This window comes from Trichechus manatus, unplaced genomic scaffold, assembly GCF_000243295.1.
Source record: "Trichechus manatus latirostris isolate Lorelei unplaced genomic scaffold, TriManLat1.0 scaffold00022, whole genome shotgun sequence".
NCBI lineage: Eukaryota > Metazoa > Chordata > Mammalia > Sirenia > Trichechidae > Trichechus > Trichechus manatus.
In genome coordinates, this window is record NW_004443958.1 from 9,253,320 (window position 1) to 9,325,408 (window position 72,089).

The 72,089-nt window shown below is 39.2% G+C and overlaps 1 long non-coding RNA gene across 1 annotated transcript; it reads left to right on the forward strand.

The window, feature by feature from the left end:
* Positions 1–28,531: 28,531 nt before the first annotated feature.
* On the forward strand, positions 28,532–33,585 carry LOC111819947 (uncharacterized). Its single transcript, XR_002823512.1, has 3 exons — positions 28,532–28,562; positions 31,961–32,064; positions 33,237–33,585. It is a non-coding gene; the product is annotated as an uncharacterized LOC111819947 (long non-coding RNA).
* Positions 33,586–72,089: the final 38,504 nt, after the last annotated feature.

Genomic DNA, 72,089 nt, shown 5'->3' on the forward strand with positions numbered 1-72,089 from the left:
TTGTCTATGTAGAAAATCCTATGGAATCTACAAAAAAACTACAAAAACTAGTTAGTGAGCTTAGCAAGGTTGCAGGGCAAAAGATCAATATACAAAGATGTAAATTTAAACCGCAATGAGAAACCACTACTCACCTATCAGAATGACTAAAATTAAAGACAAAAAAACTGACCATACCAAATATTGGTGAGTATGTGGAGGAACTAGAGCTCTCATACACTGCTTTTGAGAGTGTAAAATGGTACAACTACTTTGGAAAACAGTTTGGCACTGTCTTAAGAAGGTAAACATACTTCTACAATATGATCCAACCATTCCACTTTAGGTATTTACCAAAGAGAAACAAAAGCATATATTCACACCAAGACTTGTATATGAACGTTCTTAGCAGCTTTATTTAACAAGCAATTGAATGCCTACCCTAGCAGGCACTGTAATGGGCATTTGGGAGATGAAGATGAGTAAAACATAGTCCCTGCCCTCAACAAGCACTGAATCTGGTGGCAGGAAAATTATGATACTATCCTATGATCGAGGCATGTGCTGTGATAGAGATAAGCAGTGGTGCTTTGTAGTCCATCTGTATCAGCCTAGAGGGCAATAAAGGTAATGAGAGAAATATTCCAGAAATAGGCAACTCCCACAATAAATATAAAAAGATGAGTAGAAATTCTGTACTTGCAAAGGGTAGGTAACACCATTCACATCCAAGAAGTTATACTTACTAAGAACTCAGTATCTTAGCCTTCTGAAGAGATTCCTTTTCTAAATAAGGCTTCATTGTTAGGCTCTTACTTTTTATTTATGGTTTACAGGAAAATAATTATATAAAGAATGCTTCTGCGTCTAATTCAGGCTTTCCCTTTACATATTTTATGTCATTTAAATAAAGATCTGATGATAAATTCCTTTCCAGAAATTTTTTTTTGTCTCTCTTGGTGAATGGCATCTTCTTTTAATCAGACTGTAAGTACCTTTTGTTTGGGTACCAAGAAGTTCAGAGCTAGTTTAATGTCGGTCATGATAGCAATAGCCTATGTTTCAAACCATTTATTTTCTCTTACGGTCTATGGTGTTTTCCATTTCTACTGTTATTTAAATAATCTGATTATGTACTTGTATTTCATGGTAAGCCAACACAAAACCTTTTTGAAGAAGGTTGGAGATAAACTGTATATACATATATACCACCATTTGTCTCTCTCTTCGTTGTACAGTGGTGGATTACATGTTGCTCTGATGCTAGAAGCTATGCCACCAGTATTTCAGATATCATCAGGGTCACCCATGGTGGACAGGTTTCAGCAGAGCTTCCAGACTAGGAAGAAGGACATGGAGATCTACTTCTAAAAAAATTGGCCAGTGAAAACTTTATGAATAGCAGCAGAACATTGTTTGATATAAAGTGCTGGAAGATGAGCCTCTCAGGTTGGAAGGCACTCAAAATACAACTGGGGAAGAGATGCCTCCTCAAAGTAGAGATGATTTTAATGACATGGATGGAGTAATGCTGTCTGGACCTTCATTTGCTGAGGTGGCATGACTCAAAATGAGAAGAAACAGCTACAAACATCCATTAATAATCAGAATGTGGAATGTCCAAATTATGAATCTAGGAAAATTGAAAGTTGTCAAAAATGAAATGGAATGCATAAAGATTGATATCCTAGCCATTGGTAAGCTGAAATGAACTGGTGTTAGCCATTTTGAATCAGATAGTAATATGGTTTACTATTCTGGGAATGACAAATTGAAGAGGAATGGCATTGCATTCGTCATCACAAAGAACATTTCAAGATCTATCTTGAATTACAGTGCTGTCAGTGATAGGATAATATCTATACACCTCCAAGGAAGACCAGTTAATACGACTATTATTCAAATTTACGCACCAACCATTAAGGCCAAAGATGAAGAAATGAATATTTTGACCAACATCTGCAATCTGAAATCGATCAAACATATAATCAAGATACATTGATAATTACTGGTGATTGGAATGTAAAATATGGAAAAAAAGAAGAAGGATCAGCAGTTGGAAAATATGTTCTTGGTAATAGAAACGACGCTGGAGATTGCATGACAGAATTTTGCAAGACCAATGACTTCATTGCAAATACCTTTTTGCAACAACATAAATGGCAACTATACACGCTGACCTCACCAAATGAAGTACATAGGAATCAAATCGACTACATCTGTGGAAAGAGACTATGGAAAACCTCAATACCGTCAGTCAGAACAAGGCCAGAGGCTGACTTTGGAGTAGACCATCAATTGCTCCTATGAAAGTTCAAGTAGAAATTGAAGAAAATTAAAATAAGTGCACGAGAGACAAAGTACGACCTTGAGTATATCCCACCTGAATTTAGAGACCATCTCAGGAATAGATTTGACGCATTGAACACTGATGACTGAAGACCAGATGAGTCATGGGGTGAAATCAAGGACATTATACATAAAAAAGGCAAAAAGTCGTTAAAAAGACAGGAAAGAAAGAAAAGACCAAAATGGATGCCAGAAGAGACTCTGAAACTTGCTCTTGAACTTAGAGGAGCTAAAGCAAATGAAAGAAATGATGAAGTAAGAGAGATGAACAGATTTCAAAGGGCAACTCCAGAAAAAACGGAAGAGCACGCACATCATTTCTCAAGCTGAAAGAACTGAGGAAAAAAATTCAAGCCTCGAGTTGCAATTTTGAAGGATTCTACAAGCAAAAAATTGAATACGTGGAAAGTATCAAAAGAAGATGGAAGGAATACACGGAGTCACTGTATCAAAAAGAGTTGGTCAATATTCAACCATTTCAGGAGGTAGTATATGATTAAGAACTGAGGTACTGAAGGATAAACTCCAAGCTTCACTGAAGGCATTGGCAAAAAACAAGTCCCCAGGAGTTGGCAGAATACCAGTCGAGACATTTCAACAAACAGATGCAATGTTGAAAGCATTCACTCATCTATGCCAAGAAATTTGGAAGACAGCTACCTAGCCAACCAATTGGAAGAGACCCAATTTGTGCCCATTCCAAAGAAAGGTGATCCAACAGAATGTGGAAATTATTAAACATTGTCATTAATACTACACACAAGTAAAATTTTACTGAAAATAATTAAAAAACATTTGCAGCAGTAAATGGAAAGGAAACAGCCAGAAATTCAACCTGGATTCAGGAGAGTAAGTGGAATGAGGGATATTATTGCTGATCTCAGATGGATCTTGGCTAAAAGCAGAGAATACCAGAAAGATGTTTACCTGTGTTTTATTTACTATGCAAAGGCATTGGACTGTGTGGATCATAACAAATTATGGATAACATTGCAAAGAATGGGAATTCCAGAACTCTTAATTGTGCTCCTGCAGAACCTGTACATAGAGCAAGAGGCAGTGGTTCGAACAGAATAAGGGGATACTCTGTGGTTTAAAATCAGGAAAGGTGTGTATCAGGGTTGTATCCTTTTACCATACTTATTCAGTCTGTATGCTTAGCAGATGATCTGAGAAGCTGGACTATATGAAGAAGAACATGGCATCAGGATTAGAGAAAGATTCATTAACAACCTCCGTTATGCAGGTAACACAACCTTGTTTGCTGAAAGTGAAGAGGACTTGAAATACTGATGAAGATCCAAAACTACAGCCTTCAGTATGGATTACACCTCAGTATAAAAAAAAAAAAAAGTCTTCACAACTTGACCAGTAAGCAACATCTTGATAAACAGAGAAAAGATTGAAGTTGTCAAGGATTTTGTTTTACTTGGATCCACAATCAATGCCTATGGAAGCAGCACTCAAGAAATCAAACAATGTATTACATTGGGTAATCTGCTGCAAAAGACCTCTTTAAAGTGTTGAAAAGCAAAGATGTCACTTTGAGGACTAAGGTGTGCCTGATCCAAGGCACGATATTTTCAATTGCCTCATATGCATGTGAAGGCTGGACAATGAATAAGGAAGACCGAAGAAAAATTGATGTCTTTTAATTATTTGGGTTGGCAAAGAATATTGAATAGTACCATGGACTGTCAGAAGAACAAACAAATCTATCTTGGAAGAAGTACAGCCAGAATGCTCCTTAGAAGCGGAGATGGTGAGACTTTGTCTCACATACTTTGGACACTCCCTGGAGAAGAACATCATCCTTGGTAAAGTGGAGGATCAGCGAAAAAGAGGAAGAGCCTCAGTGAGATGGAATGACAGTGGCTGCAACAGTGGACTCAAACAGCGATGTTGTGAGGATGGCACAGGACCAGGCAGTGTTTCGTACATAGGGTCACTATGTGTTGGAGCCAACTGGACAGCACCTAACAACAACAACCATAAATATATGCTACATAGTCCAAATGGAAAGCAGACATGCTTTTGGTGTTGCAAAAATCATGTACATGTTAGATTGTAACTCATTCTAAGGTTCTCACTTATCAGCTCATTGAATCATGCAAAAGCTTGCTTGGCATTGTTCTTCCAGTTCATGCAGCGGTGTCATTTTGTTCATATTTAACCTCCTTTCCCCTTTCATTTAATCACTAGATATATGTCTTGATCAAAGTACTTGGTATTTTGTTTGTCTTGCCACCACCTTCCCTGTTTCTAAGGAATTCCTCTCATAACTTTCCTTTCCCACTCTCCCTCATACTCTTCCATTTATATGGTTTTTCTGGGAGCTATCCTGTTAGTACAACCTGACTTCCTGGCTACAAATTTTGGGTGCATAGGTAGTTACTTTTATCAAATCAATTTGGAAATTAGCGATTCCAGCTTAGTTTAATTGCTCTTTTGTTGTTGTTCTTAGTTGCTGTCGAGTCCAGTGTGACTCATGGTGACTTGACTTGTGCAGAGTAGCACTGCTCCATAGGGTTTTCAAGGCTGTGATGTTTTGGAAGCAGATCACCAGGCCTGACTTCTGAGGTGCCTCTGAGTGGATTTGAACCACCAACTGTTGGGTTAATAGTTGTGCGTTTAACCGTGTGTACCACCCAGGGATTCCAGTAGAGGAAATAAAAATTCAGAAATTGTTGGCAGCCGTGTTCTGCTATGTGTCAGAAAAAGCTGGTCAGCAAGAAGAGTGAGACAGCTGCAAAGTAGGGGATAGTGATGAAGGTGGTAGTTCTAATGTAGGAGATTGCCAAAGCAGCCCTTATGGCCTCAAAAGTGGGGGTAGTATGACTAGGAAATTTAGGAATCACACAAGGGACATGGAGCTAGATGATCAGTTACTCATTCCATGTTGTTGTATACCTTCTTATTCCCTGCACAGTCCTCAGAGCTAGGATTTATGCAATCAGAATCTGTATTCCCTGCGTAGAGGAGAGGGGTACTGACTTAGGTCAAGGAAACGCACTCTGGTTATAATATTGTGCAAAATAAACACTCAATTCTTGATAAACTAAAATTACTAGACATTTGAGGAGCACCAAGATATCAAAGTGAAGCAGTAAACTTAAACAGAAGCACTGTCTCCTCATGAAACAGATTGAGCGTAGAAAATGGAAGGAAGCATAAAATAAATATAAATAATAATTTTATAAATATTTGAGAGTAATCCAGTCCTATAAATGAATAACAGTGACTCTTCCAAAAGGAATAATAAGCCTCTGTAATTAAAAACATAAGTGTTGAAATACAAATTTAATGGATTTATTGAGGGGCATAAAAAACAAAAGAGAAGAGAAAGTTAGTGAACCCAGCGTATTGTATTAGGTAAACAAATCCATCAAATTAAATTATATTCTATTTACAAGACATGTATCCAAAACAAAAAAAAGGAAAAAATAAAGCGATGGATACTTTGTGAAGACTCTAACAAGGAATGGCAAATATATGGGACAAATAGAATTCAAGATGAAAAATATTATGCAGGAAAAGGTAATAATGTATATAGATAAAATTATAATCCACCGCAAGCATTTATACTTCTTAGAAGAAATGCATATGTAGTGTAGTTAATAAGCGCTATTACAAATAGAAGTAATAGAAGAAGAAAAAATATATAGTGTATATGGTAAAAAGCTATTAGAAAAAGAATAGAAAGATCCACACGCATATTTTAGTGGAAGTCTTTACCACACCTATCTCAGAAACCAGTGGATTAAATAGAAAAAAATATAAAACAAGTAAGGATGTAGCCAACAGAAGCCAACCCACTGCCATCAAGTCAATTCCGACTCATAAGGACCCTATGTAGAGAAGATAAATCATACTAGAAATTTGATTGCATTTTATTTTACTCAGGAGGGGATATACTTAGTTCTCAAACACTAATAAAATCGTTTTAAAGTTACTCATTATGAGGACACAAAGAAAATTGAAGGATATTTAAAAAAAGATTACATAATCCATATTCCATTATCAAAATTTAATAAAATTATTTATCAGCAAAAAAAGATAACTAAATAATTAAAACACTTCTGTCCAGTTGATTCCAACTTATAGACTAGAACTTCCCCATAGGGTTTCCAAGGCTGTAATCTTTATGGAAACGAACTGCCACATCTTTCTCCTGCAGAGCAGCTGGTGGATTCGAACTGTTGATCTTTGGTTAGCAACCGAGTTCTTAACTACTGTGCTACCAGGGTTCCTTACTTAGAAATTAACAACAACGAAAGTACCAAACTCTTCTAAATGACTTTTGAGTTTAAAAGGAAATGGAAAAAAAAAAAAAGACTGTTTAGAAATGAATAACAATGCAAACTAATAGAATGGTGTCAAAGTGATATTCAAAGGAGAATTAATATCTTTAATTGAGTTCATGTCTCAAAATAAGTGAATTAACCTTTCATTTTTAGAAACAAATAAAAGAACTAACAAAAATTAAAATAGAAGAAAAGAATTGTTAAATATAAAAGGACAAATTAATAATTTTAAAACAAAAACAGAATTATTCTTTGGAAAAAAGTAAAACATGAAATTTGGCCAGTTTGGGAGAGAAGGAAAGTGACAGAGAAGATGGACAGACTGAAAACAGAAGAGGGGGCACAAGTACATCTATGAGGAAGACTTTTTAAAGAGGGAGACTATTTGGAACTTAAGACCCCAGTAGAAACTCACAGCCTTCCGGGTAGTCCAGTGAATTGCTCTGAGCATATTCCCAAATGTCATGTATTTTACCTCACAAATTCAAAGCCCATCTACTAAGTACTATACTTTTTTCTTTTTTTAATGGTATATTTTATTTTGTTCGTTGTTGAAAATACGCACACCAAAGCATATACCAATTAATCCATTTTCTGCATGTAAAATTCAGGGACATTGTTTACATTCTTTAAGTTGTGCAGCCATTTTCATCTTCCTTTTCTAAACTGTTTCTCCTCCACTAATATACATTCCCAAAATCAATATATACCCAATATCCAGTCTTATTTTCTGCACCCCATCCATTCTAACAACCTCAAGACTCACTCCTGCACTCCATTCTCCCAATTTCTACCAGTATATGTGACCCAGTATATTAGTTTTCTCTTGTTGATGTAGCAAATAACCACAATTTTAGTGGCTTAAAACAACACAGATGTATTATCTTACAGATCTATAGATCACAACTCTGGTATGGGCCTCACTGGACTAAAATCAAGTTGTTGGCAAGGCTGTGTTCCTTTTTAGGTGCTCTGGGGAGAATTATCTATTTCTTGATCACGCGGGTTGTTACCTTGTAGTTTAGGACTGAAGTCTCCAACTTCCCAAGGTTGCCACATTCCTGGGCTTGTGGCTTCCTTCCTCCCTCTTCAAAGCCAGCCAGGGAAAATCAAGTCTTTCTTATGTGACATCTCTCTGGCCCACTCTTGTGCTTTCCTTTCACACTTTTTAGAGCTCATAGGATTATATTGGGCCAACCAAATAATCTAGTATAATTTCCCCATTTTAGAGTCTAGAAAAGGCAGCTCCTGGTCTGCATTGAATAAAAATTTGCCTCGAGGTTAACTCCTCTTCATGTCTGGGTTGCTTATGTTGACATTCAGAGGTTGCCTTGGCATCCTACTCTGGGGTATCAAAAGAAAAGTTCTGGGGTTGGAGGCCTTTGGCTATGTGCTATAAGATTATGCAACACGAAGTTGGTAGGAACCCAGCAAAACTGGTTGCTGTAGTTGTGTTGGAATATGGGACATAAGAGACCAAGAGAATGTGAAATAGTGATTAAGATGTCACCACTATACTCTCTGATAGAGCTGTCATAAGGATTACATGAGTTAATGTGTATAAATCAGAACAGTACCTGACAGGTTGTATATGTAGTCAATAAATCATCTTTTCATGTTATGTATCATGGTGGATGTTGTTTGATCTCTTTCCTAGTCACTGATGTCAAGGAATGTTCTATATCTTCATTTCAGCCAAGAAAATACTTAAAGATCAAAATGAGGGAGAGATAATGGAAGCCTTCCTTCTTGACGGTTTCCTCTATGCGGTCTGAGCTTGTGTAAAGCTGCTGAATTCAACACAACTCTTTCTAAACTAGCTATTCTTTTTAAAGACCTGTAGATCTTTGACTTAATTTGCTTCTAGAAATAATCTCATTGCCAGTTATGGTTCTTATTATTGTGGACAAACTCATGCCAGCCTTGACGGACACTTTCCAGATTTTTACTTCAAGGAAGCTCAATTCCTTATTGCGTGAAGTTACCCAAAAAATAAAGAAGTGAAAGATCTGACACTATGAACACATCACTCTATGGGAAATGCAGTGAATTTTAACAGGGTAGGGAATCAATTTTAAGGAAGAAGAGAACTGTGTCATTTTAATCGCCGCAAAAATTATGAAACACTATGCTTTAGGCTCTGTGCTGGCCACATGACACACAATATGTCATTTAGTCATCACACAATTTAGGAACGAGTCTGGCTTGTACGGCCTCACCCATTTTTCATAGCCAGCATACTTTCTGATTGATCAGTGCCTATGCTCTACTGATCAGTACATATCTTGGACAACAGCCTTGGAAATATCTGCTTATTATAATTTGCTTTTTATAGAGAAGAAAACTGACTTCATAGAGTAAGTCACTTGATAGATTTGACCGCTCAGCTTTTAAGTGGCAGGATAAGGCGTCACGCTCCTATTGCTTATCTTGCAAAGTTTCTTCCATGACCTGTTGCTTCTGATCTAAATACACCAAGCTACTGTGCAGGTAGTTGGAGCATAAAAAATACCGCACTGTGGGTTGGCCATGCAGATGGGTGAGAATTAGGCTAATAAAAATTCATTGAAAGTGCTTTGCCCTGAAGAAAGCAAGGTGCCTGCAATTTCTTGGAGTTTATGTGTTGACAGTATAAAGAACTGGTACAAAGAAGGTTGCCTTGCTTCTGACTTTATAGTCTCCATATGGTCAGGAAAGGAGTAAATTGACCACATCTGCTGCAAATCTGTGGCTGTGCTATTGGGCTGTGCAGCTTTATCACTAGCTCTCACAGTCTTTCTCCCCAGATCCAGGATACTATATCCTGTACAAGAGCGTGCCAATTTTCACGCCTTTTGTAGTCTTCTCTAACATTCTTCAAACTCAGATGATCTGGGATCTCCTTCAGGGCAAGAGTTGGAAAACTTTTTCTTTAAAGGGCCAGATATGTTAGGCTTTGTGGGCCAACAGGAGAAATTGAAGATTATTATATTATACTATATTACATTATAAGAGAGAAGATAAATTTTCACAAACTTTTTATTGATAAAATTCAAAATATAATAATAATTGAGTATATATGTTTTTGAAGTGTAAGTCTTCTAATGACAAGAATAGAATTATTTTGGGAGGTATAATTTTTCACTTAATTAGGCTTCGAAGTTAGTGTTCCTTTTCATCAAGTTAATTGCAAATACTCATTTGTAAAAACCATTCTTAGCTCATGGGCTGTACTAAAACAAGTGTTAGACCAGATTTGGCCCCTGGGCTGTAATTTGCTACCTTTTGCTTTAGGGAAAGCTTGCATCGTGATTGGGTGACAGGCAAAAACATGCATATTTGGTAAACTGATGCAGGAGGCCATCATGAGTAGATTTCTGCAAAGATTTTTACTGGAGTTTTGTGTGTGCAAAGGCAAAGTGGGACAGACTCATATTTTGAGGACTCAGTGATAATTGGATCAGGGTTTGGTTTCCAGGTCCAGTCTTATGGAATCAGATCTATGTATATGGGAGGTAGGGCATCAGACAGAGGTTATAGAGAAATACAGTTGGCCCTCCATGTCCACGGGTTCCTGTATCTGTGGGTTCCCATCTCCTCTGGTTCTGCATCCATGGATTCAACCAACCACAGATTGAAAATATTCAAAGAAAAAAAGAAAAAGAAAAGAAAGTTCCAAAAAGCAAAACTTGAATTTGCTGCATGCCAAGCACTACACTGAATGCACTCAAATGAAGTGATGTGTAGGCATAGCCTGCTATAGCCTCCCACCGTTTCATAGATCCTCAGTCTCTCTCCAGCACTCGTTGTTTGAGCATTGTTCATTTACCTTGTCTCTTGTCATTATTCCCTAAACAATACAGTACTGTATAACAGCTATTTACGTAGCATTTGCATTGTATTAGGTATTATAAGTAATCTAGGGATGATTTAAAGTATATGGGAGGATGTGCCTAGGTTATATGCAAATACTATGCCATTTCGTATAAGGGACTTGAGCTTCAGTGGATTTTGGTATTGAGGGGGTGGGGTGGTCCTGGAACCAGTACCCCACGGATACTGAGGGACAACTGTATTTTTGAAGGGCTCTGTTCTACACAGTACAAGTCTTTTTCCTTCACTGCTCAGCTTAGTGTCAAAGTGTAGCCTATAGTGGAGAAGGAAGAATATTTTCCCCATTTTTTCATAAACCCTGGGCAACTATGAAGAATAAGGATGCAGAAAATACCGGCTTGGGGACAGTGAGAGGCAGCAGTCTTGACACAAATAATCTGTGTGTTTATAGAATCACCCGCAGTAGCTGCAAAGTGTGGCTTGCTCCTCAACTAGCCATAACGATAATGAACATTAATAAAGTACATAAAGAGACTGTTAAATTCTACAAAGGCAACTGGGAATTTTTATTTTTTTGTGCAAGGTTACTACACAAGCACTCCAGACTAATCACTGAGGTTTCTTTAAGATATCTCTGCAAGGTTAGAAAGTAGCACATCAGTGCGTTCACCTTCCAGATAATAGCGTGAGGAGCTCTATGGACGCACTCCTCAGAGAAACAAGAAAAGCTGGAGAAAGCTATAAAACAACAACTATTTAACGTCTCTGGAAATTGTCCTAAGGCCATATAACAAATGAATAAACATTTATTCTGGAAAATCTACTAAAAGTCAGTAAGAACAGCCACAGTCTGTGGCATTTTAGCTATGACTTGCTCCCCTTTCCACAAATATGCCCTACCCTAAATCAGCTAGAGGGTGAGGCAAAGAAGAAGGGGCCCCTTCTTCTCTCAGCACCCAATCTAGACTTACTGTATCTCACCAGAAAGGGAAGGCTGCCAGCCTTTCTCATCCTCTCCGAGTCCAAGTCGAAGAAAGTAAATGCCTGCTGAGTGCAGCAGAGAAGTCACGGGCTTCTTTCCTCCATCCAGCCATTACTCATAGAGTGGAGGCTCTAACTCAGGCACAAAAGGCCAAGAATACTGTAGCCATAACCACTCTTACCCCAGCTTGCTTGTAAGTAGAGATTTCAGGACAAGGGACACAAGCAGAGAAGACCAGAGACTACTGCCCTACCTAGTGATCAGAGAATTTGCTAAGGGGGCAAGGCAGTCTATAAGAAGAGAGCTCCAAAACTTTACCCACAAGAACTGATATTATTTGAATAGAGTACGGAGAAGTTCAAGCCTAAGGGCATTCTGTAAAAATGACAAAACCCGTTACCGTCAAGTCAGTTCCAACTCATGGAGACCTCATGTGTGTCAGAGTAGAACTGGGCTCCATTGGGCTTTCTTTCTTTTTCTTTTTTTTCTTTTATTGTTGTATTTAAGTGAAAGTTTACAATTCAAGTTAGTCTCTCATACAAAAATTTATACATATGTTGTTATGTGACCCTAAATGCTCTCCCTATACTGTGACAACATACTTCTCTTTTCCACCCCTGATTTCCCGTGTCCATTCAGCCAGCTCCTGACCTTCTCATCTCATCTCCGGACAGGAGCTGCCCATTTAGTCTCATGTATCTACTTGAGCTAAGAAGCACACTCTTCATGAGTATCATTTTATTTCCCATAGTCCAGTCTAATCTTTGTCTGAAGAGTTGGCCTTGGGAATGGTTTTAGTTCTGGGTTGAGAGAGAAGCCAGGGGCCATACCTTCCAGGGTTCCTCCAGTCTCAGTCAGACCATTAAGTCTGCTCTTTTTACTAGAATTTGAGTTCTGCACCCCACTTTTCTCCTGCTCCATCAGGGACTCTGTTGTGTTCCTTGTCAGGGTGGTCATTGGTGGTAGCTGGGCACCATCTAGTTCTTCTGGTCTCAGGCTCATGCAGTCTCTGTTTATGTGGCCCCTTCTGTCTCTTGGGCTAATGCTTTCCTTGTGTCTTTGGTGTTCTTCATTCTCCTTTGCTCCAGGTGGGTTGGGACCAATTGATGCATCTTAGATGGCCTCCACTGGGTTTTCAGTGGCTGATTTTTCTGAAGTAGATTGCCATGTTTTCTTCTGAGGTACTGCTGGGTGGGCTCAAACCTCCAAACTTCTGGTTAGCAGCTGATTGCTAACATAAAAAAATAGAGAAGATATTAAACAGAATACAGTGGTTACCTATGTAGGGGAGAGAAATGGTAGAGAGAAAAGGGGGTAAAAGGACATAAATGAATGTGAGACTTGCTGGAACTAAAGGTGATAATGTATTATGAACTGGGAAATATGATTAACTCAACTCTCTGCACCTGAGGCACATTTAAAAAAAAAGCCCTACAGAAAGACCTTGAAACATATGACAACAGTAGACTGTCCATAAATAGGATAGGAAGTTTGGAATGTGCCAATTGGCTGACTAACAGGAAGTGTTTGGGGACCAGTCTCTCATTTCCAAGGAGAGGTATCCAAAGAACAACTGGCAGTAGTTCCCCAACAGAAGAACCTGCATCCCTTTGGGGCCTCTTTGCATCTGGATACGGATGACCTTTACAAGATGTGGATTTCATGTATTTAGAAACTCGTTGATTTCTCTGCACTCTGAGGCATTGGGTGCCCTTTTGGAGGTAACATCCTGCCTTCCCTTCTGAAAATATTTCAAATAGTCCTTCATTAATACTTTGGAGAGTAAGAAGAAGCAAGTTGGATATGGGAGCCTGGAAATCACTTTCAGCATTATTTCTTTTGAACGAACAGTGTTCCACATATGACCTTTCTGAGCCAGGGAATGAAGAAAGGAAGAAGATAGATCCAGAGTGTATAGTACTCTTTTGTACTTCTCAACAGCTGCTTGTACAGTGGAACCCAGAGGGAAAGAGCTATGAGTATTCTGAGCCAGAATAATTATGGCTCCTCAGAGGCAGGGATCTGTTGTCCTGAGCATATAGTGGTGAAGCAGAATGAAGTGTGAGGATCTAACACAAGCGAGGCTGAATCCCTGCAGCTCTGCATTTATGGGGAGATTTTCCTGAGCTGGGACATGGTGAACATGTGGGAACAGTGCAGGCCAAATTCGCATGCTGGAAATATTGAAGCTTCCAAAAGAACAAGCTAGAAAATAATTCCGTGAACAGGAAATAGGGGAATGAGATTTCTGCAAGTTATTTCATTTGCCACTTTTGTTCTGATAGGTAATCCCAGTGTCTGGATCTGAAGAGTGTCAAATTTTCATCACAGTTATTATCTTGGTCTTGCTACAAGATAATTGACTCATCATTTTATATTTTATCCAAATTTTGTTAGTTTTTCATTCATTTAGAGTTGACTGTCCAGTAGGGTAGCCACTAACCACAGGTAGCTATTGAATGCTGAAACGGGGTTAGTGCCATGGCAGAATAGAATTTTTAATTTTGTTTCATTGTATTTAATTTTCATTTAAATTAAAAATGGAAGCAGTATCAAGTAGTTTTCCATTAAACACAACTTCATTGTTTTAATAAAACAACCTTGCTTGCTGAAAGTGAAGAGGACTTGAAGCACTTATTGATGAAGATCAGACTACAGCCTTCACTATGGATTACACCTCAACATAAAGAAAACAAAAAACTTCACAAGTGGACCAGTAAGCAACATCATGATAAATGGAGAAAAGATTGAAATTGTCAAGGATTTCATTTTACTTGGATCCAAAATCAACACTCATGGAAGCAGCAGTCAAGAAATCAAATGAAACATTGCATTGGGCAAATCTGCTGCAAAAGACCTCTTTAAAGTGTTAAAAAGCACAGATGTCACTTTAAAGACTAAGGTGCACCTGACCCAAGCCATGGTGTTTCCAATCCCCTTATATACGTGCAAAAGCTGGACAATGAATAAGGAAGACCAAAGAATTGATGCCTTTGAATTGTGTTGTTGGAGAAGAATATCGAATATACCATGGACTGCCAGAAGAACAAACAAATCTGTCTTGGAAGAAGTACAGCCAGAATGTCCCTTAGAAGCAAGGATGGCGAAATTTTGTCTCACAAACTTTGGACGTGTTATCAGGAGGGATCAGTTCCTGAATTAGGACATCATGCTTGGTAAAGTAGAGGGTCAGCGAAAAAGAGGAAGACCCTCAATGAAATAGACTGATACAGTGGCTGCAACAGTGGGCTCAAGCATAACAACTATCCTGAGGATGGCACAGGACTGGGCAGTGTTTCATTCTGTTGTATATAGGGTTGTTATGAGTCAGAACTGACTCGACAGCATGTAACAACAGAAATTTAACATCCAAATTGAGAAGCGCTGGAAGTATAAAATACACACCAGATTTTGAAAACTTAGTATAATAAAATATCTCCTTAATAACATTTTATATTGATTAATTGTTAAAGTGACAATATTTTAGATAACTTGGGTTAAATAAAATAAAATATTAATTTCAATTTTTCTTTTTACTTTTTTGACATAGCTACTACAAAATTTAAAATTACATATGTGGCTTGCATTGTATTTCCATCAGACAGTGCTAATCTAAAGTACAGATTTCTTTAGACTTGAGTTGTCTAATATGAAAGCCACTAGCCCTATGCCTGTTGCCATTGAGTCGATTCCAACTCATAGTGACCCTGTAGGACAGAGTAGAGCTTCCCCATAGGGTTTCCAAGGAGCAGTTGGTAGATTCGAACTGCAGACCTTTCGGTTAGCAGCTGAGCTCTTAACCACTGTACCACTAGCCCTATGTGGCTATTGAAATTTAAATTAATTATAAGTGAAATAAAATAAAAAATTTAGTTCCTAAGCACTAGCCACATTTCAAATGCTCAGTAGCTGCATGTAGCTAGTGATTACCCTGTTGGATAGCACAATCTAGGGCCTTGAGGTAGATTGGATTATTGACTATAATTTTCCGCCTCTCTCTGAAGCCTGCCCTTTGCAGGTAACTTTTCATTTCCTTCCACATAAGGTATATTGTAGAATAGTGCCATCGTTACAGAAAATTCTATCGGAGAGTGCTGCTCAAATCAATGAAACATCTCACTGGGAATATTCATGTCAGAATTATGCCAATATACAAACAAGGACCAGATGCCAGCTCCAGGGTGAACTCTAACTCTTAAACAACTGTCCGTTGTCCACAGAGTGACATCTAGATCCCTTGGTATGTCCTTCACAGTATAGCCCTAACTGCATTTTTATCCTCAAAGACTATGTCTCTCTGTGCCCCATGTGGCCACTCTGGCATATTCTCTTGTGGAAGCCTCCTTACCTGCACAAAAATGATAACTTCCCTTCCTGTGCACAAAAAGGGGTAACACGATAAGTTAAAGGTAGACTCACAGGAAGTTGGAAGAAAAGAGATCTGAGGGCAGGTCTGGCCCCAATGATATCTTTCAACTTGTTAGTAGTTGCCCTTGAGTTGATTGTGACGCATGTTGACTCCATGTGTGCAGAGTAGAATGGCTCCGTAGGGTTTTCAAGGCTGTGACTTTTCAGAAGCTGATCACCAGGCCTGTCTCCCAAGGCAACTCTGGTTAGGTTAGAACTTCCGGCTATTAGTTGAGTGCTTAATCATCTTAGATTTTCTTTCATCTTAGGTTTTCCTAAAAAGGTATCCAATAAACTCCACTTATTAGTCTGCAACCTCTACTTCTCTATAATAATTAACATGGGAAAAAAAACCTTGAAATAATCATAAAAAAGCTTTAAAAATTGTTAACAGGTTTATGGCTTTATTTGGAGACAACAGGGCAGAGAAGTTGAGAAAGCTGTAATCTATTGATATATAAATTAATATGTGAATGACATTCAAAAACTTGTCCTCTTGCCAATCAAAAATTTTGTCAATATTTATTGAGCATCTACATTCTGTAAGTGCTGTTAGTAATTCACAAAGGTAGAAGACTAGTCTTAGCCAACAAGTATTTTATAATCTGTTGCAGATTGAAGACGTAAATACATGAAACCTTTAATAACCAGATGGAATTTAAAACTGCAATAGGATTGGGTTTCACCACTCTCTACTCTTCCTTCCCAACCAGTTTCCAGAACTGAACTTTACATTGCACATCCCCTCCACATCATCTCCTGGGAGTTAAGGTTTCTAAACCTTCTTTTAATTTAGCTTACAACTGTCTTGGGCCAGTTCCATAGCATCATATAACTCCAAGGGATAACATTCACATTGGCCTTGACCATTGACAGACAGCCATTGTCAGTTCTAATGGGATTCAGCAAATCCCCAGGGGGCCTAGTGGATTTCATTCTTCTGCATGACTTATTGGCAACTAAAGACAGTAGCTGATGGGTAGTCTACACCCTACTGCAATAGAGCCACTGATGCTGGCTGGCGATCCAAGATTCTGGCCCTGCTGACATCTCATATTGTCCACCTGTAGTCTTCCTGAGTACAGATATGGAGGTTGGGGAATGGATTATCTGGTTCTTTTTTCATTCCATCTCCAGTTTTATTTTTATAGCCTATATTTTAAGTGGTGTTTTCTTTAGTCCCTATATTCTCAAAAGCCAATTTTAAAGGATAAAAATACAAAGAAACATTAAGTCACTCTGACATTTTTCACTCTTGCTCTAAAATCCTACTTTTATTTAGAGTAAGGTTGTTGCCTCTGAATGACCAGAGGAAAATACTGGGAAGAAAATGAGGGAAGGAAGCTCAAAGATTATATTACAGGAATTTTATATTGCTACAGTAGAGTATAGAAAAGTGCCACAGAAAACATCTCTATGGGCTTGAAGGGGCAGAGAAGACGTCTCAGATGAGGAAGGGCTTGAGGTAGCTCTTTTCTGGTGGTTAGATAGGAGAAAGTTTTGGGGAGGGGAGTAAGAAGCATCTTAGCCAGGAGAAACTGTATAAGAAAAAGTCCAGGGGCAAGCTGAATTTGGGAATAGGGAATATATCGGCCCAATTCTAATACCACAAAAGAACCAGGAGAGTTTTTTTTTTTTTTTTTTTTTCCCTAAATAGGCTTCTTATCTGAAGTTCAAAGACATGGGTACAAGTCTCATGTCTGCCTCTTGCTATCCACGAGATCTTGGGCAACTCATTTAAGCTTTTGCTCAACGCTAGGGTCCTCAGAAATGAGTGATACTATTTTCTCTTCCAGCTGTCCTATACGATCAAATAAGCTTCTGGCTGAGAAAGGGCTCTGTGACTTTTTAAGCACACCGAGAAACACAAGACATCAGTTTGCTGTGGAGTTACCATGTCGTTAAAGGTATCGAAGCTATGTAATTCTTAAGATGCCTCCATCCAGGAAATGGAACAAAGAAATGAATGTTCTTTCTCAATGGCAACAAACTGAAACTTGTAGAGAAGTTAATTTCATGTATAGTTTGCTCATATGTCATTTTTCATTTGGTAGTAGAAATTCTATGTCATGGCATCCAGGGTCCATTTAAGGCTGTTGGCTGATGTTGCCTTGCGTGCAGCTCCAGCCATATCTGCCATCACTCTTGCCTGCATGTCTTGCAGTATAGCCATGGAAAACTAGTTTTCATTCCTAGGAAATAATACACCAATGTGTCTTTGTATCTGTTGTTCCCTCTGCTTCAAATGCAGTTCCATTCCTTGTCCACTGAGTGGAAAAAAACAAAACAAAACATTGCTGTTGAGTCGATTCCGACTCATGTCCACTTGGATAGTCACTCTTAAAGAGTTTAAGCATTACCTTCCACTGTGAGTGAGCCAGATAGTTAAGCTCCGTCTCATCTAAGTAACATCGTATGCTTAATTCATAACAGTAATGGCAGTAAGACCAGCCCTTTATGTCTATTCTGTACTAGGCACTGGGAAGGTAGCTTATAAATGCTATCTCAGTTATCCTCACAACAACCTCATGAGACATTTCTACAGATACTGATTTTATAGTTACCTTCATATTTTTCCACATTTTCGTATTTCAGAAATTGATGTTTTACAGTCATGTGTGTACTCAATGTAGTGTTTTTTCCCCTTATATAACCTTTTATTAATAGGACATTTTAAAATTGATGATGCTTTTAAATCAAAGTATGTACTATGATCTTATCCTTATTTTCCAGACTTGGAAGCTGAGACACACAGAGGTTAGGTAACTTGTGTAAGTTACATATTTAAAAAAGTGACAAATATTGAATTTGGACCCAGTAATATTACACTCCTGAGCTTACGTTTTTTCCACCAATATTTACACTGTGTTCCTATTAGGTAATTAATCTCATTGTTTTGTAAATATTTGTCTATTACCCCAACAAAATTATGAGATGGTCAAGTAGAGGAATTCAGCCTTGGTCATCTCTGTGTTCTCCAGGTTAGCCCATGATAGCCATTTGTTGAATGAAAGAAGCGATTGCCCTCTGCCATTGCCCGGGTCACGTTGTTATGGTAACATTCCAAATATAAAAGAATACCTTCCTTATCACTCATTCCCCTCTGGAGGGACGAGTAGCCAAAAAATTGGTTGCTGAGTGTTTAAACTTCTTAAGCAGAGGAAGAAGACAGAGGAAATATTTTTCTTAAGAATGAAGCTACTTATCATCTTGAGTGTTCCAGGAACAGAAAAGGCAGGAAATGGTGGAAGAGAGAACTTTCTCATACTCTGCCCACCTTCTCATGGGGCTAGTGGACTGCAGATCCTTTCTGGAAACACCACCATATGAAAAACAGCTGCAGTTTAAATGTGGAAAAGATACGCTCAGTCTCTGTTGGGAAGTAGTTTTGATTAACTGCAGAAAGAAAGACCCAACTTAACTACTATTATTAAAACCTGCAGCAGGGAACGGAGTGACCCAAAAACTGTTACTCAAAGGGAGGGAAATATAGTTACATTTAAGCTGTAGTTCTCAGCCTATTACTGACTTTTAGTTATTGAACTTTACAATAAAACCTAACCTTTCAAACCTGGAACTGAACCCACTCTCAGAGATCATCTTTCAGGCGAACAATAGACAGGCCTATAAAGTGAACAGTAACACCCGTAAGGAACATGCTCCTCAGAATAATCAACTATACCAGACCAAAAACAAAGTTCAAAAGGCAAGAGGGGCAGGAAAGATAGGCTAATGGAAGCGGGGAACTCAAGAAGGAAGTGGGTAGAGTGCCGACACGCTGAAGGGATTGCAGCTAATGTCATGAAACAGAATGTGTATAAATTGTTGAATAGGAAACTCTCACTCTAACAACAATAAAATGTTCAGAAAAAAAACCCTAATGAATCAGAGAAGCATGGAGCAGGAAACAAAAACTAAAAATCCATATGTTCCAGTTAACTGAGGTGGAATTATCAGCTACTTTTATTAAAGAATAGTAAGACATCTAGTCTATTAGGCAGGTTAGCAGTTGCTTTGAATTATGCAGCAATTGGAATAAACCCATATCAGAATAATGAGATGTTATTCTGTTACACAAGGCTTGTGAACCTATTTGTAGCTCCTTTCCCAGCATAGCTTTTTTTCCCTGTGATTCCTTAAAGACAATTCAAACACCAAGTCTGTCAGCAAATTCAAGGACTTCCTATTTTGTCTTTAAAGTAAAATGCTGTTGCTTTAAATAACATCATTAATGTCTTCAATTTATTGCACCCTCCTTGTTCACATACTGTATCCCAAACTGTAAGGGCTGGAGGACACATGCCAACTAAAATTGCTTCCTGGAAAAATGAGGAATTATTGGCAAATGTGACATGGAATAGTCTACAAATAATTTTACATCTGTCATACATTTTTTTCTTTTCTAAAATTACAAAGAAAGATGTGGCGTGTGACATCCGTGTCAATAACACAGGGCCTACAAATTCGGAAACAGGTAGATATCTTGCCCTGCTAATCATAGACCAGGACTGAGGCAGCTAAGTACTTTGTGTCTCATGATTCTTGCTGCAGTGTATTTACACAGAATTGTTTTGCTAGTTGAGAGTTTCCCATAGAACGCCAGTCATAGGTGTACCAGAAGTATTGATGTCCTTAGTTCTTGGGGAGAAAAGCAGGGCCTAGCGTAGCCTAGTCAGTTGCCTTGAGCAGCAAGCATTCTCCTCTAGTTTTTATCTGAGACAAGGATTTATGTGTAACTGATTTAGTAAAGAAATACTCCCAAGAGAAACCTGCTAGAGAGTTGGGGAGACAGGACAGGAGAAGAAGCTGGAAGTTGAGCAGGTTGAAATTTCTGGCAAAGTCTTGACCTCAGCTTGATTCTGCAGGGAGCTCTCTGAGCATAAAGTCCACCTCAGATGTTGTCCCACCTTGAAGTTAGGAAGCTGAACTTTCCTACTTCTATAATAGTCAGTTGTTGGCTCTAGAATGCCCCAGAGGCCATGAACTCCTAACCACTACTAGTTCTCAGTATGTGAGGGCAGTGTAGATGAAGCAGCTCCAGTATACCAAGGGAAATACTCCGAATAAAGCTACAGGGTGAGAGCCTTAAGAAGCAAAGCCCATAGGGTAATGGGAGCAGAGAATCAGTAAAAGGGATTGAAGCGTTTTTAGTTAGACGCCTACACTGTCTGCTATGTTCTCAGATTGTAGTCTTGAGGAGTGGGGTCTGGCAGTACTCCCCCCCTGACGTCAGTGGCAGCAAAAGAGATGAAGAGCAATGGCTGATCCTTGGTATCGGCATTACCAGGGAGCTTGCTTGAAATGCAGAATCTCAAACCCCATGCCAGATTTACTTAATTAGGATTTGCATTTCTACAAGATGCCTGGGTGACTTGTATGCGCATTAAAGTTTGAGAAACACTAGTATACAGCATGTCCATGTAAGTGCTTTACCACCTGGACATATACAAGTAGCCGTTTGCAGAATGGCTGCTGCCTGCCCTGAATGGCAGGTCCACGGAAATGCTAAAGAATTTCATGTCGCAGGGGCCCAAGGAATATGGTGCACAGACCATAGTGTGGCTGGGTGAAGCAGGATATGGAGAAGTCAGGCAAGATTTCCTGATGGGCGAGCTTCCGGGAGGCAGCCATGAATTCTTATCTTTCTGTCTGTTAGCATCAGGTGTGCCCATTTAATAGCATCCATTCTCACTTGAACAATCCAGGCCAATTTTCCAAGTTAAAGATTTATCATTGTTTTAAAAATGAGGGGGAATAATTGAAGCCTAAGTTCATTTGCAGTATCACAAAAAAATTCAATCTTACATTTGTCCAATAGAAGAAAGTTAATAGCTGTTAGAATCTTTAAATACAATTTCAACTGCTAATAAATTTTTTGAATAGTTGTAAAATGGTTTTAAATTTTTATTACCTACTTGGGTGAACAAAGTTTTATTTTGTTTTTGTCAGTGGTGACTCTCAAGAATGTAAGAAGATTCTGATTAGTGAATCTTTGATCATAAATGATCTACAGCCATTGTGGTAGGCAACCTCTATTATGGTAGGATGGCCCCCAGTGATCCTTTCCTCCTGGTATTCAGTCCCTTATCTAATCCTGTCCCCTGGAGTGTGGACTGGACTTACTGACTCATTACTAAGGAAAAGAATACAGCAGACATGATGAGATACCACTTCTGAAAGACTGGTTTTCATCTCGGGAGTCCTCTCTTGCTCTCCTGTTCACTTGCTCTGAGGGAAGTCAGCTACTTTATTGTGAGCTGCCCTATGGAAAGGCCCACCTGGCAAAGAACTGAGGGAGGCTCTCAACAACAGCCAGTGAAGAACTCAAGTCCTCAGTCCAAAAACCTGTGAGGAAATGAATCCTGTCAACAAAGACATATGTGAGCTTCTAAGTGGACCTTCCCCCAGTCAAAACTTCAGATGAGACTGCAACCCTGGTTGACACCTTATCTGCAACCTCATGAGAGATCTTGAGCTAGAGATACCCAGCTTTGTCAATCGTAGATTTTAGACTCACAGAAATTGTGAGATAATAAATGTTCGTTGTTTTAAGCAGCCAAGTTTTGGGGTAATTTGTTATACAACAACAGATGAATACAAAGTGCCATATCAAGCATAAAACGTATTACAAAATGTTAACGAAGTACCATATTTTTATGCAAATAACAAATGCCTTCTATGTGTGTTTGCCAACTGCTCCCACCTTACAAAAATACTTCGATGGGGGAGGGAGCGGTTAGCAAACAAATGTAGAAGGCTTGCATTATTTGTGTAAAAATATGGTAAACAAATTTCTCATTTACTTTCCTTAATACTTTATATATAACTTTTTTATTATAATAATAAAATATGAAGACTATATAATGAAAAAAGAAGACTATATAATGAAAAAAGAAGACTATATAATGAAAAAATTTTTTTTCACCAAACTCACTGTTTCTAAATCTCCAAGTTAACCATTTATGAACTGCACAGGGCATTATAAGACATAAACTTAATAACAATGTATGCTAATTTAGAAAGGAGACTACAGAATAGTAAAAACTTTAAAAGAGGATGACTTTTCATTTGGGAGAGGAGTATGATTTTAAGAGCATGGGTTTAAGGTCAGATAGACTCTGGTTCTATTCCCGACTCCGCATCTTACTGCCCTTAAGTTACTTTGGGAATTAACATAAATAATCCAGCCTCCGTGGGAGAAAGATGTGGTAGTTTGCTCCCATAAAGATTACAGCCTTGGAAACCCTATGGAGCAGTTCTACTCTGTCCTGTAGGGTTGCTATGAGTCAGAATCGACTGGATAGCAATGGGTAATTGAGCTTCAGATGCTTATCTGTAAAATGGCAATAATAGTAATACCCATCTCATAGGCTTGTTGCAAGTCTTACATGAGGTGCAGTAAAGAGAGTAGTATACATCTGTTAGCATGTAGTAAGTGCTCACTAAACATCAGTGGTTGTTGTTACTGCAATTTAAAAGAATATTCTTCCCCAATACTTTAGCCTTCACTTGTAAATTATTTTGATATTTTAATTATTAATTATTCCTATGTAGTCATTAAAGCATGTCTTTAAGTAATCGCTATTTGCTAAAATTTTGCTGTCGTATGTCAAGATACTACAGGCAATTGAAAGAAAAAACTATTTTGTGAGTACACAATAATTAGAATGTCACCATTTCATTTCACTTTTATCCCATTAATCTGAACAATAGTTTATTGAATTTTTACTGACTCTTTCTTAAATTTTCACATCTTAACCCAACCCATCTCTTGCAGGTGAATGGAAAAAACGTAGACCTATTTAGAATAATGTTCAACCTGAAAAAATTAATGCTGATGTTCTTTAAAATGCTATTATTCTTATAATCCATCATCCATCTGTTGGTGAGTTGTACTGTGGTGGCAACATTTCATTTAATTATGTATAAGGTCACCATGAATCAGAGCCAACTCAGTGGTAACTAACAACATTTTAATAATTCCAGAATTTCTAATTTCTGATCATTATTATTCTTTTCTTCCTCATTCCTTTTCTCTCTTACTCTTTTCTGCTTTTCTTTTTTTTCCTCCCTCCCTCCCTCCCCTCCTTCCCCCACCTCCCTCTCTCCCCTTCTTTCTTTCCTTCCTTCCTTCCAACCTCCCTCCCTCCTTCCTTCGTGTTGTGTGCCATCGAGTTGATTTCAACTCATAGCAACCCTAGAGGACAGAGTAGATCTGCTCTCATATGATTTCCTAGGCTGTAATCTTTATGGAAGCAGATTGCCACATCTTTCTCCATATCCATACTTATATAAAAATAATTTGGTTATTCTAATATTAAAAAATAATAATAGGGTAAAAATAGACATCAAAATAAAAAAGAAACGTGGGGTCAGTTATAAGATTCACAATGTCTACAAGTTAAACATATATACATATATATATATAAATTTCTCAGAAAATATATAGATTTACACAGCATTAAGAACTAAGAGAAATTTCTCTGAAGAGTCATAGTAAAGGAAAATGTTAAAAATATCCACCAAGGAAATAATTGCCAGCTTCCTGTGGCTGCTTGTTATAGCACCCCTTAGTTATAAACTCAGGGCATAACATCAAAAACGAAAGTTATAGAGTGGATTATGTAAGGTAATTCAAAATTAGATGTCTTTAATTGTCATCCACTTATTTATGTATCATTAAAAGAAATCTTTATGACAACCTGGTATATTCCAAAGAGTATGACAGGCATAGTACATCCAGAGGGGTCATGATGATTTATTCCTCAACACCCAAATCCTCCCCCAAATGATTGGTCTAAACCAATAGAGCAGTCCCATTCTCCTTGGCAAGGATTGGATTGCAAACTGACAAGTGACCCAGTCATGGCCAATGAGACTTGACAGAAGGTCAGGGGCCTCACAGAAGATTTTTCTCATTCCTAAAGAGATATAGGAAGAAATCATGATTTTTTTGTACTTCATTTACACATTTTCAGGACACAGTTAACGTATTGAAGATGGTAGAGCAGAGAGATGGAAAGGAACTGGGTCCTTGATGATACTGTGGAGCTATTAAATCAATCCACATTGGAGCCTACCTTACTACTAGACTCCTCATAGTGGGAAAATGAATTTCATCATTATTTCAGCTAGATTGAGTCGGGTTTCTGTTACTTACAGCCAAAGCATTCTAACAGACAGATAGTTTAAGACACAGTTCCTTCTAGTATCATTAGAGCTCTTTACAAACTTTACATTTCTCCTTCTGCATGTGATAGGACTGCATTTTTCTGACTACCCCGTCCCCCACTCCTTGTAGTTTAGCATGGCCACATGACTTGCCTTGACCAATGAAATATGAGCAAATGAGATATGAGTCACATTCAGGAGGAAGATTTTAGAACTAGAGTGTGATTCACCATTTTCTCCTTCCTTCTGCTAATTACAGAGATAAGCAACATACATGGTGGTGGCTGCTCTGTTGGCCTGAGTCCCAAAGAGAGTGATGAAGAGCAGCTCTCCTGCCAACCTGCTAAGGACTCATAGTACAAGTGACAAATAAATCTTTGTCCCTGTAACCACTAAGATTTTGGGGTTGTTTGTTATTGCAATGTAATCTATATAGCGCATCCTCAAAGAGGCTACGGTGCAGTGGTTAAGAGCTCGACTGCTAACCAAAAGGTCAGCAGTTCGAATCAACTTGCTGCTCCTTGGAAATCCTATGGGGCAGTTCTACTCTGTCCTATAGGGTCGCAATGAGTCAGAATCAACTAGATGGCAATGGTTTTTATTTTTGGTATAAGAGGCTAATATGTTATCGTTTATTTGTTTGCTTATTTGTTTTATCATCAGTCTCCAACATTGGATTTTAAGCACTGTTAGGGGAAGAATTACATGCGTTTTATTTCACATGCAATGACTAGTGCCTAGCATCAAAAAAAAAAAAAAAAAAACCCAAACCGTTGTCATTGAGTCAATTTTTACTCATAGCGACTCTATAGGACAGAGTAGAACTGCCCCATAGAGTTTCCAAGGAGCAGCTGGTGGATTTGAACTGCTGACCTTTTGGTTAGCAGCCAAGCTCTTAACTACTGAACCACCAGGGCTCCAGTGCCTACCACGATGCCTGATATATAGTCAATTTTCAATAAATGTTTGTTGACTAGATGAATCTACTAGGAGACACAAAGGGATAATAATAATTAGTATGTAATCTGATTTGAGCACATTATTCCTGATTTTGCTATTTTTTTAAATGTAGTATCCCAACTTTCCTGAAAAGTATTACATAAAGTACAGTGGTATAGAGTCTTAGAAATCTCTCCAAGTACATGCATATATTTGCATTAGAAGAAAAGCCTTCATTACAAGAAAGGGTGGGGCCTGCCATGGCTGCACTTTGAATACGTTAACAAAGAAAGTGGACTGGATTGTATTTTAAAAATACTAATGTAAAAAAGCCTTTGAGATTTATGAATGAGAAGATGAAAGGAAATAAAGTGAAAGCTGAAGAGAATATTTTGACATGGATGATTGACAAAAAGAAATCTATTGAAAACAGAAGGCCTTATACTGTGCAAAGAAAAAAAAATGGAATTCATTTAAAAAGAAAGAAAGAAAAGAAAAACAAAAACCCTAAAGGGCCCAGTGCAACAGGTGTGGGTGGCATTTGGATGCTGTGGGATGTGAGGCTGCGTGGGGGCTCTGATGGGAGTTCTGGGGAGCTCCTGAGCTCCAGCAGGGTTTGAAGTTTCTATGTGTCCTAGGAGAAGGGCAGAACTGGAATGAAGTTGGCCAGGCTAAACTACTGGGTGCTGGATAAGGTGTTCTTTCTGTCAGGTGGCCTGTTCTCATCATTGTTATAAAAATTAACAGCAACAGCAATTGTATGTGGAGGCAATTTGTAAACTAGAACCCTTTGCTGTTGAGGTGATTCTGACTCATAGCGACCCTATGTATTGTAAACTATAAGTGCTCTATTAATGGATTGTATTATAATTAAGTCCTATTGGAGTTGAACTTTCAAGTGATGATTTTCATTAAGCCCTGTATTAGTTATCTATTATTATGTAACAAATTACCACAAACTCGGTGCTTAAAACAACACATATTTATTATTTCACAGTTTCTATGGGTCAGGAATCTGGGCCTGGCTCAGTTGGTTCTCTGCTTTATAATCTCTCGAGAATTTGCAGTTAAGGTTTTAGTCAGAACTGGGGTCTCTTCTGAAGGCTTAACTGAGGCAGGATCCATTTTGAAGCTTACCTACCTGGATGTTGGCAGGATTCAGTTTCTTTTGGGTTGGTGGACTGAGGGTCTCAGCTGAGGCTGTTAACTGGAGACCATGCTCAGCTGCTTGTTATGTGGACTTCTCCACTATGGCAACGTGCTTCATCAGAGCCAGCAAGGAAGAGAGCGTAAGCAGAGATACTGCATTCTTCAGCCTTCCAAATCTCATGCAAATTCTCTAGTGGCAAATCCTAACTTGGAAACATACAGAAAAGGGAATTCTGTATGTTTAGCTTAGCTAAATTGACACAGTACAAAACCCCTGCAATAGACTTAGAACAAAGGAGGAAACCTCAAATGCCTGCAAAGGTCAGGATATTAATATTAATAAATGAAACAGGCTGGGTTTAAGAAAGAGAGCACATGACCCATATAAAGGAGGCAGGGCATTTTTGGGGAGGGGGTGATCAATATTTTTCTTGTTGCTTTGTGGAAACACTATGCGTTTGGGGGGGAATTAAACTCTTGCAATGCATAAAACCCAAGAAACCCACTGCCATCCAGTCGATTTTGACTCATAGTGACCCTATAGGACAGAGTAGAACTGCCCCACAGGATTTCCAAGGCTGTGATCTTTACGGAAGCAGACTGCCACATCTTTCTCCCACGGAGCATCTGGTGGGTTCAAACTGCGGACCTTTTGGTTAGTAGCTGAGCACTTATCCACTGCACCGCCAGGGATTCTTGCAAAATGCATACACATTCTTTATCTCTCAGCGTTTTGATGTTTGTTTTCTGAATTTTTTTGGTTGTTGTTAATTTTTCTGTATAGGAGTTTTTGTTTTTTTAGTCAACTTTATTAATCTTTTCTTGTATGGGTTCTGTTTTTGTGTCATACTTACAATAAACTTCTCTACTCCAAAATTTAAAAAAAAAATTCTAAATTGTTTTCTGCAAAAGGGAAGTGCAGGTGGTAATGTGCTTCAGCTTATGTTAGACTTACTCAGTTTACTGGAGCTTATTGAACCCAGTGTTGTCAGAATTTTTTTAAGAAACACTGGGAATACAGATTTATATGTGAAATATCCCAATTGTTAAATATTGGCAGCTAATTCAAATCTTTTTTTAAAAAAAAATTTATGTGCTTTAGGTGAAAGTTTACCATGCAAATTAGTTTCTCATTCAAAAATTTATACACAAATTGTTTTATACATTTGTTGCGATCCTCGAAATGTGTCAGCACTCTCCGTCTTTCCACCCTGGGTTCCCTGTGTCCATTTGTCCAGTTTTCCTATCCCTTCCTGCCTTCTTGTCTTTGCTTTTGGCCAGGTGTTGCCCACTGGGTCTCATAAACTTGATTGGACTAAGAAACATGTTCCTCATGTGTGTTATTGTTTGTTTTACAGGCCTGTCTGATCTTTGGCTGAAGAGTGTACTTTGGGAGTGACTTCAGTTCTGACCTAGCAGGGTGTCTGGGGGCCACAGTCTCAGGAGTTCCTCCAGTCTCTGTCAGAGCAGTAAGTCTGGTCTTTTTTTGTGAATTTGAATTTTGTTCTACATTTTTCTCCCACTCTGTTGGAAACCCTCTATTATGATCCCTGTCAGAGCGATTGGTGGTGGTAGCTGGGCCCCATCTAGTTCTTCTGGGCTCAGGCTGGTGGAGGCTGTGGTTCATGTGGTCCTTTGGACTGATATTTCCCTTGTGTCTTTGGCTTTCTTCATTCTCCTTTGGTCTGGATGGGATGAGACCAATAGATGTGTCCTAGATGGCTGCTTGCAAGCTTTTAAGACCCCAGATGCTACTCACCAAACTAGGATGTAGAACATTTTCTTTACAAGCTATGTTATGCCAATTAACCTAGATGCCCCCCAAGACTATGGCCCCCAGACTTCATCCCCAGTAACCTGGTCCCACAAGTGTTTGAATATGTCTAGAAAGCTTCTATGATAAATAAATTAAAAAAGCTTCTATTTTGCCTTGGTCAAGTTGTGCTGACTTCCCCTATACAGTGTGTTGTCTTACCCTTCACCAAAATTAACACTTGTCTACTATTTATTTTTGAAACTATGTAGGGCAAAAAACTGTTGGGCTTACTTCCAGTGTACATCCCCTAATCATTCTCCAAACTTTTGTTAAGTGTGCCTGACACTAAGCTAGCAACCGCCTGGCAGAGATGAAAAAGCCATGAATCCTATCCTTTAGGACCTCACAAATGAATGGGCAGATTTTTAGACAAATAATTATAGGGTGACAAATCTTCACAGCACCACAGGAGCACCGAAGAGTAGGCTCCAGAGGGGGTCAGGGAAGGCTTCATGTGTGTGTTGATATTTGAGATATGTCTTTGGAGGAGGCAGGAGGGAAAAGAGTAAGGTAATTTCAAGCACTGAGAACAACCCAGACATTTTGAAATGGTTCGTTTGTTTGGGGCTTCCTTTATACTTTTATTTTGTAAGCTTGATGCTTATCAGAAACTCTCCATGAGGTAGCAAAGAGTAAAATAGGTTGGACGGGGTAGACAACATAAATAAGATGTGATTTCAGATCCATTAATCAGAGATTCGTGATCCAACTAATCACATCACTACTTCTTTAGCTGATGACTAGTTTTATTGCAGCAGTCACCCTCTCCATTAAAATGACAATCTCTCTGAGAAGGAGAGCACCGTGAAACTTATATAAGTTGTTTTACCCCTAGGGAATGCGTTTATCAAATCTTTACTGAGAATAGGTAAGATGGAAGTAGGGGAAAGAATAAGGGTCGCTGGTGGTGCAGTGGTTAAGCACTTGGCTGCTAAACGAAAGGTTGATGGTTCGAACTCACCAACCACTCCACAGAAGGTTGTGGTAGTCTGCTCCCATAAAGATTACAGCCTTGGAAACCCTATGGGGCGGTTACACTCTGTCCTGTAGTGTTGCTATGAGTCAGAATGGGTTAGGGTAATGTACATCATAGAGCCTGGGGAGAAGTATAAAAAGTAACAATAGATTCTTGTTATAATCTCCAAGTGGCCATAATGGCGAAACTTCCTTCTCAAAGATAGGCCATTGGTTAGCATAGGCTTTGCCTACAATTCTCTTTGCCATTTGTCCTTGTTCACTTCAACGTGGTTGTTTGCAGTCTATGGTCAACATAGGTTCATTGCATTCCACTCTGTTTCTAGGTCAGAGACTTTCCATACCCTCCATATCTTCAGATGAGGAGCCAAACCAACTGGTAGAATAAATATATGGACTCAATGCTTAAGAGTGCTTTCCTTCCCATTAAGCGCACAGATGTTGCCAGATGAGACCTTCTCCTTCCAGCACACTTTAACCAGAAAGAATCTTACCTAGTCTTGTTTTGTCCTCAGAGCAGTACAGGAATTGGAAAATTTGATCAAAAACATTTGTTCACCCTGGTTTTGTTAAAAGAGCTATCACATGTGTTTTAGGAGGCTGACATAAGGCATATAGTCTATGGAGCAAGAAACTGGATTTTTCGTTTTGACACTTTTTTTTGCTAGGGTCAGATTTTTAAAGAGATATGATTATAAGACAGTCAAGGTCGTGTCCATGATTACCTTTGTCCAAATGCTTATTTTGGTTCTTGACAGTAAAATTGTAGGAATATCTTGCTATTCTTAATACCTCTTCTAATCGTTCACTGACTAGCTGGACACCTAGTCCAGGTGTTCTTGGGTTGAGTCTTAGCTCTGCCTAACCACCTGTATGTGACCTGGGCACTCTTACACAGTCTCGGTTTCTTCACCTGTAAAACAGGAATATTAATAGTTTCTCCCTGATAGCATAGTGTGGGAAAAAGCAGTTAAGGATATAAAACATTTGGTAGAATTTCTGATGCATAATACACCTCCTGTGTGTTATCTAAGGAGCCCTGTTGGCACAGTGGTTAAGCGCTTGGCTGCTAACCAAAAGATTGGTGGTTCGAACACACCAGCCAGTCGGCAGGAGAAAGATGTGCCAATCTGCTTCCTCAAAGATTACAGCCTTGGAAACTCTATGGGGCAGTTCTACTCTGTCCTACAGGGTTGCTATGAGCTGGAATAGACTTGACAACAATGAGGTTATATTATCTATTGCTGTGGTACAGAGGGCTCTTCCATACACAGCCTTGTTTGTCACATAAGTCCAGGTAGACAGAGTAGCTGTTATTGCCATTATCATTTCGTAACTGGAGAAAATGAAATACAGAGCATTTAAGGGGTTTGTCAATTATAGTTTCCCCAAATTAGTGGCACATGTGGGACTTAAATTTGGCTCTTTGGACCCAGAGCATCTCGCTACACCCCTGCTTCAACTGATTGTGAACATCAAGGCTTCAGTCCAGAGGTGAATTTCAAGATATTTATTAACAGGGAAGAGCCTCAGAACAGGGCTGTTGACAGATATGAAAGTATTTCACAATTTTAACTATTGGTGTGGTTGTATAAGTGTGGCCACCTAAATATCAGTCCTGCTTATACCATTTCATATGATGAAGAACTTAAGGGATTTTAAATTCAGAGCATTGAGTCAAACTCTCTGAATCTCTTGTTCTGGCTAGCAAAGAGTCTCAGGACCATAACCTTCAATTGCAGTGTGTTATTGGAAAGTAAAAAATAAGACAAAACAAGAAGATGCATTTTTTTTCATCAATGTTTCCCCTAGTACAATATTCACATACAACACTCTTATTTTGTGGATCTCTGAGACACCAGCCTGCAAATGAGATTGCTTGAGTTCTCTACATCTTAGTGTAAAATATATTTTTGGAGGTTTGTTAACAACCTTTAAACTTCTCTGACTAGTACATGTTTGGGCATTTGCTGCTTTCACTATTTTCAGTTTTATAGCATATTTTAAAATATTTAGCCCTTAGCACACGTGAGATGGCTAATGAACACTTTTTTTTTTTTTTTTTTATGGCTGCAGTAGGGCTCTGCTACCAGTGAGGGTACTGGGCAGGGATTTTTGAAGACAGCAGGAAGAGAGAAGAAGAGAAAGGTCTGCATGTTGGACTTAAAAATGGTTCAAATGTAAGCATATGTTCTTACATCTTATCACTAAGACAAGGTATATAATTCCTTTTGTTTCCTTTACATATGTACTGCAAGCAAACTTTCTTTGGCTTGGTCACCTGGCAGTGTCTCCTTTCATACATTGTTGACTTGGTTTTCTTTTTCTTTTTTTTTTTAAATATTTTATTGTACTTCAGGTGAAGGCTTACAGAACAGATAGTTTCTCATGTAACAGTAACACACATGCTGTTTTATGACATTGGTTAACAACCCCACAACATTTTAACCCTCTAAATTCCCAACTTTTTTTTTTTTGGTGAAAATACACATAGCCAAAGATACGCCATTTCAAAAATTTTTTTACATACACATTTAAGTGACATTGACTACGCTCTTCTAATTGTGCTGTTATTCTCACTTAAGATGAAGGCTTACAGGACAAACTAGTCTCCATTTAACAGTTACTACAAATGTTGCCCTATGGCAATGGTTAACAATCTCACAACACATCAATTGGTTTTCTTTTTAAGGTTACAAGTAGAGGAGTATAAATTTGAGAGCAAAGAAAAAGTAGACGTATAGAGTTCAGCCATGGCAGCACTCAGTAATTATTTGTTGAATAAATATATGGATGAATTTAAAGAAACTCCACTGAAACCCTGATATTAATTATAAACACTTTGTCTATCTAGATATTTCAATGACTATTAAGAATATCTTAAATTCAAATGAGAATGATTTTGAATGTGTCTGTTTGGTACATGTGGTAGGTTGTATTATTGTTCCATGTATTTGTCGCACCTCCCTGGGAAAAGATTATATATTCCCACCAATTTCTACTTCACTGTTGTTGGTCTTGGCCATGTGACTTGTTTTGGTCAAACTATTTCTCCTTGGAGCCCTGGAGGCACAATGGTTAAGTACTCGACTTCTAACCGAAAGGTTGGCGTTCTAACCGACCAGCAGCTCCATGGGAGAAAAGACCTGTTAATCTGCTTCGGTAAAGATTACGGCCTAGGAAACCCTATGGGGAAGTTCTTCTCTGTCCTATAGGGTCACTGTGAGTCGGAATCGACTTGACGGTGCACGACAACAACAACCTCCACTTGTCTGGGTAAAAGCGACAGGAAACTTCCTTGTAGAAGATTAAAGAGCCATTACATAGTTCTGCCCTTGATCTTTTCCATTAGGCAAGAGACCAGAATGTCCTATGGGGGCTAATTCCTTCATTCTGGGCCATATAATGAAGAGGACATGGAACACAACTGCAAGCTAATCAACAACATATAAGGTAACCAAAATAGATACATATATATATTTGTAAACACTGTAATTTTGGAGTAATTTGTTATTTCAGTACAACCTAGTGAAAGCTGGCTAATACATTATGGGAACATACATTGAAATAGAAATTAGGAGTAATCTCAATTTTTTTTGGAACAACTTTTTAAAAAGAGCTGGACTTTTCATATCCCTTATCTATCCTCATGCATAGATGACATGACCAGTGTAGATTTACAGCCCTTTGAGACTGGGCAGCTGCTGAGCTAATCTCACGAGCATGTGACTGACCACTTTTCTAATTTCCCCATTCATTTTGGATCCACAACATGGTGTGGTATAATAAATTCCGTACCAGTCAGGATTTGGATGTGATCTCAACTTTGATGGGATTTTGAATGTGACAATGGGCAAATCCCATAACTTCACTTAGCCTCAATTTCATCTTCTGGAAGAGGGCAATAATCATACATTTCCTGCCTTAGGCTTTTGCAGAGGGTGTCTCTGTTGGTTGGGATGTCTTTCCTTCTGCTTTCACTAGCTGGCTTCTCAACCTTCTGGTCTTCATCTTCAAGATCCCATCCTCAGAAAGGCCTTCAATGATTCTGACTACCTCATTTAAACTAGCTCCCAACTCCCCTTCATGCTGTACTAGAACCTGATTTGGCTCCTTTACAGCACACATCTCAATTTGTAACTCCCTATTTGTTTGTTTACCTGCTTATTATCTGTTTTTTCCAAGGCTATGCTTTTTTAGACTAGATATGTCTTGTGTGTCACTGTAATTCAGCTCACATCACAGATCACATGGCTTCCAGCATCAGAGCAACACACAAGCCACCACAGTACAACAAACTGACAGATGGGTAGTGGTAATTGATGTCAGAAGTGGCATATTAGAGTGTATATAAACTATGAATGCAGAGAGATTGGGACACAAGCCTGGAGAGGAGAGTACGGGGGGTCTTCCCAGAGAAGGCTTCCACAGCAGCTACATAGTGACTGAGGCTTGAAGGAGGAATAGTAACTATCTAGGTGGATTGGGGAGAAAAGTGCGTCTATCTTAGTCTGGGTTCTCTAGAAGAGTAAAACCAGTGAAAAGTATATGTAAACATATATAGAGAGATTTACTTCAAGGAAATGATTCCCAAAATTGTGAGGAAATGTCTCACACAATTGTGGGGGCTGGTAAGTCCCAAATCCATGGATCGGATGGCAGGCTGGAGACTTCTGCTGGCTCATGGGATTGCGAGGTCTGGTGAATCCAAAATCTGCAGGTCAAGCGGCAGGCCGGAGACTTCTGCGGGCGTACGTCCCATGACCCAAGGGTCAGGCCCTGAGAAGAGTGCAGGTTCGAGAGAGAGAGAGAGAGAGAGAGAGAGAGAGAGAGAGAGAGGGAGAGAGAGGGAGAGAGAGGGAGAGAGAGGGAGAGAGAGCTTTGCCAGTGCATCCATTTATATACTGGAGGCAGGCCAAGGAAACTCCTCTTTCAACTGATTGACTGCTCACATCAGATCAAAAAATGCAAGATGATTACATAGTATATGCTAAACCACTGAGAGTCATAACCTAACCAAGTTGACACGCAGCATTAACCACCACAGCATCCGAGGAAGAAAAGCAGAGTTAGGTAGGTAGGTGTATATTGATAGCTTATAAATAGTTCAGTAAGTTTGGAAGTAAGGAAGGGTGGGTGTCAGGAGCTAAAGAAGGGGCAAGTTATGAAAGCCTCTCCATTTGGTTTTTTTTTTAAACTATTTTTTATTGTTGTGCTTTAAGTGAAAGTTTACAACTCAAGTTAGTCTCTCATACAAAAATTTATACATACATTGTTTTGTGACCCTAGGTGCTCTCCTTCTACTGTGACAGCACACTCCTCCTTTCCACCCTGGATTTCCCGTGTCCATTCAACCGGCTCCTGACCTTCTCTGCCTTCTCATCTCACCTCTGAACAGGTGCTCCCCATGTAGTCTCGTGTATTTACTTGAGCTAAGAAGCACACTCTTCATGAGTATCATTTTATGTCCCATAGTCCAGTCTAATCTTTGTCTGAAGAATAGGCCTTGGGAATGGTTTTAGTTTTGGGCTAACAGAGAGTCTGGGGGCCATGTCTTCCAGGGTCCCTCCAGTCTCAATCAGACCATTAAGTCTGGTCTTTTTACTAGAATTTGAGTTCTGCACCCTACTTTCCTCCTGCTCCGTCAGGGACTCTCTGTTGTGTTTCCTGTCAGGGCAGTCATTGTGGTGGCTGGGCACTGTCTAGTTCTTCTGGTCTCAGACTGATGAAGTCTCTGGTTTATGTGGCCCTTTCTGTCTCTTGGACTAATACTTTCCTTGTGTCCATGGTGTTCTTCACTCTCCTTTACTCCATGTGGGTTGGGACCAATTGATGCATGTTAGATGGCTACTTAGTAAGTTTTAAGACCCCAGGCACCACTCACCAAAGTGGGATGCAGAACATTTTCTTAAAGAACTTCATTATGCCAATTGATCTAGATGTCCCCTGAAACCTTGGTCCCCAGGCCCCTGCCCCTGCTACTCTGTCCTTCGAAGTGTTTCGTTGTATTCAGGAAACTTCTTAGCTTTTGGTTTAGTCCAGTTGTGCTGACTTCCCCTGTAGTGTGTTCTGTCCTTCCCTTCATCTAAGATAATTCTTGTCTACTTTCTAGTTAGTGAATACCTCTCTCCCTCCCTCCCCACCCTCGTAACCATCAAAGAATGTTGTCATCTGTGTTTACACCTTTTCTTGAGTTCTTATAATAGTGGTCTTATACAATATTTGTCCTTATGTGACTGACTAAAGTTCGCTCAGCATAATACCTTCCAGATTCCTCCAGGTTATAAGATGTCTCATGGATTCATCGTTGTTCTTTATCATTGCATAGTATACCATAGTGTGAATATACCATAATTTGTTTATCCATTCGTCCGTTGATGGCACCTAGGTTGTTTCCATCTTTTTGCTATCGTGAACAGTGCTGCAATGAACATGGGTATGCATATATCTGTTCGTGTGATGGCTCTTATTTCTCTAGGATATATTCCAAGGAGTGGAATTGCTGGATTGTATGGTACTTCTATTTCTAGCTTTTTAAAGAAGTGCCAAATCTATTTCCAAAGTGGTTGTACCGTTTCACATTCCCACCAACAGTGTATAAGTGTTCCAGTCTCTCCACAACCTCTCCAACATTTATTATTTTGTGTCTTTTGGATTAATGCTAGCCTTGCTGGGTTGAGATGGTACCTCATTTTAGTTTTGATTTTCATTTCTCTAATGGCTGATGATCATGAGCATTTCCTCATGTGTCTGTTAGCCTCCTGAATGTCTTCTTTGGTGAAGTGCCCGTTCATATCCTTTGCTCATTTTTTAATTGGGTTGTTTGTCTTTTTGTTGTTGAGATTTTGCAGTATCTTGTAGATTTTAGAGATGAGACGCTGATCAGATTTTGTTGTAGCCAAAAATTTTTTCCCAGTCTGCAGGTTTGGTGAAGTCTTCTGATGAGTGTAAGTGTTTGATTTTTAGGCGCTCCCAGTTATCTAGTTTCTCTTCTGGTGTTTGTGCGTTGTTACTTATGGTTTGTATTCTGTTTATGTCATGTATTAAGGCTCCTAGTGTTGTCCGTGTTTTTTCTTTCATGATCTTTATTGTTTTCAATTTTATATTTAGGTCTTTCATCCATTTTAAGTTAGTTTTTGTGCATGGTGTGAGGTATGGGTCTTGTTTCAGTTTTTTGCAGGTGGATATGCAGTTATGCCAGCACCATTTGTTAAAGAGACTGTCTTTTCCCTAGTTAACGGACTTTGGACCTTTGTCAAATATCAGCTGCTAATAGGTGGATGAATTTATGTCTGAATTCTCAATTCTGTTCCATTGGTCTATGTATCTGTTGTTGTATAAGTACCAGGCTGTTTTGACTACCATGGCAGTATAATAGGTTCTAAAATCAGGTAGTGTGAGGCCTCCCACTTTGTTCTTCTTGAGTAATGCTTTACTTATTTGGGGCCTCTTCCCTTTCCATATGAAGTTGGTGATGTTTTCCTCCATCTCATTAAAAAGTGCCATTGTAATTTGGATCAGGATTGCATTGCATCTGTAGATCGCTTTGGGTACAATTGACATTTTCACAATATTGAGTCTTCCTTTCCATGAGCAAGGTATGTTTTTCCACTTATGTAGGTGTCTTTTGGTTTCTTGCAGTAGTGCCTTGTAGTTTTCACTGTATAGGTCTTTTACATCTCTGATTAGATTTATTCCTAAGTATTATATCTTCTTGGGGGCCACTGTAAATTGTATTGATTTGGTGATTTCCTCTTGGAAGTTCTCTTTGTTAGTGTAGAGGAATCCAACTGATTTTTGCATGTTTATCTTGTATCCTGATACTTTGCTGAAATCTTCTATTAGTTCCAGTAGGTGTCTTGTGGATTCTTTGGGGTTTTCTGTGTACAAGGTCATATCATCTGCAAATGGAGATACTTTTACTTCTTCCTTACCAATTTGGGTGCCCTTTTTTTCTTTTCTAGCCTAATTGCTCTGGCTAGGACCTCCAGCACAGTGTTGAATAAGAGTGGTCATAAAGGGCATCCTTGTGTGGTTCTCATTCTCAAGGGGAAAGCTTTCAGACTTTCTCCACTTAGGATGTTGTTGGCTGTTGGCTTTGTATAAATGCCCTTCATTATGTTGAGGAATTTCCCTTCTATTCCTAGTTTGCTGAGAGTTTTTATCATGAATGGGTGTTGGACTTTGTCAAATGCCTTTTCTGCATCAATTGATAAGATCATGTGGTTCTTGTCTTTTGTTTTATTTACGTGATGGATTACATTGATTGTTTTTCTAATGTTGGACCATCCCTGCATACCTGGTATAAATCCGACTTGATCATGGTGGATTTTTTTTTTTTAATATTGTATTCTATTGGCTAGAATTTTGTTGAGGATTTTTGCATCACTGTTCATGAGGGATACTGGTCTGTAATTTTCTTTTTTTATGGTGTCTTTAGCTGGTTTTGGTATCAAGGTTATGCTGACCTCGTAGAATGAGTTTGGGAGTATCCCATTCTTTTCGATGCTCTGAAATATTTTTAGTAGTAGTGGTATTAACTCTTCTCTGAAAGTTTGGTAGAATTTTCCAGTGTAACCGTCTGGGCCAGGGCTTTTCTTTGTTGGGAGTTTTTTAATTACCTTTTCAATCTCTTCTTTTGTTATAGGTTTATTTAGTTGTTCTACCTGCCTGTGTGTTAGTTTAGGTAGGTAGTGAGTTTGTAGAAATCTGTCCATTTCCTCTAGGTTTTCAAATTTGTTAGAGTACAAGCAAGGCCAGCAGACCCCGCCCCACCCCCTCACGGGGAAACAGAGGGGCACCGGGGGCCTCCCACTTATTCTACACCTCTCATGCCTCTTCATGGTACCATACTAGAGTCAAGCTCAACAGGGCCTTCTTTCCCTACTGATTCCGCCGAGCTCGTTCCCGTGGCTGTGTTTTCTCTGGATAGTAGGTAGGGACAGTGGAAATCTCATTCATCCATTCATGCCCATCACTAATTAGATGACGAAGCATTTGGCTACCTTTAGAGAGTCATAGTTACTCCCGCCGTTTACCCGTGCTTCATTGAATTTCTTAGCTTTGACATTCAGAGCACTGGGCAGAAATCACATCGCGTCAACACCTGCCATGGGCCTTCAAGCCTTGATTCCATTTGTCATTAGGAAGAGCTACATTGAAATGGCATGTGGATGGGGAGTAAGACAATCAGATTTTTATTTTAGAAAGATCACTCCGGTTGCCGTGTGGTAGATGGATTAGATGGAGGAAAAGAGAAAGAAGGGATGCTCGTGAAATTTTCGGATGACCTAGGCTGAGTGGAGTAGTTACAATAATAGATGTCAGAAGCAAAATTTATAATAATTTAGCCAGGTTTAGATATTTAATCCAACCAATAGGATGAAATTCCACTGGGAAAAAATTTTAAAGTTCATCATTTGTGTCTTTAAAAAATCAGTTGAGAAAGTACAAGATGGATGTAAATAGTTTTGACACAAGTTTGTAAAAAAAAAAATCCCAAAACCTTGTGGGATGGTGCATGTGGTCATGATTTAGTTGACCACAAGTTAAATCTGTGGCAACAGTATGTTAAAGAGCTGAGTCTTTGGCTTTATCAGTAGAAGCAAAATGTCTGGCTCATGGGAGGTAACTCTTCTCGTCTGCCAACCTTTTCTCTCCTAGGCCTTCTCCTTCCCTCTATTGTACCGCTTTATCAAAAGGTAAAATCTCTTAGTCTCTGAAGATCTAAGAACCAGGACTTGTTTACCTTTGGACTGGATGTCAGGAAGAGTGGAGATTTTCGCTGTAGAGACCTTTTATGCACTGAACCTCTGTATAAGCTTTTCAAAATGCGTTCTGATGATATGCTTGCTGCTGTCTTTCACCACTGGGCAGAGAACAGGGAACCTTCTGCAGAAATACTTTCTATTCCTTCTCCAGTCCCTAGCACGGTGCCTGACACAGGCCAGGCATTTAATATCAGTGAATGAAGGAATGACTTAGGAGAATTAAAAGCCGCACCGCTGTGAAAGAGCTGAAGGGACGCAGGTTGATATGCATTCCACACAAGCCTATGAGAGAGCAGCTGTAACATGTTTAAAAAAAGAAAATACACAACCTTGTTATTTTCTTCTCTGAGACATTAATGGTCCATTAGCAACACTTTAGTCCTTTCTACAACCTCCAAATCATAGGTGCACACCGAGCAAAAATTTCCGTATTGAGCTCCCTTGCAGCCTCTGCTGCCTTTCCCTGGAGCCTCCCTCCCCGTGATCTGTGAGGGATTTGTCTCCCTCCCTGGGGATGATTCTTGGGAGCAGTCACTGGAACCTTGCCTGTGGAGTCCATTCTTCTGGCGTAATCACAGCTGGACATTGAATGTCAGAGCCCCAGGATGGATAAGGACATTAGGTTAGAAAGCTGTGTGGGCCTTGTCTGGCAGCCACAGGAAGGGACTGTAAACCAGGAACACCAGATGAAAACCCTGGTGAAGGGGCCGGCCCTGGGCTCCGTTCTGAGAGCCACTTGCCATTGGGCCATGAAAGCCTCTCTCTGCAAAGCTTTGTCTGGGGGAACAAAGAGGCCTGGAATTGCTGTCTTCTCTCCAGCATCAGGGCAGCCATTTCTAGATCCCATCACCCAGCCAGGCTAATTGACACAAAATGAAACATGGAAGCGAAATGCATTTTATGTGACTTTTTAAAAGCCAGGCAAGCAAAAGCATAGCCAAGCAACAGGTTACATGTTACCAGGGGACACGCAGTGAATTTCTGTTGGTGCCAAGGACTTGTGTGAAATCCTTTAACCCTTAATCCTCCTACCCTTTGCTTTATTCTGTGTTTTGGCAATGGAGTGTTCCTTGCCTTTCTAGCATAGCAAGAGCACTTGGGTGGGGATATGAGTGAGGCAGTACACTACAAGTACACCAGCAAGATGGGATTATTATCCCCATTGAGAGAAGATAGAAAAGTCTAAGACTACATTTCTTAGAAGATGAATGTGAATAGTCACAAAATGTGTGCTCTGCCCTTTGTAACTGGAGAAGTCCACTAGTGAATTTGTTTTTATTATTCTTTTTCCACCTGGCCTCAGTTTCATGATTCTCTATAACCTTTTGTTTTGTTTATCAGAATGGTAATTATCACTGGTCTCACTATTGTTGTTATTATTATTATTACTAATAATTGCCTTTATTGGATTTTTTGTAGGATAGTCTAAATATAGATTAATCAAATAGAAAGGATCTTCCAGAAATATTTAATTATTTATGTAGGAAAATACTGACAAATATTAAAGTTTATTGAGAGATAGAATCCAGAAAATCACCTTGAAACCATTGAAAGTTGTCACTGTAGAGGACTAGGTGAAAAAAAAGAAATAACTGTTGCCATTGAGTGGACTCTGACTCATGGCCACCCCATGTGTGTCAGAGTAAACTGTACTTACTCCATAAGGTCATCAATAGCTGAAAACCATTGAAAGGCCTCTCTTCTGAGGTGCCTCTGGGTGGATGTGTACCTCTAACATTTTGGTCAGCAACCTAGCACATTAGCGTTTGCACCACTCAGGGCCTCTTTTAATGTTTTGGGTCATCTCCCTGAGAATGGTAAGTAACCTTGGAATCACTGAAAATGGCATCATTAGAAAGATCGATTTGGGCATACCTAGGATCACTAGTATGTGTTGGGATTATATTTCTCCCTTATCTCTCGGAGGAGGGTTAAGTGAAAGTGAGGGTAGCGAGAATAGTGTGTTAGTTGGGGTCTGGATAAGCTACTCTAACAAAACAAGTTGCTATCGAGTCAACTCCCACTGATGGCGACCCCCCAAAATATGATTGCCTGGAGGGTAGCAGGTTTTTGGGTCAGGTAAGCATCTCTCCTCCATGAGATTATCCAGGAGCCCAAATCCCTTCATTCATGCAGCTTTACAATACCCTATAATGTTGCCTTCATCTGCATGGTGGAAACTGAATCACCATCATGTTTATGCTCCAGCTCAAATGAAACAGGAAGGAGACGAAGTAGAAGGAGCAAGCCATTTCCCTTCAAAGAAGTGATGCACAAGTTGCCCGTATCACTTCTGCTTATGTTTCATTGGTGAGAACTTTATCACATGGTCACACAAAACTACAAGGGAAGCTGGGAAATGAACTCTCTGGCTGAGAGCCATGTACCTTTCAAAATCTCAGTCTCTGCCACGTTAGAGAAGGTGGCCAGAGCTCTGGGTTCTTAAAGTGAGAGACCTCTCTTGACATCATGCTACAGGGTTAATACTGCATAAGAGAGTCAGGGCCTGCAGATGAAAGAGAGGACATCTAGGAACAGACGTTCTGCTAGTGTTTGGAACAGCTTGAGGAATAAAGTAACAAGCCAGCACCATGTTCCAGCATCCACTGTTCTCAAGATGGCTGCTTTCTACAATTTCAACCTTGTTCTTTCTGTGCTTTAGAGTCACTGCTTACTGACCTTCCGGTTGTTGCTTTTTGTAACTTGACACACCTCAGCGACACAAAAGTAACCTTTGGACATCCAAAGTGGGTAAGGAGATTGAAAGAGTACATATAGAATGAGGATGAACTAGGGTAAGCTAACATACTTGAGGTAAAGACAGGGAATTATGACTTCCTTTTACATAGGGATACCTTGGAAGAAAGGCCTGGCGACCTACTTCTGAAAGATCACAGCTATTGAAAACCCAGTGGAATGCAGTTCTTCTCTGATATACATGGTGTTGTCATGAGTCAAAATTGACTTGATGGCAATGGTTTTGTTTTTTTTGGTTTACATACGGAATATTAGTATCTGAAAGAGTAGTAATCAAAAGTAATTGGAAATAGAAGGGTTATATAGTATATTGATTAAGTAAGAAATTACAAATTATAATTTGTAAAAAAAAAAATACTTATCAAATATTATTTTACACTTTATTTATTGTTCCTCAACTTTCAACTTTTCTCATTTGAGTAATAAAACTATAAATAATAATTTTATTGATTATATTTATATTAATTATATTTACATGTATTTAAGGAGCCCTGGTGGTGTAGTGGTTAAGCATGCTTGGCTGCTAACCAAAAGGTTGATGGTGCAAACCCAGCAGCCACTCCATGGGAGAAAGATGTGGCAATTTGCTTCTATAAAGATTTATAGTCTTGGAAACTCTACGGGGAAGTTCTACTCTGTCCTAAATGGTTGCTATGAGTTGGAATCAACTGGATGGCAATGGGTTTTTGTTTATTTATATGTATTTAGTTGCATCAATTTGTTGTTGTTAGATGCCATTGAGTCAGTTCAAATTCATAGCGACCCTATGTACAACAGAATGAAACACTGCCCCCTTCTGTGCCATCCTTGCAATCGTTGTTATGTTCAAGCCCGTTGTTGCAGCCACTGTGTCAGTCCATCTCCTTGAGGGTCTTCCTCTTTTTCCCTGACCTTTTTCTACTTTACCAAGTGTGATGTCCTTCTCCAGGGACTGATCCCTTCTGATAACATGTCCAAAGTATGTGAGACGTAGTCTTGCCATCCTCACTTCTAAGGAGTATTCTGGCTGTACTTCTTCCAAGACAGATTTGTTCATTCTTCTGGCAGTCCATGGTGTATTCAGTATTCTTCACCAACACTGTAATTCAAAGGCATTAATTCTTCTTCAGTCTTCTTATTCATTGTCCAGCTTTCACATGTATATGAGGTGATTGAAAATACTATGGTTTGGATCAGGTGTATCTTAGTCCTCAAAGTGACATCTTTGCTGTTTAACACTTTAAAGAGGTCTTTTGCGGCAGATTTGCCCGATGCAATATGTCGTTTGATTTCTTGACTACTGCTTCTATGGGCATTGATTGTGAATCCAAGTAAGATGGATTGACAGCTTCAATTTTTTCTCCGTTTATCATGATGTTGCTTATTGGTCCAGTGGTGAGGCTTTTTGTTTTCTTTATGTTGAGGTATAATCCATACTGAAGGCTGTGGTCTTTGATCTTCATCAGTAAGTGCTTCAAGTCCTCTTAGCTTTCAGCAAACAAGTTTGTGTCATCTGCATGTCACAGTTTATTAACGAGTCTTCCTTTAATATATGCAAGATACAATGTATAACGTACAATATATCAATTACTTATATATATACATATATATATATATATTTTTCAGTCTCAGATGTACTAAATGTAGATCTCTAGGGCTTGGTTCTGCCCATATTCATTTAGGAAAAAAAAATACTTCACATGTAATTCTCTGTTTCTGTGAAATATGACCACAGGCTATAACCTCAAGAAAGCTCCAGAGTTAAAGAGTTAAGTACAAAGTAAAATAAAATCACGGGATAACTAGAAGAAAATAGATTTGAATAGTTATTTGATCCCTGGGAGGGAAACATTTTAAGCTACGAAGCAAAAAAAAAAAAAAAAAGAAAAAAGGCAACTGATTCAGGCTTAAAATTTTAAACTTTCAAAGAATGAAAAAGACTAAAATAATACCATATAAATGTACATAAAATGACAATTTTTGGTTCTGTATTACAGAGAGCATTCGTACAATTTGATTAGAATAAAAAAATAGGACCTCAATGGTTAAATACAAAAGCATTCATCAACAAAACAAACAAGACCGACAATCAGAAGGAGATTGAGTAAGACTTAGATGGTAAATGTTTTGGGAGAGGCAGAAGAAGGATTCACAAGTGACTGAAGATTAGAACATGAAGGACTGGAGAACAGGGGTGCCATTAACCAGAAAAAAGACATGTTGTAAGGGAAAGCCTGGTTTAGTAGTACTGTCAGTCTGTGATAACTGATATGGAGACGGTGAAATTCGAAACGTTCAGATGTCAACCGTAGTTTGATGGCACTTTTTTACTTTTCACCATGAAACTTGGCATCTAGAGATTCAGTTGCCGCACAAGTTGATCATTATCCACAGCACCAAACTAAATGTCTCTGCTTTGAAATTTTGACTGGAAATCATGATACAGCTGCCAGCAATTACAATGGGTGTTACTGAAGCAGGCAAGCCCACGGGCCCTCAATAAGGTAGTTTTCAAACAATAATGTTGGAAAGAGGCGCTTTTCTAAAACACTCAAGTGATCTAAAATCTCCTAGACGATTTTCATAATTGACTTTTCTTTTGGTTAGATATGTTATTTCATTCTTTGGCCACTGACCAAAAGGCAGGACACTGTCAGGGAGTTTATAGTTTTTCACTTTTACATGAAGCCATTTCACTTTGTTGTTGTGATCTTTGACACTGAGCTGCAAAATGTCAACTTTAGTTACCCAGAAAGACAACCAGCTTTGGGGGTGGAGTGGGATTGTGCAATCTCTGAGTGCCTTGATAGTCTGCTGAAACATCAGAGGTGGCCAGAGCACCCTCCCACAGGACTGTGGCAAATATTCCCCTCATTTGTATGATAGCCAGAACGCCCTTATTCATAACCAAATGTTCTATTTTACTCAGAAGAAATTTTTGAAAATAGGAAATCTTGAAAGTCTGAAGGTAATTGCTCTAAGTAGTGTGTCAGGTCTTGATTTCCAAAGTTTATCTGGTAATACTACTTCAAAATTAGGAACTGCCTTTGTAGTTCGTAAAGTGGATATTATATAACGTTTGTCTCAGCCAGGGATGCTATCAGTACTATGCTATTGGGACGTCACAGACAGATTCATCATTTAGTTCTTACAAACTTCTTTCCCCCGGCTGAGTCTGCTCCAGCTGGCACATCATAAAATGTGTAACCCAAGCCTGCTTAGCATCATCATTTGGCCTGCCCAAAAAAAGCATTATGGAGAAAATAATACATTAAGTGGGAGATCCCTAAATCTGAGTCTAGCAACAAAACTTGTGTTTTTCTGTTAGATTAGAGGAAGTTTGGTATTATGGAAATAGCAAAGATTTTGGAAACAGAACTCTCTACATGTCAATTTCTGGTGAAATTTATGAAATAATATCTACCTCATAATATTGCTTTAATAGTTAGATGAAATGAAATGAAAAGCCTTGCTTATTTTAGCGTTTCAGTAAAAGTTTGTAAGCCCTGTGACTTTGGGTAAGTAACTTACCCTCACTGGGCTTCAGTTTCCTCATGTGTTAAATGATTTATGGTACCTACCTCAGAGAGTTGAATGAACCTTAAATGACTTAATAAATGACAGGCTCTTTTGGTGCAAACAGTTAAGAGCTCGACTACTACACAAATGGCTGATGGTTCAAACTCTCCCAGAGGTGCCTCAGAAGAAAGGCCTGGTGATCTTCTTCTGAAAAGTCACAATCTTGAAAACTATTGAGCGCAGTTCTACTCTGCAACACATGGCATTGCCATGAGTCAGAATTGACCAATGGCAACTGGCTTGGTTTGGTTTTTCAGAACACTGCCGGCTAGTACAGTGACACCTGTGACAGCTGGAACTCAATGGGACTGACTTGTTTTTCTGGATCTTGCAAATTTTCCACCTTTGACAGTGTGCAGTCTTACGACTTTTCTGTCTCTCTCTGTTAGTGGAAGATATTCGAGCTTTCCTTCTCTGACAGGCTTCCGTCTTACACAGGTTCTGGCTTTCTCTGGTTTTACTGTAGTAGGTACTCAATAAATGTAATTGTTGCTGCTCTCATTATTATTCAAGAACAATGAGTGGAAGGGCCTGGTGCCTCTGTCAGTGTGCTAGTAAGTTATTCCACATGAAGAGAACAACATGAGTTCAGAAGGATTTAAGGTATTATGTTTATTCAGAAGGTGGTGGGCAAATGCTTCCTCTTTCTCTGATTATAAGTAGACTAAAAAAAACAACAAAACCCTGGAGATGGGGCTCTCTCTATATTAGCAGTGTCTGTGTCCCAGAAATCTGTTTAATATGTCTTATATAAATATAAGAGAACCCAGGTGGCACAGTAGTTAAGCACTCGGCTGCTAACCAAAAGGTCGGTGGTTCAAACCCACCAGCTGCTCTGTGGGAGAAAGCTGTGGCAGTGTGCTTCCATAAAGATTATAGCCTTGGAAACCCTATGGGGCAGTTCTACTCTGTCCTGTAGGGTTGCTATGAGTCAGAATTGATTCGATAGCAATGGGTTTGGTTTGGGTGTATAAGTATAAATATAAAGAATTTTACTATTTTTCTGTCTTCCTGTCTGTCCGTTCTGTCTGTCCATCCGTCTACCCACCCACCCATCTGTCCGTTGTAGTAAAATGTCTCATATTCAACTGAGAAAGTGAACACTTCAATAGGTACCCAGTCCCCATCCCACAAATCTGGGTGCTTGATTGTCTGCTCAAGACATGCTAAGAGATTGCAAAACAAGTTCTGCTCAATATCATCCCACTATCCAGGTCTAGGCCGCATATGAGGAGATGTCTAGAAGAAAGCAGAGGGGACTGTCTTGAAGTGTTGCCTCTGTTCTTTGTTTCTTGTTGTTCCATGTTTTCCAAGGGGGAAGTATTTTTCCATATTACCTTAAGAGGAGGAGAATTTTAGGGGGACCCCTTAGAGTGATTGACACAGCTTTCTGGAGTTTTGTGAACATAAGACGTATTATGACTCAGGTGTGGAAAGTCTAAATAAAGGTCTTAAACTATGACTGGATTACGATAAGGTCAGCACTAGGAGCAAGCTGCGTTTTCATGGTAGAAAAGAACTAGCCTGGGGTCAAATGCCTAATATGGCTGGCTAGAGGGGCCATAAGCAGCTCTGGTGGTGCCATGGTTAAGCGCTCCGCTGCTAACCAAAAGATCAGTGGTATAAACCCACTAGTGGCTCCATGGGAGAAATGTGGCAGTCGGCTTCCGTAGATTACAGACTTGGAAACCCAGTGGGGCGGTTCTACCCTGTCCTATAGGGTTGTGATGAGTCGGAATTGACTCAACAACAAGGTTTTTTTTTTAAAGCATCTAGAGTTGAAATTGACTCAATGGTTAGAAGGTGCTTATGACCCCAACAGAGGGAAGCTCTGTTAACTGAGGGGAACTGCAGGTGGAGGCTCCCAGTGGAGGAGCTCCAAAGAAGCCACGCAAGCACCCAATAAAACAAAGAGCCAACAATTGTGCAGCTGGCATTAAAGGGCACCAATGACGGAAGACAATGCTTCAAGTCCATAAGATGGTGCCCCTCCTCCAGGAGTCTGGCTAGGTGGGACACTGCAACTTTTGAGTGGAGGAGGAGGTAGTAAATAAAGAAGAATGTTGAATTTGACGCTCACCTCCCTACGCACTCCAGATTTCCAGGCCTATGGCCGGCCTAATTGAGAGGATAGGAGAAGTTAAATTAAATATCCGTCAGAATTTTGAAAATACGCTCATGGGGGTGTTTTTTAATTACTTAAATTACTAAGACACCTGAAAAATATATGGGCCCTGCCAAGGTCAGAGAATAATTTGCACAGCATCATTTGACAAGGGGGTGTGGTAGGCAGACTAACTGGCCTCCTAAAGGTATCCATGTCCTAATCCTAGGAACCTATGAATATGTTAATTTATAGGCACAGGGGAATAAAGGAAGCAGATGGAATGAAGGTTGCTACTCAGCTGGCCTGAAAATAGGGAGATTTTACTGGATAACCGGGTGGACTCAAAGTAGTCACAAGGGTCCTTAAATGCAGAAGAGGGAGAGAAGGGTCAGTGTCAGAGTGATACTATGTGAGAAAGACTCTACTGACCATTGTTGGCTTTGGAAATGGAAGGGAGCCACAAGAAAATGAATTCAGGAAGCTTCTAGAAGCTGGAAAAGGCAAGAAAACAGATTGTCCTGTGGCACCTCCTGAAAAGAACACAGCCCTGCTGACATCTTGCCTTTAGCCCAGTGAGACCCATTTCAGACTTCTGATGTCCAGAACTGTAAGATGATAAATATGTGTAATTATAAACCTTAGGTTTGTGGCAATTTGTTTCAGCAGCTGTAGAAAATTAATTTAAACCTAGAACTGAGATTACCTTTTAGTGAAATAGCAAAGTGGCACACAAAATAAAGGATATTACCCAAAAGATTGGTTGTTGTTGTTGTGTGCTGTCGAGCTGATTCTGACTCACAGAGACCTTACAGGACAGGGTAGAGCTGCCCCATAAGGTTTTTGGGGAGTAGCTGGTGGATTCGAACTGCCGACCTTTTGGTTAGCAGCCTGAGCTAAAGAAAGATCGGTGGCCTACGTAAAAACCATCAGTATGAGATCAAAAGGACAATGATTACTCAAAAAAAAAAAAAAAAGATGGGAGAAAATAAGGGTGCAGGGAAACTAGAATATTGGAATGGGAACAAACAGAACACAATTAAAGAGAATGTTGACACATTGTGATAAATGTAACTAATGTCACAGAACAATTTGTATGGAAATCATCAAATGGGAACCTAACTTGCTGTGTAAACTTTCACCAAAAACTCCGTAATATATTATTTAAAAAAAAATAGTGAAGAGAAATAATGAAATTAGTTATTGCTAATCCCTACTATATCTAAGTTACATGTGTATTAAGGGACCATCTAACCTGTGCCAGTTAGGTAACGGAGAATGTTCACCTAGCAAGGGATATTGTGTATTATATTTTAACATCAATGAACTTGCTTTATCTTCCAAGAAAGTCTCTCCACAATTCTTGCAAAATGGATTGGGCTGTTTCCTTTAAAATTAAAACTGCTACCAGGGAAAGGGCCTCTTCTGACATATTCGACCTCATTCTGTCAAAGGTTCCAAAACAATTTTCTAAGCCAAAGGCATGACTAAGGACAAATGAGAATGCCTACTCTTAAATTGTTTTTGGATTGCCGTCATCCCTCTTTGCAAGGTTGGCTGATTTAGTTTTATTTCTAAAGCAGAATGTTGAAATAATCTGAGGTCCTGTAAAGTAATGACAAGCAAACCTCTGGCCCCAGCTTTAGTGGAGCAACATTTTGTTAATTTACAAATTGTCTGTGGTTTTCTTTTGGAGAGAAAGAGCATAAAGGCTATTGTTAACACCTGTTGTGTTGTTGTTAGGTGCCATCCAGCTCATTCCTACTCATAGAGACCCTACGTACAACTGAACGAAACACTGCCCCCTTCTGCGCCATCCTCACAATTGTTACTATGTTTGAGCCCACTGTTGCAGCCACTGTGTCAATCCATCTTCCTGAAGGTCTTCTTCTCTTTCTTTGACCCTCTCCTTTACCATGCATGATGTTCTTCTCCAGAGACTGGTCCCTCCTCATAACCTATCCAAAGTATGTGAGAGGAAATCTTGCCATCCTCACGTCTAAGGAGCATTCTGGCTGTACTTATTTCAAGACAGATTTGTTCATTCTTCTGGCAGTCATTGGTGTATTCAGTATTCTTCGCCAATACCATAATTCACAGGCATCAATTTTTCTTCCGTCTTCCTTATTCATTTTCCAGCTTCTGCGTGCATATGAGGTGATTGAAAGTACCTCATATTTGAGGCGGCTTGAGTTTGGCACAACTTAGTCTTCAAGGTGACATCTTTGCTTTTTAACACTTTAAAGAGTTTTTTTGCAGCAGATTTCCCAATGTAATATGTTGTTTGATTTCTTGACTGCTGCTTCCAGAGGTGTTGATTGTGGATCCAAGTAAAATGAAATCCTTGACAACTTCAATATTTTCTCCATTTATTACTATGTTGCTTATTGGTCCAGTTGTGAGGATTTTTGTTTCCTTTATTTTGAGGTGTAATCTGTACTGAAAGCTGTAGCCTTTGATCTTCATCAGTAAGTGCTTCAAGTCCCCTTTATTTTCAGCAAGCAAGATTGGGTCATCTGCATATCATGGGATGTTAATGAGTCTTCTTCGAATCCTGATGCTGCATTCTTTTTCACATAGTCCAACTTCTGGAATTATTTGCTCAGCACACAGACTGAATAAGTATGGTGAAAGGATACAACTCTGACACACATCTTTCCAGATTTTAAACCATACAGTATTCCCTTGTTCTGTTGGAACAACTGCCTCTTCATCTATGTACAGATTCCTCATGAACACAATTAAGTGTGCTGGAATTCCCATTCTTCTCAATGTTATCCATAATTTGTTATGATCCACACAGTCTAATGCCTTTTCATAGTCAATAAAACACAGGTAAACCTCTTTCTGGTATTCTCTGTTTTCAGTCAAGATCCATCTGACAACAGCAATGATATCCCTCATTCCACATCCTCTTCTGAATCTGGCTTGAATTTCTGGCAGTTCCCTGTCAATGTATTGCTGCAACTGTTTTTGAATTATCTTCAGCATAGTTTTACTTGCATGTAATATTAATGATATTGTTCAATACTTGCCGCATTTTGTTGGATCACCTGTCTTTGGAATAGGAACGTGTATAGATCTCTTTCAGTTGGCTGGCCAGGTAGCTGTCTTCCAGATTTCTTGGCATAGGGGAGTGAACGCCTCCAGTGTTGCATTGCATCTGTTTGTTGAAAAATCTCAAGTGATATTCCATCAATTCCTGGAGCTTTGTTTTTCGACAATGCCTTCAGTGCAGCTTGGATTTCTTCCTTCATTACCATTGGTTATTGATCATATGCTACCTCCTGAAATGGTTGAACATTCGACCAGTTTTTTTTGGTACAGTGACTCTGTATTCCTTCCATCTGCTTATGATGGTTCCTGCATTGTTTAATATTTTCCCCATAGAACCCTTCAGTACTGCAGCTCAAGGCTTGAATTTTTTCTTCAGTTCTTTCAGCTTGAGAAATGCTGAGCTATCCTTCCCTTTTGGTTTTCTAACTCCGGGTCTTTGCACATTTCATTATAATATTTTAATTTGTCTTCCTGAGCCACCCTTTGAAATCTTCTGTTCAGCTCTCTTACTTATTTCTTTTGTTTGCTTTAGCTACTCTATGCTCAAGAGCAAGTTTCAGAGTGTCTTCTGACATCCATTTTGGTCTTTTTTTCTTTTCTGTCTTTTTAATGACCTCTTGCTTTCTTCATGTATGATGTCGTTGACGTCATTCCGCAACTGATCTGGTCTTCAGTCATTAGTGTTCAATGTGTCAGATTTATTTTTGAGTTGTTTTCTAAATTCAGGTGGGCTACACCATATTTTTACACAAATAACGCACACGTTCTATGTTTGTTTGCCAACTGTGCCCTCCCTCAGTGAGTTATTTTCGTAAGCCCAGTACGCTAATTGTTTTTTTTTTTTTTTTTACAACAACATGTTAAAAAAAAATTGGCATAGTGGTGCTTACAAAAATACCTTGTGAGGGTAGGGCGTGGCTGGCAAACAAAAGTAGAAGATGCACATTATTTGCATAAAAATCTAGTACTCAGGGTCATACTTTGGCTCTAGTTTACTTGTTTTTGATTTTCCTAAGCTTCAACTTGAACTTGCATAGAAGCAATTGATGATTTGTTCAGCAGTCAGCGCCTGGTCTTGTTCTGACTAATGATATTGAACTTTTCTGTTGCCTCTTTCCAAAGATGTAATCAATTTGATTCCTGTATATTCTTTCCGGCAACGTCCATGTGTATACCTCTAAATGGTGTATAGTCGCTGTTTGTGTTGTTGAAAAAAGGTATTTCCAATAAATAAGTTGCTGGTGTTGCAAAATTCTATCATGTGATCTCTCACATAATTTCTATCACCAAGGACATATTTTCCAACTACCGATCCTTCTTTGTTTCCAACTTTCACGTTCCAGTCACCAGTAAGTATCAATGCATCTTGACTGCATGTTTGATCCATTTCAGACTACAGATATTGGTAAAAATCTTTAATTTCTTCATCCTTGACATTAGTGGTTTTTGTGTAAATTTGAATGATTGTTATATTAACTGGTCTTGGTAGGTGTATGAATATTATCCTATCAAAACACCTGAACTAACTGTTAATTTAGTTAAAAACAGACTCTAATCTCCAGCTCTCCCTCTGATACCTCAGCTTGGAGTTGTTACCAACAGAATAAATTAGGGCGATTTTATTGCTGGCCAATGAACGTAATGTATAGCCTCCACTTGTCTGTCAGTGGAGGCTTGCGTATTGCTATGACGCTGAATAGATTTCAGTGGAGCTTCCAGACTAAGACTGAGTAAGAAGAAATGCTTGGCGATCTACTTCCAAAAATCCACCAGTGAAACCCTATGGATCACAACAGTCTAATCTGCAGCTGATCATGGGGGATGGCACAGGACCAGGCAGTGTTTTGTTTCATTATGCATGGAGTAGCCATGAGTCGAGGGCCAACTCGATGGTAGCTAACAACAACATTTCTTCCACGGTTCTCTTGGAAAACCATTTATATGAAGTCGTGAAAAACTGAATAGTCTCCTGTTCAAGTGCAGTCTCAGCCTGAGAGAAGCACTGTGTATACACGTTTTATACATACACACACATCTTCCATATGTTTGTAAATTCATCTACTTTACTCAATGCATTTTTATTTTAAGTGTCTAGTTGGTCTAGTAAAAATAGGAGATTATACTTTATTCTTTTTGTATTGCTGCCATAAATATTCTAATTCTCTTTAAGGCCTCCTTGCAGATGGTAGGGAAGTGTGGTAAATAAAGGAGAGCACAAAAATAATACTGTATGATCTTATCTTACAGATATGCACAGTTGCTGGCACATCTGGCTATTAGCACCACCAGCATCACTATCATCAGCAGCACTTATTCAATTGTTTCATATTATTACTCCACTCTTGAAAATATCTGCTCCAGTCATAACAGTTTGCTCAATAGTCCCAGAACCCACACTCTTCCCTCCATAATATGCTCATCTCTACCCATCGTCTCCACCATCTGTCTGTCAGCTTGTGGTACTGTAATGGCTTGTGTGTTGCTGTGATGTTGGAAGCTATTCCACTGGTATTTCATATACCAGTAGTGTCACCCATGGTGGACAGGTTTCAATGGAGCTTCTAAACTAAGACGAACTAGGAAGAAAGGCCTGGAGATCTACTTCTGAAAATTAGCCAATGAAAACATTACGGATCACAACAGAATGTTGTTTGCTCATTTGCTTCAGACACATGATAAAAAGAGGTCAGTTACTGGAAGAGAACATCTTATTTGGAGAAGTAGATCCCCAGTGTGGGTTATGGAGACCCTCACTGAGAAAGATTGGCACAATAGTTGTAACAGTGGACTCTAACATGCCAGCGATCGTAACGATGCTGCAGAATTGGGCAATGTTTCATTCTGTTGTACATAGAATCACCAAGAGTCAAGTCAACTTGATGGCAGCTATCCACCTAGCTATTTATCTACCCATTGTCTAAGACAATTGCCTAAGACAATTTCTCGGAATTCCAGTAGACCAATCCTCATAACTCCTGAGCTTTCATAATATACGTTGACATTTGAACTGCCTCTCAAGTAATTAGACAACACCTTTGTTTACGTTCACTCACATTCTATTTTAATGGTCCTAAATTTGCTGTGTTACTGACTTGTATATCATAGCTCTGTAGTCTCCAGGTGTGTCTCACCATGTCGACATAAAGGGTTTTTACTACTCTTTATTTATCCACAATTTGCAGAGCTCAATGCAGCAGATGTTGGAAGAATCAGTTTCTCTTTCTACTCTCATCCTGTAATTCATTAAACAATATCACAGGTCTGAAACATTTAACTGTGTAATATATTTAGCTGTGACCATTACACATGGAAGGTATGCAGTAAATATTGGTTCTATTCTATTAGTTTATCTTTCTCTCTCAGTTTTTTCCAGTGAGAAGAGGAACTTCAGTATCTTCTGTATACACCTTTTTCTTTAGTTGCTGTAAAAAGTCATTACCCCAATTTAGTGGCGTAACACATACGCAATAGAGGTTCATTTCTTACTCATGTAACAGTGTGTAAGTATTCCTTATGAGCAAGTTGTCTTCCACAAGATTCAGAGACCTATGCTTGTTCCACCTTGAATATAACTTGTCAGATAGGACCCCAAAGTCTTCTGCATTCACTTGTTAGATGGGTAAGAGCAGGTAGAGAAGGGATATCTACTTCTCAATTGCCCTGGCATGGACAACAACACATCTCTTCTACTCTCATTCTGCTGGCAAGAACTAGTCATATGGCATCACCTAGATGTAAGGGGGACTGGGAAATCTAATTCGTGGATGGGCAGCCACCTCCTAGCGGCAACTCTAAATATTAAATGGGAAGCACAAATCTTTGGTGATTGATTAGCGTCTCTGCCATAGAATTCAACTTACATTTGATATAAGTGAGTATGTGGAAACTTACATGAATATAAACACACATCACAAATAGAATCTTTTATATATTTTTAACCTCATATTACTATGTCAAAAGCTAGGTGTTTTATTCTATAGGCAACATATGAAACTTTGAAGTTTATCCAAATCTGTAATTGTCTGATAAACCCTTTTCATCAATTCAAGATACAAAAATATATTCACATCTGCTTTAGAGTCAGTTACTGGCCCTTCATCTCTTTGCTGTGTAACTTCCTGCTCCTTCACTTTGAGCTCAGCCATGTACCTTCTTTGGCTAATTGCGATATTAGGAAACATGACACAAGCAGGGGCTTTAAATGTGCTTGTGCATTTCAATACTTGCTCTAGAACATCTACCACCACCATTAGAAGAACACTGTACAGTTACCTTTCTGGTCCAAGAAGGATGGGTGATATGTAGACCAGAAATACTGCTGCTGACCCACAGATCTGCCATGAGAAGCAGAGTAGCCTACCTGAGCTTGTCTACATTAGCTAAACCCTAGCCAGCTCACAGATCTGTGAGAAAGCTTATTGCCGAATGCCTTTGAGATCTGTGATTATTTGTTATGCAGCATTATTGTGGTAATAGCTAACTGATACAACATAGTTCAGTTTTTAATTGTTTTCTCATGAGCCAACATTTTAATATTTGCACAAAATCACATGCTTCCTTCTAGAGGGCTTCTCTATCCAGAATTGTCCAAGAACACCTGGACTTATGTAGTTTAAATGGTGATTGATTAATTGTCCTTCCAAGTGCAAGGTAGTGAGAGAATTGGAGAGTGTTATCAATTGCTGCAGTTGCTGCTTGCTGACATTAGGTATTGCTGTTGAAGACTGTCCTGCATAGTCCTACAACTATCTGTGATGGCATTATGGGGGAGAATCACTGTCCTGACCATACAATGCTTGAGGTTTGGGTTACAAGAGTATAGGTCTGCGTTCAGACGTATATCCTTAGATACTATTCCCTAAAGCATTCCACCATGTATTACAACCTCAGCACATTGTATTATAACTGGCCGTCTCCCAAAACCCTTGGGCCTATGTTTGAGACCAGGTCAATAGTTAAGACTCCTTTTCCTTGTTTTGGGCCTTTTCTGCCAGCTAAGTCTATTCCAGGCCGTCAGAGAACGTCTAATAATGTTGAAACTCTAAGGTAAAGGAGATGCTAATATTCATCTTCCTTGAAGTCATTGTTATCTCCATACATTTTCCAAGTTTTCTCCAAATTCTAGATTTGTAAAAGCAAACAGTATTATAAGAATTTGTATTTTTTTTCAGCTGCAGAAGTGTTTGTTATATCCTTTCTGCAATACATTTATATGTCTGCTACCATCAAGAGATTGACCCCATAGTAATAAATCAGCTCCATGCTATTGTGGTGTCTCCATTAATGAAAAAAGTGCTGGCTAGTGAGATTTATACAATTATATTTCCCTATGTCATCACATTATATATAATATTCTGTCTTAAATATCAATGCTCTCATTATTTAAGGGAAAACAACCATATCACAGGGAACTTAAGCTGTACAGAACGGCAGAGCTGAAGGCATGATACAAGTCATGAACTATCAGCTAAAGTCAGCTTATAAATAGGTTTCACTGAGCCAGCAAATGTCTTTAGGTAAGGCCTGCTTTCTCAGTTTTCATTCCTCATCCTGCCAGTATCTTATTGTAGACAGGTTCTCTACTTAGTTTCTCCTTTTGTTTACCTGTTGAGTCTCTAAAGACATTTGAATTCAAGGTTTCTGTCACAGATAGGCACTCTGTGAGGCCCAACTTGATGATATGGTTCACTGGATGACTGGTTGAGCCAGAGGTGGAACCCAGCCTCTGGATTCTGAGCCTGGGACTCTATAGTGGGATTCAGGATGAATAACCATTGAAAAATGAATTGACAAGAGTTGAACTCAGAAGCTATTATTTTAATTCCAAAGCATAAATCAGTGCATCCAGGTGGCAGGCAGGCTGGAGTGCAAGGATGATGAAAAAGCTCTGGCCAGAAAAAGGGAGAACAGGCTAACGGGGAAGAGGAACAAGGCTCTCCACTTCCTCCTCTAGGACTGAACAGCTGCTGAGGGATGGTAAAAGTTTCCTTTCTGGAACTAACTCTGAATGAACTAAAGGTGCCAAAAATGTAGATGAAAAGAAAAACATGTAGAAATCAAGACTGACTCTCCTTGCCCAAATAAAACAGATGGCTGGAAAAAAGACAAAGAAGGTGAATTGAAGAGTCTGAATGGGTGGCCCCAGGAGAGGCTGAGACGTTGTGTTATTGACTAGTTCAAACTGTGGAAAATAATTGACAATGAAACTAAATTAATTCAGATTGCCCTTATCGAGGGCTGCTGTCAGACTGGCTGAATGAAAAGGACCTGCTAAAATAGATAGTCAGTGGAACCAGTGACAGGAAGGAAAGCAAGAGGAGTAAAGAATGGGCCAAGGGAAATGAGAGCAGGAAACCTAGAATAAATATCTTTTATCTGTGATTTCTGTTTGATAAGAGCAAGAGCATAAACATTCATATCAGGGATCATACACCAGTTGGGAAAGGGAAAGAAACAAGAAATAGAATTTACTCAAATCTTATAGTGTACAGGCTAATACCATGCCTTTTGGGATCTCAATGGAAGGTGGGTTGGGAGAGAGGAATAATCTGGGAATAGAGAGGAATATGGGTTAACTGAGTTTTCCCTTCATGCAGGGAAGGAGTGATGATGGCCAGTTATATAAATCTTTATGACCAAGGGTTAATGAGGTATGGTCATTGATTCAAGAGGTCAGAGCTGGTGGGTGAGGCAAGACTGTAGACAACTCCAAGGAGTGGTATTATTTGATTCCGGGGTTTGGAAGTGGGTCTAGGTTGAAGAAAAACTATAGCCTGTAGCTGGGAGGAGAAGTAGCCTAAGAAAAATACTGTCTAGCCTCCAGTAGAAGGTGCTGGCCAGGGATGATTAGGTAATTAAGGTTATCAGGAACTCAGACTAGTCAACTCAGGTCAATAGCAATGCTCCAGCTCCAGCTGGGAACTGGGTTTATCAAAGGGGACTGGGACAGAAATCTAGATATTTACACTGAGCCCACATGACAGGGTTTAGAGCATAATTACAAACTGGTGGCCTTTGATAGAACTGGCCCATAGATACACTTTATTTGACAACATTTCAAAATCTGAACTTTTGGCTTCTCTTAAAACATCAGAAAATCAAGCAACACTAGTCGTATGTCTTACAGGAGCTCACGAAATCACACCCCTGTTTTTTTCACTTGAATGTATGAAAAGATTGAATTAAGTGAAAAAAAATTATGGTAGATAAGGATCATGATATCTCTTTTATTGCAGACAAAATCTAAGATGAAAGAGGTAGCTAAGGTGAGCAGAAACAATGGGTTTCTTAATACAGAACCCAAGAAATAGTCACCCAGTCACAGGTAGCACTGGATGACTGCAGGCCTTCCCATGTGGGGGCCTGACTCTGTAACACTTACCAGATGGAGGAGCAGACCAGAGTACGTGCCTTCTCAGACGGGCAAATGTCAGAGAGAAAAAGTGAGAGAGCTAGGCTAAGAAATCTGAGTCCTTCTCCAAACTTACCAACAGGATCAGTCACTCATCCCTGGATAGGAGTGGATAAGAGCATGGAGAGAATTACCTCTACTTGGAGAAAGGGAAAAGAGGTTCCCCCTCAAGCTGTAGGCCTACATTTCCCACATGGCAATAATAGCCCCTGGCTTCACAGGCATTGAACATGAGCTCTTCCCTTCTGTCCCTGTTACTTCTTTTTCATATCTTAATCTGCTTGTTTTACTTATTTATATTACTTGCCTGGACTCTCTAGTATTTGTTTACAAATCATACATATTATCAGGTGAGGTCATCACACAACACAACAGGCTAGTGAAGCAAAGTTGTTCCAGCTCCAACCTCCTGTTGTTGTGGAGGTCTGTAAACCAGAGAGTAGATCCTGCGGGTTTGTGGCCTTCAGCATAGGCACCTGAACCAGATTGAGCCAGAGCAGGGATGTATGAGAGTAACTCCATTTAAAACTCAAAATTGACCCCATGTAAAACTAATTGAGTTTGCTGAAAATGGGAGCCAACAGTATACTGGAGAAACACAAACTTTAAGCAGTAAGTTGAAAGCAGATGAGAAACGGGGAGAAATAAAGGAGAAGGCTCACAGACCCATAGTCCTCTGCACTTGTCTTCTCAGAGCACTTATCCCATTACATTCTAACGGCCTCTGTGTTGATCTCATTGATGATCGTATTCTTTATGACCTGCATAAGAGGACACGCAATACATTTTATTAAATACATGAGCAAAATGCCAAAAAAGGTGTTTTAAGGAAGAAGATGCTTCGAATAAGAATTAAAGAAATGTTATATCAATTAAGAAGTTACTGGGAGGTGGGGCCAAGATGGTAGAGTAGTCAGATGCTTCCTGTGGTCCCTCTTACAACAAAGACCTGAAAAAACAAGTGAATCAATTATATATGACAATCTAGGAGCCCTGAACATCAAAGATAAAGTTGAGGACTCGGACTGAGTGGCAGGGGCAGGGAGAGATAGTTCAGAAGCAGCAAGGAGTTGCCAGACCTGACCTGGCTGGTACCTGCACCCTGCAGGTGGGATCAGCTGGCACAAGCAGTAAGGCCTGGCCTGGCATGAACGGTAAGGCAAGCAGTGGAGCTCGGGACGTGTTTTCCACATTGGGAGAAACCAAGTGGCGGAGAGTTGGCTCAAACCTCCAGAACCAGCAAGAAATGGCACTTGATCAGCAAAAGATAAGTACAAGCATGTAACCTACCATACGGATCAAAAAAAAAAAAAAAAAAAATCCTCCTTTTGGGAAATACCTGTCTCCCATTTACCTGCTTCCTCCCCACTCTGCTCCAGGTCCCAGGTCGACTTCAGAGATTGCTGCGCTCCCTGGGCTGGAAGTAGGACCCGTAAAGCACCCTGAGCCATTCTCCCGGCTTTGGAGAGGGAATAAATTAACAAACAGTAAAAAATAATCTGCCAGCTCTCCTAAGCCAGGAACTCAGGGCAGGCACAGCCCCTTTGCCTAGACACAGGCATAAGGGGTCCATGGACTTTAATGCCTTTCACCCCTGTGTAGACCTGTGTGGGCCCATCTCAACAGCATAGGCCCTCATTAGCACAGTATACCAGGGTATATACCTGAAGCCTATTTTTATCTGTATCTGCTGTAAGGGAGAGTGGCAGATAAGTGACATTTGAACTGCTCTGCCCATTAACCAGGGTCCTCACCTACCCATATCAGGGGCCTTAGTACTGGTGGCTCCACCCACTCTACTGAGCCACCCACGACAGCGGTCGAAGAATAAGTGGTGATGCCCAGTCCTTACAGCGAACAGCACTGGGTTCCCATAGTCCAACTGCAAAACTCACTTATCTACACGCTTTAGGGAACAGGGACACGCCTTCCACTTAGACACTCAGAAGCAGCAATCAGCCCCTTGCATTGATGAGCACATGACCCCTTACTGCATCCAGATACCTGTGCCTACTCCAATCACCCCTGCCCATCTAGGACCGTAGCTGAGAGCCTGGACCATACACTCAGTGACTGACGACCTGGACACCTGAGCTGAATCCACACAAGAAAAGTAAACTGACTCTTGGGTTCACATACCTAGTAACAGCTCTAGCCACCTGGAGACAGGACATGAGAGCTTCAAAGATGCTAATAATCAAACTAGCTCACACGACCAGTCTATTTGGGCATATCAAAACAAAACAAGAAGCTAGGATGCAATAAGCAAACATAAATAAATATAATAACTTATTGATGGCTCGGGGACAACAGTCAATATCAGTCACATAAAGAGGCAGACCATGATGGCTTCACAAGCCACCAAAACAAAGAATCAAAAAACCTTGCGGAGGAAGAGAACTTCTTGGAATTACTGGAGGTAGAATTCAAAAGACTAATATACAGAACTCTTCAAGAAATCAGGAAAGAGATCATTCAAAATGCAGAAAAAGCCAAGGAACACACAGACAAAGCAATAGAGGAACTTAAGAAGGTTATTCAAGAGCAAAATGACAAATTTAACAGGCTGCAAGAATCCACAGAGAGACAGCAAACAGAAATCCAAAAGATTAACAGTAAAATTTCAGAACTAGACAACTCAGTAGAAAGTCATAGAAGCAGAATTAAGGCAATGGAAGTCAGAATTAGTGAGATTGAAGATGCAACACTTGACACCAACTTATATGAGGAAAAATCAGATAAAATAATTTAAAAAAATGAAGAAACCCTAAGAATTATGTGGGACTCTATCAAGAGGAATAACCTGTGGGTGATTGGACTACCAGAGCAGGGGGGCGGATATTAGAGAATACAGAGAGTATTGTTGAAGATTTGTTGGCAGAAAGCCTCCCTGACATTGTGAAAGATGAGAAGATATCTATCCAAGAAGCTCATCGAAATCCACACAAGGTAGATCCCAAAAGAAAGTTTCCAAGACATATTATAATCAAGCTTGCCAAAACCAAAGATAAAGAGAGAATTTTAAGAGCAGCTAGGGATAAATGAAAAGTCACCTACAAAGGAAAGTCAATAAGACTAACCTCAGACTACTCAGCAGAAACAATGCAGCCAAGAAGGCAATGGGATGACATATATAAAGCCTTGAAGGAAAAAGTTGCCAGCCAAGAATTATATATCCAGCAAAGCTTACTCTCAAATATGATGGCAAAATTACTGCATTTCCAGATAAAGAGAAGTTTAGGGAATTTGCAAAAACCAAACCAAAATTACAAGAAATACTACAGGGAGTCTTCGGGTTAAAAAATCACTAACATCAGCTAGCAACCCAAGACTAGAACACAGAACAGAGCAACCAGCATCAACCCAGATAGGGAAGTCACAAAAATAAATAAAAGCCAAAACACTGAAAATAGGGAAACAGAGATGTCAATATGTAAAAGACAACAACATTAAAACAAAAAAGAGGGACTAAAAAATGTAGTCATAGATCTTTTATATGAAGAGAAAGTCAAGGTGATAGAAAGAAATAAAAGATTGGCTTAAACTTAGAAAAATAGGGGTAAATATTAAGGTAGCCACGAAGGGAACTAACAATCCTACACATCAAAATAAAAAACAAGAAACACGTAAAGACTCTCCAAATACAAAATCAACAACAAGGAAAAACACGAAAAGAAAATACATAAAGAAAAATGACTCAGCATGGAAAACTAAGTGGAACCAAGAACCTGTCAACAACACACAAAAAAAGACATCCAAATGACAGCACTAAGCTCATACCTATCAATAATTATGCTGAATGTAAATGTACTAAATGCACCAATAAAGAGACAGAGAGTGGCAGAATGGATAAAAAAAACATGGTCCGTCTATATGCTGCCTACAAGAGATACACCTTAGACTTAAAGACACAAACAAACTAAAACTCAAAGGATGGAAACAATATATCAAGGAAACAACACTCAAAAAAGAGCAGGAGTGGCAATATTAGTCTCTGACAAAATAGACTTTAAAGCAAAATCCACCAAAAAGGATAAGGAAGGACACTATATAATGATTAAAAGGTCAATACACCAGGAGGACAGAACCATAATAAATATTTACAGACCCAATGACAGGGCTCTGAAATATATAAAACAAACTCTGAGGGCATTGAAAAGAGAAATACACAGCTCCACAATAATAGTAGGAGACTTCAACATACCACTTTCGGTGAAGGACAGAACGTCCAGAAAGAAGCTCAGTAAAGACTTGGAAGATCTAAATGCCAAAGTGAACCAACTTGATCTCACAGACATATAGAGAACACTCCACCCAATAGCAGCCAAGTATACTTTCTTTTCCAAACCACATGGAACATTCTCCAGAATAGACCACATATTAGGCCATAAAGCAAGCCTTAACAAAATCCAAAGCATCGAAATATTACAAAGCATCTTTTCTGACCATAAAGCCATAAAAGTAGAAATCAATAACAGAAAAAGCAAGGAAAAAAAATCAAATACATGGAAACTGAACAACACCTTGCTCAAAAACTACTGGGTTATAGAAGAAATTAAGGATGGAATAAAGAAATTCATAGAATCAAATGAGAATGAAAACACATCCTACCAGAACCTTTGGGACACAGCAAAAGCAGTGCTCAGAGGTCAATTTATAGCAATAAATGCGCACATCCAAAAAGAAGAAAGGGCCAAAATCAGAACATTAACCCTACAGCTCGATCAAGTATAAAGAGAGCTGCAAAAGGAGCCCTAGGGAGCCAGAAGAAAGGAAAAAATAAAAATCAGAGCAGAATTAAATGAAATAGACAATAGAAAAACAATTGAAAGAGTTAACAAGACCAAAAGCTGGTTCTTTGAAAAAATCAACAAAATCGATAATCCATTGGCCAAACTGACAAAAGAAAAACAGGAGAGGAAGCAAATAACTCAAATAAGAAACAAGATGGGCAATATCACAACACCCAACTGAAATTAAAAGAACCATAACAGAATACTATGAAAAATTGTATTCTAACAAATTTGAAAACCTAGAGGAAGTGGACAAGTTTCTAGAAACACACTACCTACCTAAACTATTCCAAACAGAAGTAGAACAACTACATAAACCTATAACAAAAGAAGAGATTGAAAATGTAATAAAAAAACTCCCAACAAAACAAAGCCCTGGCCCTGATGGTTTCACTGGAGAATTCTACCAAACTGTCAAAGAAGAGTTAACACCACTACTACTAAAAGTATTTCAGAGTATAGAAAAAGATGGAATACTCCCAAACTCATTCTATGAAGCCATCATAACCTTGACACCAAAACCAGGTAAGGACACCACACACACACAAAAATTACAGACCAATATCCCTCATAAACATAGATGCAAAAATCCTCAACAAAATTCTAGCCAATAGAATTCAACAACATATCAAAAAAAAAAATCACCATGACCAAGTGAGATTTATACCAGGTGTGCAGGGATGGTTCAACATTAAAAAAGCAATCAGTGTAATCCATCACATAAGTAAAATGAAACATGAGAACCACATGATCTTGTCAGTCAGTGCAGAAAAGGCATTTGGCAACATCCAATACCCATTCATGATAAAAGCTCTCAGCAAAATAGGAATAGAAGGGAAATTCATCAATATAATTAAGGGCATTTATATAAAGCCAACAGCCAACGTCATCCTAAATGGAGAGAGACTGAAAGCACTCTCCTTAAGAACGGGAAGCAGACAAGTATGCCCTTTGTCACCACTCTTATTCAACGTTGTGTGAGAAGTCCTAGCCAGAGCAATTAGGCTAGGAAAAGAAATAAAGAGCATTCAGATTGGTAAGGAAGAAGTCAAAGTATCTCTATTTGCAGATAATTTGATCTTATACACAGAAAACCCCAAAGAATCTACAAGAAAACTACTGGAACTAATAGAAGATTTCAGCAAAGTATCAGGGTACAAGATAAGCAAACAAAAATCGGTTGGATTCCTCTACATGAACAAAGAGAACTTCCAAGAGGAAATCAACAAATCAATACCATTTAAAATAGCCCCCAAGAAGATATAATACTTAGAAATGAATCTAACCAGAGATGTAAAAGTCCTGTACAAAGAAAACTACCAGACACTACTGCAAGAAACCAAAAGAGAACTGTATAAGTGGAAAAACATACCTTGCTCATGGACAGGAAAACTCAACATTGTGAAAACATCAATTCTACCCAAAGCGATCTACAGATACAATGCAATCCTGATCCAAATTCTAATGGCATTTTTTAATGAGATGGAGAAACAAATCACCAACTTCATATGGAAAGGTAAGAGACCCCAGATAAGTAAAGCATTACTGAAGAAGAAGGACAAAGTGGGAGGCCTCACACTACCTGATTTTAGAACCTATTATACTGCCATGGTAGTCAAAACAGCTTGGTACTTGTACAACAACAGATACATAGACCAATGGAAAAGAATTGAGAATCCAGATGTAAATTCATCCACCTATAGCAGCTGATATTTGACAAAGGACCAGCATCTGTTAACTGGGGAAATGGCAGTCTCTTTAACAAATGGTGCTGGCATAACTAGATATCCATCTGCAAAAAACTGAAACAAGACCCATACCTTACACCGTGCACAAAAACTAACTCAAAATGGATGAAAGACCTAAATATAAAATTGAAAACAATAAAGATCATGGAAGAAGAAATAGGGACAATGCTAGTAGCCCTAATACATGGCATAAACAGAATACGAACCATAAGTAACAATGCACAAACACCAGAAGAGAAACCAAATAACTGGAAGGTCCTAAAAATCAAACACTTACGCTCATGGGAAGACTTTGCCAAAAGAGTAAAAAGACAACCTACAGACTAGGAAAAATTTTTGGCTACAATGAATCCCATCAGTGTCTAATCTCTAAAATCTACAAGATACTGCAACTCCTCTACAACAAAAAGACAGATAACCCAATTAAAAAACGGGCAAAGGATATGAACAGGCATTTCACCAAAGAAGACATTCAGGTGGCTAACAGATACATGGGAAATGCTCAAGATCATTAGCCATTAGAGAAATGCAAATCAAAACTACAGTGAGATACCATCTCACCCCAACAAGGCTAGCATTAATCCAAAAAAACAGAAAATAAGAAATGTCGGAGAGGTTGTAGGGAGACTGGAACACTTATACACTGCTGGTGGGAACGTAAAACGGTAAAACCACTTTGGAAATAGATTTGGTACTTCCTTAAAAAGCTAGAAAGAGAAGTACCATATGATCCAGCAATCCCACTCCTTGGAATATATCCTAGAGAAATAAGAGTTGTCACATGAATAGATATACACACACCCACGTTCGTTTCAGCACTGTTCACAATAGCAAAAGATGGAAACAACCTAGGTGCCCATCAACAAATGAATGGATAAGCAAATTATGGTATAGTCACACAATGGAATACTAGGCAACGATGAAGAGCAATGAGGAATCTGGGAAACATCTCATAACATGGATGAATCTGGAAAGCATTATGCAGAGTGAAATTAGTCAGTCTCAAAAGGACAAATATTGTATGAGACCACTATTATAAGAACTCAGGAAAAGGTTTAAACACAGAAGAAAACATTCTTTGATGGTTATGAGGGTGGGGAGGGAGGGAGAGCGGTATTCACTAACTAGATAGTAGACAAGAATTATCTTAGGTGAAGGGAATGACAACACACAATAAAGGGGAAGTCAGCGCCACTGGACTAAACCAAGGCTATGAAGTTTCTTGAACACAACCAAACACTTCAAGGGACAGTGTACCAGGGGCAGGGGTCTGGGGACCATGGTTTCAGGGGACATCTAGGTCAACAGGTATAACAAAGTTTATTAAGAAAATGTTCTGTATCCCACTTTGGTGAGTGGTGCCTGGGGTCTTAAAAAGCTAGTGAGTGGCCATCTAAGATGCATCAATTGGTCCCAACCCACCTGGAGCGAAGAAAAATGAGGAACACCAAAGACAAGAGAAATACTAGCCCAAGAGACAAAAGGGGCCACATAAACCAGAGACATCATCAGCCTGAGACCAGAAGAACTAGATGGTGCCCGGCTACCACCAATGACCACCCTGACAGGGAACACAACAGAGAGTCCCTGACAGTGCAGGAGAAAAGTGGGGTGCAGAACTCAAATTCTAGTAAAAATATCAGACTGAATGGTCTGACAGAGACTGGAGGAACCCCAGAAGACATGGTCCCCAGACTCTCTGTTAACCCAGAACTAAAACCATTTCTGAAGCCAGCTCTTCAGACAAAGAACAGACTGGACCATAAGACAAAAAATGGTACTTGTTAAGAGTGTACTTCTTAGTTCAAGTAGATACACGAGACTAAATGGGCAGCTGCTGTCCAGAGGCGAGATGAGAAGGCAGAAAGTGATAGGAGCTGGTTGGCTGGATAGTGGAAATCCAGGGTGGAAAGGAGGAACGTGTGGTCGCATTGTAGGGATAGTAACTAAGGCCATATAACAATATGTGTATGAATGTTTTTATGAGAAACTACTATGAGCTGTAAACTTTCACCTAAGTCACAATTAAAAAAAAAAGTTATTGGTGATCTTTTGTAGAAGGGTGGAGTTAGAAGTCAGATGATAGTAACTTCAACAAGCCTCAATTCGTTTGCAAAACATTTCGTGAGCTCTCACCACTAGTACATAAGGCAAACTGATCAAATCCTCATTGGTGATACCACTGTTCCTTACCTCATATAAATATTTCTCATTCTGCATAGTGTGCTATGCAGAATAAACTACATTTGATTTACATATGAAAAAACACACTTACTTCCCTTACAAAGTTTATATTCAAGAGAAGGGATACAGGCAATACACAAATAAACAAATGAATATATAAAACATGCTAGGTTGTTTTAAATGCTTTGAGGCTGAGCCAGAATAAAGAAAGATTGTGAACAGAAGAATAACATCCTGTAACCTACTATGCATGCAATTAGGACAATATTGCAAAAGATAGTGGCTTAAATAGTGCTCGTGGTAGTGGACATAGTGACAAATGGTTGAATCAAAAATATATATTGATAGAAGGAAAATGAGATTTGCTGATGGTTTGGATGTGGGTTATGATAATAAGAGAGTGGTCAAGGATCCAAAGATATTTAGTCTGGGTAGATGGTAGAACGAATTGGTCATTTACCGAGCAGGAGGAGAACGTGGTTGGAGGAGGTTTGTAAGTAATTGTTTTCTTGTCAGCTTCTTCCACTTTATTATGGACTCCTCCATCGGCATCTTCTTTCTCTTCATATCCACAGGTTTTGACACCTCATTCATCTCCTTTATGCTTGATGAATAAATGAATTCCTTGGAGGTATAAAATAATATTTTTATTTCTTATATTCTGTAATAATGTAAGCTCCATTGAAGGCATGGACTTTGTTTTCTCACCACTGAATCTACAGCATCTGAACAAAGCCAGCACAAAATATCCTTAAATAAATAGATTTTTGTTCCATTCTTCCCATGGATATTTCTAGTCTGTATCAGTGTACTGGCTAGTCTAATGGGAAAAAAAAAGAGCAAATGAAAATATGTTGTGGGCACAATTTTTGCACATAACTGATGAAAAGTTGCTTTGGAAAACTCACTTCACATTATTACCAACTGATAGTCTTTAATAGAAAACAAAATTTGGCAAACCTAACAGTTTCATTGCTCTATGTGTCAGTCTCTCCCTGAACTCTTGGTCATTGCATGTCCCTTTTCATGTCTACTAGAATCTATTTAGAAAGTCACTAGAATGTCAGGGAATGCTTCCAGACACTCAGCCATGTTCTTGTGGTTTAAAGGGACAAATATTTGGCTCCATATTTATATCTGATTAAAATGCTAAACAAATTGTTTATTGAACTGACTTTAATTTTCCGTAGTTTACAAATCACTTTTAAGCACCTGCCTTTGTCCTGGGAAGTTGCCAAGGCTAGCAAATGTGTGTCAGCTGGGGACAAGCTGCCACTTTTTCCTTCCTATCTTTCTTTTAACACTGGGGACCTGGCTCACACATGGCTAGGACCTGAACGTCAGACCTGTCCTTGAATTTTCCTTTTGTTGGAGGGCAGAATTTCCTAAATTGCCTCTTTCAGTACACCACGTTCTTCGAAAGCAAGTTTTGGAAATTGTAGTATACTCCCTGTGAAAGATTAATAATGCATTTAAAAGAAAACTGTATTTTTTTTATTTTGGTAAATGTGTATGTACTGAATATTTGCCATTTCAACATTCATTACGCGTAAATTTAGTAACATCAATTGTGTTTACCATATTGAGCAACTCTCCCCATTACCCATTTCCAACTTTTTTTAATCACCCTTATCAGAGAAATCAACTTTTAAATCCAGTGCTTCCCAAACTCATGTGAATATGGAACTCTTTTAGAATAGAAAATCATTTAATACATTATGAGAAGCAGTGGGTCACAGAAATTGGTGTCATGCATCCCTTCTAGAGACTTAGGTCTGGCTGAGGTAAATGAGTACTTGCTGGGGGCGGGAGGGGGGGGGGAAGGAAACTTCATAGTCATCTCCTTCCAGTTCCTACAAAGACAGGTTCTTGAGTGTAATTTGTAAAACTAGCCATATTTCACTATCTCTTCCTCCAAAGTGCATTTAAGATTTCCCAAGTGCAAGGACAGTAGTAACATGTTTCTCAAGTATGAGATTCAAGTGATAGGTTTCCTAGAGTAAGGGCTGCCCAAACCCGGCTTACTGCTGTTATTATAAAACAAGTTTTATTGGGCCACAGCCAGCTCATTTGTTTACCTGTGGTCTGTGGCTGTTCTCATGCTACAACGGGCAGAGCTGAGTAGTTGTGAAAATGATGGCATGGCCCACAAAACCTAAAATATTTACCACCTTCCCTTTATAGGAAAAGTTTGCCAACCCTTGTTCTAGAGAATTGGGATGGGGGAGAACAAACTCATAAAAAGCTAAACTCAATAATACATTGCAAGAAAGTAACTGTGAACTCTTCTTGCCATATATAATATACTGCCCCTTCTTTTTGTTTGTTGGATTTTAGCTAGACATTATAAAATATTTGGAGTGCAAGTCAAAGTCAATCATAAACAGTAATAATGAGAGATAGAAATGGATAGCCACTGTTAAAGGATTTTTTTTTCAAGGTAAAATCATGACTCTCATACATATGTAAGATGATCATGGGTCACAGATTCTAATTAATTGATTTATGAACAAGGGAACAGTAAGATGTTACAACTATTCCAAATATGAATCCTAAAAGTAGACAAATATATAATATCAAGAATAAACTACACACACACACACACACACACACACACACACACACACACAAAACCCAAACCCATTGCCATCGAGTTGATTCCAACTCATAGCGACCCTGAAGGACAGAGTAGAACTGCCCCATACGATTTCCAAGGCTGTAATCTTTACAGAAGCAGAGTGCCACATCTTCCTCTGGAGCTGCTGGTGAGTTCGATTTTCCAGCCTTTCAGTTAGCATTTGAGCTCTTAACCACTATGCCACCAGGGCTGTTTAACATCAAGAATATTGCAAAAAATTTGCAAATAGATGCAAAACTGGTAAAAATGTTCACTATCCATGGACTGCCAAAAGAACGAACAAATCTGTCTTGGAAGAAATATAGCCAGAATGCTCCTTAGATGTGTGTCACATACTTTGGACAAGTTATCAGGAGGGACCAGTCCTGGAGAAGGACATTGTGCTTGGTAAAGTGGAGGGTCAGCAAAAAAGAGGAAGACTCTGAATGAGATGTATTGACACAGTGGCTGCGATAATGGCCTCAAGCATAACAACGATTGTGAGGATGGTGCGGGACTGGACAGTGTTTCGTTCTGTTGTACATAGGGTCTCTGTGAATCAGAAGCAACTTGATGTCACCTGACAACAACATCTATAAGGCAATAGCTGATTGCATTCCACTGGGCACAATTTGCATTTAGAGGGCCAAGAATACTTTGCATTACTATCAGTTTTCTATAATTTACAGGGTTATGACATTTACAGCTCAAAGACAATGAAAGGGTGAGATAGCTTGACAGGCTGAGCCAGACAGACCTTTTGGGTCCTCTTCAAAGTTTTTTCACAGTTTTCCCCCTACAACACAAAAGTGAATATAAAATGCAACACTCAGCCTGGTTATAAATACATGTGATGCTTTTCTTTAGGCATATGTGTTATAGGTAGAGAAGGTTCTGGAGCAGGCTTCTGATTGTCACATTTGAGTAGCAGGGACCTAGTTTGAATCTAATCTGTCAGCCCTGCTGAGGGTCGGCAGTGACTGCTGAATAGGTAGGAGGCTGTCTTAATAGAAATCTTATATTTGTGAAGGACTGAGGGTGCTCTTGGGCCCTCTTCCTAAGGAAAGAGTAAACTAAGCACAAAAAGGCTTGAAACTTCTCATTAAAAAAGAGGGATGGCTTTAATTATGGAAAAATTGTGTTTCTCCAAGTTGACTCCTGACTCTTCTCAAAATTGTGCTCACTTATGACCCTTATGGAAGGATAAGAAAGTGTTGTAAATAAATTAAAATAGAGAAATCACTCTAAAACTCTGCAAGACATTGTATCCAAGTCATTGATGTTGAATCAAGTATAACACATAAAGAGGAAAGGCAGTCTTCCCCTCCTCCCCCCCGCCCCCATTATAAGTTTTTACATCAAGGACTCCAGTGAATTGGTAGTTGGGGAGGTAAGAATGAGGGGAAGAAAATGTCATTAACTATGGAAGTGTAGTTTAAATAGATTATAAGATATTGACATCCACAGCCATAACATCAACTAAGTTGCTTAAGATTCCATGGGAGAAAACTGTCTATCAAAAATGTGGAAGAATGTGGAATATGATGGTACATGAAATCAAGCTACCCAAATTGTGAAATATAGGCTATGGTTTAGGTTGGCTTATGCTAATGTACAGAATGGAGACCCTGGTGGCATCGTGGTTAAGTGCTATGGCTGCTAACCAAAGAAGAGTGCAGATAGGCAAACGCACTCATTTTGTAACCTTTGTTCCAGTTGAACGTCTTACTTCACAGATGAGGAAAATAGCTCTTTTGTGAAGAGAGTTTGGTGGGGAGGAGAAAGAAGATTAGATGAAATGTCTGAAGTTACACAGCAAACTAGTCACAGAGCTGGGGCTAGAAGCCCAGCACGTTACTGTTTGTACCGCATCCTATTGTGGTACCTCCATTAAGAATCTAGCATAACAAAGATTAGAAGAGGGGGAAGTTTTCACAAAAATATCTCCCCAAAGAGGTTAAGTACCTTTCCCAAGGTCACACAGCTTATAGATAGAAAAGAGTGACTGGCCATATACTTATTTCTACATGCCATATAGTACCTGACATGCCAAAGAATGGTAGTTACTCAGTCAGAACATGAATTGAGTTAGACTGAACGCCCTGGGTGAAGTTATCACTAACGCTTCTTGCTGCTCCTCCTTTTTTCATTTGAGTTCATTGAATCCAGCCAAACACATTAACCAGATGAGCAGGGTTACACATTG